The 56,638-nt window shown below is 40.4% G+C and overlaps 1 protein-coding gene across 1 annotated transcript; it reads right to left on the bottom strand.

The window, feature by feature from the left end:
• Positions 1-614: 614 nt before the first annotated feature.
• Positions 615-34,554, bottom strand: LOC311169260 (UPF0524 protein C3orf70 homolog; the record flags this gene model as incomplete). Its single annotated transcript, XM_084231069.1, has 2 exons — positions 615-1,171; positions 34,362-34,554. 2 exons carry the CDS (start codon positions 34,552-34,554, stop codon positions 615-617), a joined length of 750 nt encoding a protein of 249 aa, XP_084087195.1.
• Between the last annotated feature and the right edge of the window lie 22,084 nt (positions 34,555-56,638).

The raw sequence follows: 56,638 nt of genomic DNA, 5'->3' as shown, positions 1-56,638 counted from the left end.
GAAGGTCTAGTTCAGCCCCGAGTCATGGAGAGTTGTGGAGACACTGGTCATTGCTAGGGACCGAGCTGGCCTCCAGGAGCCTCCTGGAAGTAAGCCAAGGCAACAATGGCCCAGACCAAGTGCAGGTGGGACGGAGAAGAGGAGAGGGACACGGCATTTCGCCAGTGCAAACTCTGTTCTCGTAAGTGAGCTGATTCCCAGATGGGACTAGCTGGGCAGGGGGTGCCTGTAAAACTTCCCAAAAGGAATGCCAGAGTTTTTCTGTGAAGAACTGGCTTTTTAAAAAATACTGTCTCATTCACTCTGGGAAGCTCCTCAATCTAGTCAATGATATTCTGATCATCATTTCATCCCTTTCAAAGTTCCCAGTGAAATTAAGGCTGGGTCACAATTCATGACACCAGATGCTACATAGAAAGTAAGGTACAAAAGAAAACTGTTCATAAGAAAAAGAATGTCTTAGTTATAAGACTAATTTAAGAGTGAAACTAATCAGCAGACCACTGAACTGCTAGGGTTGTGAGGGGTAGAAAATACCAACTGCATCGGAAAAAGGATCCATCAGACAAAAGTACAAAAGCTCAGCGGGGCTTGGAGTGTGGGCTCCAGCCACCTCACACGGTGGTTTCTATGGTCTCGATCACTTCCAGGTCAGACTGTGAGGGGGAGAGGAGGGTGCACTCGTCAGGCTCCCAGCTGCTCTCTGGACTGTAATCTTCCTCTGAACTCAGTTCTGCTCCTTCTTCTGTATCCTCATCACACGATTCCACATAGTGAGCCCCAATCGCATTGATCCCAGAGTCCTCAGAACTTGAGGGAGAAGAGCAGTGATCTATTTTTGGTGTATTGCTCTCTTTTGAAATTAAGGCATTGTGTGCAGAGACCTCCTCGGGGCTCATTTTGTGGGAAGGTGGGGCCAGCTGCTTCTGCACATAACACATCTTCCCATTAATACATTTAACCTGATAGTTGTCGATAAAGAGGTCTGAAATCATACAGTACCTTGGAGAATCTGGGGGGAGGGGAGGCTGGAAGACCGATGCAAATTTCAAAAAGTGTTCAGTGAGTGAGACTGAGATCTGGATGGTGTTTGTGGGTTCCCGGGGCTTCGCAGGAATCTCAGTGCTTGGAAGCTGTTCCACAGGGGTCATAGGCTGATACACGTATTTGCCTGTGGGGAACACAAAAAAAGGTCGTGGGAATCTAAGAGTATCATACAAATGACATAACACAGTCCTTAATGGGTTCTTTCCTGAAGACTCAGAATGTTTTTCAAAATATTTCAGTAACATTTTGAAGGTAGGAACAGAATCATTCAACATTGTTATATCAATTTATAATAAAGCATGGTACATAAAATCAAGGTGTTTTCATCTAAGAAACTCAACACACTTTACAAATCTTAATTTATATTTGTGACTGCCTCTGAAGCAGCTGGGTGGAAACATTAAATGCTCTACCCATCATACTAAAGAATATCCATGATTTGATATGTAAAAACACAACTTATTAAGCAGTATAATTTAAAATTGTAATTCCATTTTATTCTTTAATCATTATGCAATATATATTTATAAACTGGAGGGATACATACCGATTTACTATGAAACACTTTGACTCTTTAGATCTCTATATATTTTGATCAGAAAACACACACATACACACACACACACACACACACACTTAATGGGTAACTACAGGGTAGTCCTGGTCACCCTCAATGGCTGAAGTAGGTAAGGCTTAGGGTATGAAATAATCTCTTTCAAGACCCAGAGCTCATCAAGAAGCTTATCTCCAAACCTTCGCCTGTGCTCTGAGCTCCGATCATGCAAACCTTATGGTCTAATAAACACATAAGCAAGAGGACAGATAGACTCTCCTGGCATAGGATAGACCCGCCAAGCATTAGGGGCATCATCAGCTGAAGGGGCAAAGAAGGCAGACCTTCCAGCCTCCCCTCCAATCTTCTAGCCCCAGCATCAGAAAAAGACATCTCCAGTCAGGGGCAGAGAAGGGACTTGGAGAACTCAGGGAACGACTCCCTTTGGTCCACAAAGTGGTGAGCAAAATATTCAGAATGAAGTTTTGGTCTTTTCTATTATTGGCTGGTGGGCTGGCAGTTACTAAGTTCAGGGGGCAGTGGCTGGCAGCCACTCAGGCAACGCTCACTGTAGACGACTGATTAAATTCATTCCAGTCGAAGTGAACTGGGGTTTAGTTATCCACTGGCCACAGCCATAGGAGGTCTTTGAAATTAATCTTCAGACCCAGAGGGCTCAGGCCAATATTTGGTACAAAGATGGAGGGAATCCATGAAGCTTCTCCACCCCTCCCTCTCCCACTCCTCTCATTTTCCCTACTCCCCCCCTTTGTGCTTCTTCATAATTTCTTTGCTGTTTCTCTTCTCTTCTCTTCTTCTCTGTTCAACCTCTTTTTCTTCTCTAATCCCTTCAGCTCCAAAGCTTTTTCCCTTCCCTGAAGTATAGTAAAGGAAAGAGAAATACAGTAGGGCAAGGAAGATGTATTGTGGGGTCCAGATTCCATCCCCTTTTACAGTTTACACATGTAGTAAATGTGCTTGCTCAGAGCAAGGGGGGCAGCCCCATCTCTCCTGATGCAGGTACATATGTCGATGGGGATGCAGATGCCCAGAAAGTAAAGAAAAGACGTCAGATGAGAAACAAAGTTTAATGAACATCTTTCAATTACCCATTATATGATACTAAGCTATTTTACTTGATTATAAACACAGAAATATTAAATTCATATCAAGGATTTAGTATTGTAATGAATCCAGAGTGGTTAGTACTTTGCTCCAATTCCCCCAACTTCTACTCTGTAGTTCACTATGCTGTGAATGCATGTTCACAATGATAGCCCTGCAGCACTACAAGATGCTGAATTATCGGAGATTTGATTACGTCTACTCTACTGTACTTACCAAGAAAATAAAGCGCACTAACACAGTTTTATAATAGGAAGGGTTGGAACAAAAAGATTTCTGGTCACTTAGCCAGGAAATTCAATAACCACTGAACTCTAGTCTCTAAACAATCCTCTTCATTAAGGGTTTACTGTGTTATTTAAAGAAAGAAATAGATAGGAACTTTCAAAAAGTTAAATCTCTAAAAGGCAAAGATACTCAAAAAGACTCAGGCCTTGAATAAGAGTAAAAGAAAGATCTAGATATCATAGGCTCCAGCAATTCCACTTTTGGGTATACAGCCCAATGAACTAAAATCAGAATCTTGAAGAAATATTCTTAGCAGCGTTATGCACAATAGCCAAAAGTGGAAGAAACGCAAGTTCACTGATACTTGATAATGGAACGGATAAAAAGTGTGGTACATACATATGTTGGAATATTATTCAGCCTTAAAGAGCAAGAAAATCCATACTGTAACATGACTCAAAAGACAAACACCAAGTGATTCCACTTACATGAGGCAATTAGAGAAGTCAAATTCGTAAAGACAGGAAGTAGAACAGCACTTGCCAGGGGCTGGATGGTAAGAGGGAATGAGAAGTTGTTTAATGAGAATAGTTTCAGTTTTGCCAAATGAAAAGAGTTCTGGAGCTAGATGGTGGTGGTGGCTGCACAGCTGTGAGAATGTTAATACCCTGAACTATACACATTTGAAAATGGTGGTGACTGGTAGCTTCTGTGTATTTTACAATTAAATAATTAATTGGTATAAATCACTGTATTAACAGACTGGAGGGAAAACGCCAAATGATCTAGAACATACAGAGTCCGTACAATTCAAAAAATAAGAAAACAACCCAATTTTTAAAAAGAGGTGTGACTAGTAAAGGCGACATGAAGGTCCTTGTAGTGTGGGAATGCCTTCCGACGTGACTGTCACTGCAGCGTCTTGGTTATGAACAGAACTAGTTTGTTGCAAAAGTGGGTAAGGAAACATGGGATATGTTTTTCTTAAAACTGCAACTAAATCTCTAACTTTTTATATATAAAATATAATTTGAAACAAGTAAGTGACACTGCACCCTTTTCAGTGCATTATATCAGGAACACATGCTACTGATCTATCTCATTAGAGATGATAACTTTGAACCCTTGTTTAATGTGGTTTCTGTCAAGGTTTTTCCACCAAAGTTAGTTATTTCTCTCTTTGAAATTACTACATATCATGTGAAGAGATATTTTGAGGTGATGCAAATATCCTGTTTTTCGTCCTGTTTTCATCGACTGATTTTAGCATGCATAGGTGGATCTGGTGTGCAAAAGTCATTACTATGGTGTTTGCCAAACAGTGGCTTTCTATTTCCATCCTCTACGTTTGTTAATTAGATTCCATGTAAGCAAGAGCTGCTCTTCTCCCTCATTTATTTGTTCAAGTACTTACTTACATAAGCTGGGGTGCAGAGGTATTTTATTCATTGAATTGTAATCTGTTACTACCATTACCTACTTATTGCTCAGTTTGTCTCAGATCTAGCTCTTAGAAGCTTCTTCAAGTCAGCTCCTGTGTCCTTTCAACATACCCAATTCCTTTTCTTCTTTTCCTGAGACTTTCGTACTTTCTGGCACCAGAAAGTGTTACTGGCTCATCCTCTATTTGCCCTGCCCCATTTCTCCAGGGAGCCTTAATTCTATCTAGCTCCTTCTAAAAATTTACACACACACATTCTTCAGTTTGGTCTCAAAATAATCCTGTGAAGTCAAATCTTAGTTTACTAATGACTCATTCAATCACTCATAAAACTCATCCACAGAAAAGTGAAGACTAAACCTTATACAGTATTTAACACCCATTTTAAAAATAACATCAAAATAAAAATAAACTTCACTAACCCATTAATTTATCTGGACTCTTTTCCAAGGGAGCTGAAGCCACTTTCTCAATAGTCAGTCTGATTATACAACAGTGAGTAACATCACAAATATTAATTATGATCATTAACTGAAAAATAAATTTCATATATCCAGTTTTTCTTCAGGGAACCTTCACTCAACACTTTAATCAGTGGTTTCTCAACTAAAGACCTGGCAAAACCAGTAAATAATTCCACCATTCTTTTAAAGTCTTGGTTCGTAATTCTGCTTGTTCTTCCCTCTGGTGTTTAGCAATAATATGTAGTACAGACATTTCTCACAAATCCTCAGTGAGATACTGAAAATATATGTTCTCTTCCTGATTCTTTGGAGCAGGGGAGAAAGTGAAGAGGTAACTACTTTTGCAAGCTAGTGTGACAACACAGACATCAGTTATAGGACCTAGGTCTGTGACATCCTCTGTTCTTTTATTACTTCATTAATAATTAGGTTTATATCAGGCCTTTATCAGTTTACACTGTCATTCTCTACCTTTAACTTCTGCTAATATTCCAATTTGTAGCACAGTGTAAATACATAGCAGATATATTTCCCTGGAGGGAAGTGTTTTTGTTTGGTTTTGTTGTTGTTTTGTTTATACAGCACAAAGGGAAGAGGGAAAAACCCAAACAAATGTAGAAGATAATTTATATGCCTTGCTAAGCTATTGCATGCAGTTTGTCAAACTATTCTTTTTTTAAGGATCAGCTGTGCATTTTGATTCTTGAAAAAGGTCCTTTGGGGAAAATGAGCATTTTGCTTTTACAGACAGTTTTATGACTGTGAAATGTGTGTCCTCTTGACACATGAAGTACATTGCTTTCAGGGAATACAAAGTAATTTAAAAATTAGCCTAAGTAAAATATAATTAGAAAGGTAAATCTACTGGAAAAAAATTAAGTGGCCAAAGGGAAACTGCATCCACAGTTCAGTTCTTTGATTTTATCCAGTGAACTATAATTATATTGATGGTATTCCCAAGAGCATTCATTATTTTGAGAGTAATGTTAAATATTCTTATACAGCTATATCTGCAATGTGAATTATTTACTAAGTTGAGTAGCATATCACAAACTAGAAGCAAAAAGAACATCACATTTATTATAACCAATAATTTTTACAGCCTTACTCTCCATCCTACTCCACTGGAAGCCAGTATACCAATATTTTTGCACTTCCATCTATATGAACATTAAAATTCATATATTGCCCAATATGCTCACATTCCCAATCAGAAATTTATGTGAAATCCTAGTTTCTTCATTTTTCAAATTGTTAAACCTTTTTTAGTTTGGTAGAATATATTAATGTAAAGCAAAACCCCAGTGAAACCGAAGCATGGTTTACTTATTTAACAAATAATTATTGAATATATACCATGTTTATATTTTTTTTTAAAAGATTTATTTATTTATTTGTTTGTTTGTTTATTCAAGCACTGGGGACAGTCAGAAGCGCAGGAGGGTGAGAGAATTCACCAGAGCCAAAACGGGGAACAGAACAGGCAGAGTGGCAAAACACACTGCTGAGGGGAGCAGCGGGCGTGACAGGAGAGGTCTGTCGTGCCATGTGGGACCCTCACTGGCAGCCAGGGATCGAACCGGCACTGCAAAGGCTGCAGGCAGCTTCGCAGCCCAGAGCTCAACCGCTGCGCCACCAGGGGAGGCCCCATGTTTATACTATTAAATCAGATGCTGTGGGGGAAAGTAGCCATACTTCTAAGGAGCTTCCAGTCAAACGGGGAGGGAGGATTAAAAAAAAGTAAAAATAAAACAAAACTTGAATAAAACTGTAAGAACTTACATAAAGCTATTCACCAAGCAGCGGAATAGAATTCCAGGTTTCACTCAAGGATTTTACATGGTTGTTAAAAGATACAACCCTGGAGCAAAAAGACCCACTCTGGGCCAGTTTCAGAGCAGGACTATGTTGGTTTGGCACTTGGTATTCAAAAAGGGTTGAGCAAGAGTGCAAAAAAGGCAATAAATGTTTGTGAGGACGACTGATGGGCTTAGGAGTGCAAGGCCAACATGTTCATGCCTTTGAAACAGGGTATCCCTCTCTGGGGCACCCCCTGGCCCAGAAGCAGAGGCTCCAGATAGCAGCAGCTGCACTGCTCCGCTTGTTTCTCTTCGCTTCTCCTCCCCTGCTGGCAAACCTTCATGAGAAAATGATTAATTACGTCAAATGCTGTTTTACTAATTCCTTTTTACAGTGAAATGAAATGAACAAAAATGTCTTTGAGGTTTTTATTAACAGACCACCATTGAGACCTTGACACCAGAATTCCAGCTGGATGGCAAGCAGCTGCCACACAGCAGTCCTGGGGACCGAGGCCCGGATGCCCAGAGATGACCTCGGGAAAAACTAACATCACATAAATCAGCAAATGTGCATTCCTCAAACCCCATTAAACATCCCTCTCCTGGACTCAGAATTTGAGGTGATTTCTTGGGACAACAGTTTGGCTAAGTCCTCAGAGTACTGGTCCTGAATAAATTTTAGCTTTCCTAACCTCAGCCTATCATGTCTGACTTATGAGTGACGGGTGGCTGGACCTGAGCTCAGTACCATTTTGGTAACGATGGAGAACCACTGAAGATTACAGAGGAGACAATGATAAAAGATGGATTTTAGAGAGTTTAAATCTGGTAGAGAAATACAGATGGACAGGAAAGAGGAGAGATGGTAGAACTTCAGAGGACTACTGTGGCTTTTCAAGCTTGATGTTCTGATCTAAAGTCACACGGCTGAGCAGAGGCAGGAACGAAGATGTCCTGGAAGGTGGCAGGCCCCTAGATCCCACAGCCAAATGCACCTGATATCATCCTGATTCTGCTACTTTTCTGCTGTTTGACTTTTATCTAGTTGTTATTCCTATGGTTTCCCAATCATCAATGTAAAAGTGTTAGCCATATCTATCTTTTCAAGTGGAAAACATTTTGTTATTGATGTGACTTAGAGAACATAGGAGTTGCCTGTGGGTCTCCCAGCCACTCAGGCCTTTCTGCCCTCTGGACCTGCCAGGCCCATGAACCCTATTCCTGAGTCTCAGGAATGCCCTCCATCCACCCACCTTCCTGTTTCCACTCAGCCTGTAAAATTCTCTCTGACCATAGTCCTCCACCACCGTACCTTCATACCAACCCATTCACCCTGGCCCTACAACTGCTTTGCACATCTGCTTTCATTCCATTTTGAACTAATATTTATTGAACCTCAATTATGTGTCAGGCACTGAGCTGGGAACATAGGGCTGAAATAGCAAGCAGACAGACCACAACCCTGCACTTATGGATGTCAGTCTAGGAAGGGATACATATTTGAACAAATAATCACAAAAAAAGATATTTCACTACACCTTACAGGGTGATAGGCAACCCTAACATAGTATATTCAAAGGTGTTGGACTGCAATGCTGTACAGTCACACATCACTTAACATCATTTCATCGTATGATGAGCCCATACCCAATAGCTGTCCCAATAGGCTACTTCCTACAGCTCAGGTGGGCCGTATCGTCTAGGTTTGTGTAAGTACGCTCTGTGACATTCACACAGTGAGGAAATCACCTAGCGATGCATTTCTCAGGACATATCCCTATCATTAAGTCACACAAGATTGTATAACTGAAACCCATATAATGTTTTAAACCAGATACTTCATTAAAAATTTTAAAACAAATGCAAAAGGAAAAAAGTGATGGGAAGAAATGGAAGAATCAGTGATGAGGAATTACATGTGAGATGCGTGATTTGGATGGGGCTGGGAAGAGATCAGGAAAGACATACCTTAGAAGGTATGGGAAAGATTTGGATGGGGCTGACATACCTTATGGGAAAGACATACCTTAGAAGATGGTGAAATACGGCACTGGCGCCTCAGGACTGAGCAAAGAAGGGGAGAAGCCAGAGTGGCTGAGATGAGCAAGAGGAAGAAGGGTGAGAGCTAGGGCTGGTCAAGTCCAGACCAGGCAGGGCCCTAGAGGCCATATTAAGGGTTGGAGATTTCATCTTATCCAAAGACACCACAATTTTAAGGAGAAAGTTAAATGACCAGCGTTGCTCTTCTACTTGCTTCTGTTTCTCTTTGCTTTTCTCAGGGTATGGGCAGAGATAAGGCTAATTTAAAGCACTAAACAGACTTCAACAATCACTCAGATCTGGACTTAAGTCAAATAGCTGAGAGAACAGAGGTAGAGAAGGAGCCACTGAGCAACCTATGCGAGACAGGAGCCCTCCCTTGGCCCTGGGAGACTGGATACAATAGAGCTACTCTGCTGAACAAAGTGCTCAATGAACTCATGAACATGCAGACACCAGATAATTCCATTTGGAAAGATCCCCATGTAGGCCCAGAGAGTTCAGGAACAACCTGACAAGTAAGACTGACTAAAATAGGCCAAAGTGGAAAAAAGGCAGAGAATGGGAACTCAAGTTTTCAGTTCTTTCAGGTGGCAAAACAAAGTTTTCATGGAGTGAAAATGTCTCCCTCTTTCCACTTACTCTGGAAAAGTCCTACTTGTCTACCTAAGGCTGTTCTGTGATGCTGCTTTAATACAGTAATTGGTTAGAAACGAGAGAGCTGAGGGAGCTTTCTCCCAGGAATGGGTCACTAAAGGTGAGACGAAGCATGAAAACCATATGTTCAGAGAGAAAAAGATGGCTGCTGACAGCACACAGAGACTCCCCAGCAGGCACTAGATGCCTACAACCTGCAATATACAGAAACACTACAAAAGAAGCTTGACAGAGGGAAAGAGGAGTAAATGGGAACGTGGCTGATTATGGATCATTCCAAAGTGAGAAAAGCTGCATTAAGTACCACCACCCCCTTTATCTAAGATGGGTGATGACGGTGATGATGGTGATGATGATGGTGATGACAGCCATTACCTTTGATTTCTTTATAACAAGTCTTGAGCTTAGGGGCATTTTATGAGACCATCTCTGCTTCCTGCCTTTTTCTGCAAATATCACTAGGGCATGGGCTGAATTAGCAGACTGAACAAGAGATCTCTACAACTGCAGTTAGGAAAAAAAAAATCCATTTTGAGAACAAAGAAACTCCCTACGGGAAGCAGCAAAAGGGAAACCTAGAGCATCAGGACGGGCGTAGCTTTCTGCCATTCCAGCAGCACACGGCTACACAGTCCTACAGACCCTAAATAAGTTATGAGTTCAATGGACAGACATTCCTGATAGACGAAAGCTAAGAGAAGCAGAGTAAGATATCTGTCACATTTATCTATTGAACTGGGGATGAAAAGTTCAGAAATTCACAAGTAAAGAATGCTAACCGGTCAGGCTGATCTAAGAGAAATAAGGTCTTGAAGCATCTGAATTATCTGCCCTTAGTAGCTCAGAAGCAGTTTATTCAATTTTTAAAAGTATCTTTATAAAAGGTTATTTTCATAGGGAACATGTCTTGTATATTACACAAGATTTATATACACCAATAAAGCATTCTGGAACTTTGTTTTGTATAAACCAGTGACAACAATAATAAAATACATTCTAAATATCAGTGAGATATAATTAAAATCCAGTTACTATTTATATATAATTTCTATTTCCCAATATAATGAAAAATATTCATCATATTTTTCTTCAATCAGTTATAAAACTGCCTCTCATTTCTCTTAGGCCAGCAATTTCACATCAGTACCACTTGGGAATTCAAAGAGTTAGGGGTAAGAAGTAACAAATTCAGTATTTACAACTAAGTAGCATCACTACTCAACTACCCATTTAATGACTCCTTAATGGGGACAATGAGGTGTAAATTCAACTTGGAGCTTTGTTCTTGGCCTATACTCTTCTTCACAACAGTTAGGCTGTAAAATATATACAGGGAGTCACGGTTTAGCAGACACTGAATAGTAAAGAGGAAAAATGAGGTCCAGGGTATAAGATTATAAATGTGCTGGTTATCAACTGCCTCTGAACTCCACACTTTCTCTTCAATATGTTCTGCCTTTCACCGTGAACAATCTATGTATATATGTACATGTGTGTATGTAGGTAATTGAATAAAACATGTTCAATTTCTTTAACCATGTTTCCTTTACAGTGAGTATGATGCTGAATTTTCCCAGCAGAGTGCACCAGAGGGACACTGCAAGTGGAAGGGGGTCTGCCATTTGCTGCGGTATGAGGGGTCAGGGGCGTGGAAATCTGTTGGAGCTTGGGCCCCAGTCATGCACCTAGAACAAGAGGTTCCTTGGCAACCTTGCAGTCCTGGGCTGCCTGTGATAACCTGCCTGTGGCTCTCTCCACATGGAAACCAGTATTCCAAAGGCTTCCGCCTACATGTGACGTGCCCTTGCTACCCAAGGCCTCTCCCTCTCTCCACATTCTACTCTAAGTGAGGTCTACCCACACCTCCTCTGTACTCCAGAGGGCTGCTTCCTGCTTGCCAAACAACTACAGACCAGGAAAGCCTGGATAAAGAAGCACATTTCACTGCTATCCTGTGGGCTGAACTACATTTTCCCAACAAAGGCTGAACCCCAGCATTGGGAAGGGGATCTCATTCCATATTTGTCATTTCTGGGTATTTCCCCTCAGACATAGGGAACCACATTGAGTTTCCTTTTATCGTGTAGTCACCTACTTCTTAGAGTTAATAATTCTTTATTTTCAACTTCTTTTCCAATTTAATTTATTGTGTGGTTTCCATCTCCAGATTAGACCCAAATGATTCAAAGACCAAGGTGAAGGTGTACGGTTTCCTATAGCTGGTACTTTCCTGAACTGTCTACTGTACCGTATAATCATAAGCATAACTTTAAGCATTCTATAAGAAATTAAGTAGTTCACATATCTGGAGCCTGCACTAAAAATACAGGCTTATATCATTTTATTCTGCATCCCTTTATTGAACTTTGCAGATACTGTGCTTTTTTCAAATTGAAAGTTTGTAGCAACCATTCATCAAACCTTTTTTCCAACAGCAAGTGCTCACTTTGTTTCTGTGTCAGATTTAATTAAGGTAAACACTTGGGTTTTTTAGACATAATGCCTTTGCACATTTAAGGGACTACAGTATACTATAAACCTAACTTTTATATTCACTGGAAAACCAAAAAAAATTGTGACTTGTTTTATTGCAGTTTCACTTTATTATGGTGGTCTGGAATTGAATTTGCAAAATTCCCAGGTATGCCTGATTTAAATGTTATATGTTATACTGCAGGGGAGGAGGAGAGAGAGGGATCAGAGGGAGGAGAGAGGATCACTGGGGACTGAGGTGATGGTGCAGGGGTGCATTGGTGAAGGAAACTCTATGGGGACTACACCTGAGGGGGTGGGGGGAAGCAAATATTGTTTAAAAATGGACAACGATGTAAAAAAATAAATTAAAAATAAATTAAAAATAAAAAACAAATGTATGTTAAAAACTAATAATTCTTTAGATGTTTAAAGTTGGGAAAACTGATAATTGTTTAGTATTAATAATAGAGAGTTTTAGAAGAATGCATTCTAAAACCTATTTTTAAAAGGACATTTGCTATTTGAATATTTCTATGTAAATAATTAATGTCAAAAATCACTAAGAAAAACAGCGAAAGCTTACTGAATACCCTTGGATATTCTCCTCTAAAGGAATGATATATAAAACTGTTGAACTAAACAGTGCTTCTTCTAAGGAAAAAAAAAAAAGGCATGAAAAAAAACCTGAGCTAGGCATCATGATAGACTAAAATATGTTAATCTTAATTCCAGATTGAAAAATTACAGCAGTACAGCAGTTAGGTTGGGAGTAACCTCTAGTAACTTCATGAATGAGAACAGAGCATCACGGCTGGCAAAGCATAGCACAGTTCTTTTCCCTAAAACTAGAATACAAGTGCCTTTTGGAAGTGAACAAAAGGACAAGGAGGAGGCATCACTGCCTGTTTACAATACACAATGTAAAAGGCAGAATCATCTATTCAAGAAAAGAAACACAGATTACCTGTGATGTGCCAGACAAAATTGGAGCAGCATGTAAGAGTGGCATGTCATTCTGGTACTCGACACAAACCTAGGACATCTAGCACTATGATGGGTACTTTGGAAGCTTTGCAACACTGGGTGGGTAGTAATTCAAGACTTTACCCAAAGCTAGTATGGTTTTAGCCTACGGATACATCAATGAGATTTGGTAATATAAGGCAAAATTTCAAGGCCAAGTGATATGTCTATGGGTTTGATGAGTTTTGTAAATTATCACTGACTTATCACTTATAAGGGGAAAAGGCAGGCTCTGTAGACATGCAAAGCCACAGGCCTCTAGGGAACCAGCTGGGGCTAAAAAAACACTCCCCAGGACACCAGCCCACAGCTAGGAAGAAGTATGTTCAGGTGCAGTTATTCTGAATTAGCTGGGCTAATCTAAGCAAATGAAACCATTCTGGGAATTATCTAACTATGCAGATGGCTGTTCAAAGAGAACCTCAGCTGTTCTTGAAAGAGGCAAACCAACTGCAGAATGGAAAAAAAAAAAAAAAAAAAAGGTTGCTAACAAAGAACCAAATAGAATTTCTATGAACCTTTTGCAGACCGTGAACCCAAAATGTCAGGTGAGATCTTGATGGTTTCAAACAAAGATCAGTGAGGCTTTTATTGCTTTTGTCTGAAATATGAGCAGGCCACATTTTATGCAAAACAAATATCTCTAAGAGTTCACTGCTGAATCCTAATAATTAAAAAAATCTATACTAGTTTTCCCATAAAACCTCAAAGACTATAAAATAATATGGTGAAGGCAGAAAGCATTTTCCTTTACAGCAAACATTTTGATAAATCCACAGAGGAAAAAAAATACGTATTTGCATATTATTACTGCCTGACACAACACATTTTAAGACTACTTATTTTACTGCCTGGTTGGTGTGATTATTAATTTTATGTATCAACTTGAAAGGCATTTTTGGATGAGACTAACATTTAAATCAGTGAACTTTCAGTAAAGCCAACTGTTCTTCATATAGGTGGGCCTCACCCAACAAGTTGAAGGTCTGAAAAGAACAAAAACAAACACCCCAAGCAAGAGGGAATTCTCCAGTAAGACTGTCTTTGAACTTCATTCTCACTATTGACTCTCCTGGATTTCAGGACAACATTGCAGATTTTGGACTCTGCATCTTTCACAATTATGTGAGCCAGGTCCTTTATCTTTATGTGAGAAAGATAGTAATCTTTCTATACGTACACATCCTATGGGTTCTGTTTCCCTGGAGAACCCTGATTAATAAACTTAGACTCATTTTACCTGCAATAATGATGAGATATTGTCGTGGCAATATAACCAAATACGTCCACCTTTAGCTTCCACTAATGGGGAAAAATGTACTCAACTCTTTAGTCTAGTGCCTTTATTTCTCATTCATGAGACCATCCAAAAGGGGATCTTCTAGCTTATCTTCCACTCATCCAAGGCCATCTAGAGAGAAGAAGCACTGGATCTCGCTCTTCCTTCTTTTAGGGCAAATATAACTGTGTATTAAACATTTTAAATTAATTAAGTTATATAGTTAGATCTAGTCTGATTTCACTAAACAAAATGATTGAGTTCACCTACATCAGGAGCTATTTTCTTCAGATATTTCCATCATTCCCCTCTCTCCCCCTAACCCATCACTGCAAATGGTAACTTCTTGAATTTTTACCTTCTTTATATTTTTCATTATTTTCCTGGACTTAGTATGTTTAAAGTATCTTCTCTTTTTTTGCATTACATGCCACCAAGCCAACTCTCACTATACTATAAATAAAAATCAATAATTTTTATTTATAGTTATAACAAAAAAATCATGGTTCTTAAAATAATTCCTGAATCTATAAAGTCAGAAAAAAAAAAAAATCTCAAGACATTTTAAAGCTGGGTCACTAAGGGCCTCCCCGGTGGCGCAGCGGTTGAGCGCTGGGTTGCGAAGCTGCCCGCAGCCTCTGCAGCACCGGTTCGACCCCCGGTTCGACCCCTGGCTGCTCCCCGGCCACCAGAGGAGGGTCCCACGTGGCACGCAGACCTCTCCTGCCGCCCGCTGCTCCCCTCAGCAGTGTACTTCGGTCCTTCTGCCTGCTCTGCTCCCCGCTCTGGTGAATTCTCTCACACGCCCATGCTTCTGACTGTACCCAGTGCTTGTATAAATAAATAAATAAATCTTAAAAAAAAAAAGCTGAGTCATTGAAAATGAGTTAAATTTTTAACATTTTTATTCTAAAATGATAGCTGTCATTTGACATGCACACATATCCTATAAAGAATTGTGGCAAAAAATAAAGTAGTATATCTAATATTTGCCTTCCTCTAAAGGCTTTTATCTAGACTAGGAAAAAAACCTACAATATGTAGAAAGACAAATGAGACACCTAAAGAACTAAATATGCCATACTTTTTAAAAACAAAATTAGGAGAAAACAAGTTGAAAGAAATATAACATTGTTCAAAGAGAATATTTCTTCAAACATGGCTGAAAATAGCAGTGTCTCAATTCCTGTCTCAGATATATTCAGGAAGAAGTTAGGAAAACCTTATACAGTCATAAAATAATGGACAAGCATAAAAGGGACAATAAATAACACTAATAGAAACATTACATTAAATAACCATATTCATTCGTTTCAGTGAATTTGAATTATAATTCATTATCAGATTGTGCCAGAAGGAAAATTCCAGTACACATAAACACACACACACAAACACACACACAGTGGGTTGTTAATGCCAAAATATAAAGGAGTAATTAAACCAATCAATATTAATTAGCATTTATTAAGTGTCAGGGACAGAGCCATGTGGGGAGAAAAAGGGGGAAGTCCACAGCTTAGTCCCTAGAATATAATAGGTTCTACCCTTAGAGCCAGAAGCTGTGACAATTTAAATTAATAATTTAATTTCAAATAATGTTTCCTAAGTTTATTGCCATAATAAAATAACTAAATGAACACAAAAATAACCAAAAACCACAAAACTGGATGAAGCAGTTTTAGCTCAAGTTTTATTCATAGATGGAGAAATATTAGGATGAATATTAGTGTAGATAATAGTGGTTTTCAGGGCCTCCCCTAGTGGCGAAGCGGTTGAGCGCTGGGCTGCAAAGCTGCCCGCAGCCTCTGCAGCACTGGTTCGATCCTCGGCCGCAGGCGAGGGTCCCACATGGTGCGACACACCTCTCCTGCCATGCCCACTGCTCCCCTCAGCAGTGTATTTCATCAGTCTGCCTGTTCTGCTCCCCACTCTGGCTCTGGTGAATTCTCTCACCCTCCTGCGCTTCTGACTGTATCCAGTGCTTGTATAAATAAATAAATAAATCTTTAAAAAAAAATTGTGGTTTTCAACACTGTTTCAGGGGCACAGGTTCACACCTCTTCCAATACATGTTACCATACACCACACCCACCTTCAAAGCGCCAATAACCCCATAAACCCGCTACCATATGGTACCTTACTCTACGGGGTTGCCTCCTCCGTTTGTTCCCCACCTGTACCCTCTGGTAGCCTCAGTTCTGCAGTAAGATTTCTAGTTTCTTTTGGTTTCATTTTGACTGCTCTTTGTTTTATTTCTTTATATTCTACATATGAGTAAAATCACCTGGTATTTGTCTTTCTCCTTCTGACTTCATTCACTTAGCACAATCCCCTCCATTTGCATCCATATTGTAACAAATGGTAAAATTTCATCCTTTTTTTTTTAAATGGCTAAGCAGTATCCCATTGGTGTATACATTTCATTTCTCCTTAACCCACTAGTTGCCATTGGCACGTAGGTTGTTTCTATACCTTTGCCATTGTAAACAGTGCTGCAAGGAAACTGAGGCCCAATGACTGGCCAGCTAGAACAGGACCCACGATTAAAATCCAGGTCTCCCATGCTCATGTTTCTCTTCACATCAAACAAATCTTTCACCTTTTTAAAATCCCTGTCTTCTGACATGTGGTTTTGCAAATTCTTCTGATGAACTAAAATTTAGGAGAGGGGTAGAAAATGGACCCACCCAAAGCTTTGTTTTCAATAAGCCCTGGCCTCTGAAGCAGAAGGCCAACTCCAGCTCTCATTTATTACAGCCTTAGACAAATCACCAAACTCTCTGCGATTCAATTTTTGTATATAAAATGAGAAGGTTAGGCTAGATTATTGATTGAGCTTGGCTGTGCAGCAGACTCCTTTGAGGGCCTTTTGACAAAATAGCAATGTCCAAGTCCTAGCCCCCAATATTGTATTTTAAGTGGTCTGGGATGATGCCCTGGCATCAATATTTTTTAAGTCTCCCAAATGATTACGGTGCACAATCAAGACTTAGATCCACTGGACTAAAACATTCCTAAGGTCTACTTTATTATCTAAAATCTAATTCATTTTTCCATGTTTTGGCTGTAGTCATTTGGCCTTGTCCTAACTGAAGGGTAGATTAGACACATTAAATGCATAGGAATTTAGGTGGGAAAAACGTGTTTCCATTTATTCTTTGCAGCTAGATATTCATGGTGTGGCCAGATTCTATACCCTTACTATTTATTTAGGGCTGTTAGGGGGAAGGCTTCTTCTCTTCCTCTCATGTATCCTCCCCCACATACAGGGTGCTCAATTAGTATCAAACTCTATCAAAAGAGATAATGGTTTACTGGTTGGCAAATTTGGAAGAACAAACCATACAAGCTTGGCTCAGGTCCCTTTTGTCTCTTGGGAATGAGCCAACCACAGAAAACACCAGTTCTGACCTAGTTATCTAAGGACAGCCTCTGCACTGGAGCTTGTCCCAGTCCAATAACCCTTCTAAGTCTGAGGTTCAGAATCTGGAAGTCCACCTGCCAGCAAATACAAGGAACATCCTCTAATTTAGCTTTTATTAGAAACAGGGTGATATTCTGGTTCCCAGATACTTATTCTTATCTTATTTCTCAACAGATTCAGAACTTGTGAAAGAAGGGGAATGTTAATTATTGGGTCACCTCAGAGATCTCAACAAGGCCTTAATATTAACTAATATTCTATATTAGATAATAGTGCAGGAATTCCTGTGCTTAGTGTCATTTGGCAATGTTCAGAACGGGTGAACAAAAGAGCAAAGAAGTAGTACAGCTGTTACAGACTAAATGTTTATAGCCCCTGCCCTCCCCGCCATTCATAAGTTAAAATCCTAACTCCCAATGTGATGGTATTAGGAAGTGGGATCTTGAGAAGTAAGTAGGTCATGAAGGTGGACCCCTAGTGAATGGGACTGCTGCCCTTGTAAGAAAGGACACGGGAGAGATGATCTCATTCAGCACCATGTGAGGGCACTCCATAAAAGCAGCTCTCTAGAAACTGGGAATAACCGGAAGTCAATCATGCTTGCACCTTGATCTGGGTCTTCTAGCTTGCAGAACTATAAGAAATAAATACCTAATATACCTAATCTAGGTATATTTGTTAAGCAGGCCAAAATGACTACAAGTTAACACACTCAAAGACTTATTTTAACCAAAATCTTACAAATATTGCTGCAATTCAGAGTTTCTAACCTTGAATTTTAGGCAAGATAATTCTTTTTTAAAAACCATGTTATTGAGGTATAATGGACAAACAAAAAACTGTACACATTTAATGTATACTTGATAAGTTTAGAGATAAGCATATAACCATGATGCTATCACCACAATCTATCCATGCATATCCATTACCTTCAAACGTCTGGACTAGCTAATCTCTTGTGGAGGGCTGGCTCGTGCAATCTAGGAATATGAGCAGCATCCTTGGCCTTCACTCATTGGATGTGAATAGCAAGTCTCCAGTTGTGATAACCAAAAATGTCTTCAGACATTGTCAAATGTCCCTGGGTAACAAAATGACCCAGTATTGAGAACCACTACCTTAATTTGATGTGTCCGTATAGGACAGTAAGTGTGACTACTTGTTGAAAAGGCAAAACATAAACTGCAACAGTCAAAAGGTCTTTAGAATTCAGTTAATCCATCCCTTCGCATTTTCAGATCAGGAACCACAGTTAGAGAAATAATATTTGTTAGCAGTCATTTATTAAAGCAGAACCTTTTACAATCATCAACCTTGTCAGTGGAAATGCAAATAGAAGCATAACCAAGTAATTTTCTAAATGTTTTTTCTCCCGAAAATAATATTATTTCCAGAACTGTGCCATATCCCTTAAAAATATAGGACATATTTCCTCCAATTCCTGTTCTTAAAAGACCTGTGAGAAATCTTTAGAGCTAGGCCCACAAGGAAAAGTAAAAACCATGATTCCCACCAAAAACATGTATCAACAAAAATACATAAAGACACAGAATAGTGACCATGGATGTGGCAGAAATGAGGGAACTAAAATATTAATTAAAAGTATAGAATCTATCACATGATATTTGGCAAAAAATAAGGAGACATCAATGCAGTCTTGCCTTTGCCAATCTACCCTCCGTAATAACCCTTCTCAAGAAGATCCTTCTAAAACATGATCGATTTTCTCTCAGTCTGGCTTCAAATCCTTTGCAGTCTCACAACATCTATCACCTTCAAGATTAAAAACCCTATTTCCTAGAATTCTATGCAAGGTCTTCCATGCATGTTTACTGCCCACCTCTCTAGCCTCATCTCCTTTCCTTCTCCCACACATAGCTTCACTGTTTACTTCTTGAAGATCCCGGGTACCCAAGAACTCAAGACATCCCAGAACCTATGTTTTATAAAAATAATGAAAGTACGATGAATATACCTCTATGTAATGCGTATTAGCCATCTCTCCCAATCCCAACTCTATTGTGTGTTCACAGCACAGTGGCCCTTTCCTTCATTGCATTTTTCACAACTTTATTTTTTATTATTTATTTCTGGAATTATTTTATTAATCTCTTTCTTCACACAGACTGCAAACTCCAGTAGGGCAAAAAGTGCTTGTTTTTATAATCCAATATGTCCCCAAAGTTGATCCTACATATGCCTGACATAAATTACTCCAGTTCTGGGCTCTCAAAACACCTTGAATGTATTTTTTTTTTACTTTTTTTTTAGATTTATTTTTATATTTATTTATACAAGCACTGGGTACAGTCAGAAGCACGGGAGGGTGAGAGAATTCACCAGAGCCAGAGCAGGGAACAGAACAGGCAGACTGACGAAACACACTGCTGAGGGGAGCAGCCGGCGGCAGGGAAGGTCTGCACGCCATGTGGGACCCTCGCCATCGGACGGGGGTTGAACCAGTGCTGCAGAGGCTGCAGGCAGCTTCGCAACCCAGCGCTCAACCGCTGCGCCACCGGGGAGGCCCTGAATGTATTTTTTTTTTTTTTAGAGGCATGTTTATTTATTTATTTATTTGTTTGTTTGTTTGTTTGTTTTGTTTATACATGCACTGGGTATAGTCAGAAGCGCGGGAGGGTGAGAGAATTCACCAGAGCCAGAGCGGGGAGCAGAGCAGGCAGAAGGACCGAAGTACACTGCTGAGGGGAGCAGCGGGCGGCAGGAGAGGTCTGCGCGCCATGCGGGACCCTCCTCCGGTGGCCGGGGAGCAGCCGGGGATCGAACCTGCGCCGCAGAGGCCAAGGGCAGCTTCGCAACCCAGCACTCAACCGCTGCGCCACCGGGGAGGCCCCTGAATGTATTTTTATATAGCATGTACGCCTGACTCTAGTTTTCGATTTACTTATCTGTCCCTCCCTGTCTCTCCCACTAGACTGTGAGTTCCTTAAGGACAGGGCTGTGTTTACATCTCTCCATGCTCTGTATGTGGCACGGGGCCCAACAGGTCCTGGGCATTTAGTAAGTATGTGAACGTGTTTCGATGTGCATATACTGCATTCTGCTGCATAGGTTCACACCTGTGGGCAAAAACACCTACTGAAGGAAGATTATAAAAAGACAAAAGAGTCTAAATTAAAACCCAACATTTAAATTGCATTAAAGTTCTTCAGAAAGGATTGTGAGCTAACATTTTCTTTTAAAAACATTTCACTAATATTCTTGGTATAATATTTAAGAAAAGTAAATTTTAAAATCAATGTCAGAACACTAAGCAGAATTTTGAAATTTTAAAATAATAAATCAGTTCTAAGAAAATAGAAAAATTGAATGTCATGCTGTAAGCAAGTTAGAGTCATTTAAAAATATTATCTCAAGACCCACTTTACCATGCTATTCCATTATTAATAGGCTACATCCACTTAAGAATCCCCCTGCAAAGACTTTACCCCTATACCTATATAGACAATGGTAACAAGTTCAGTGAATTTCTCCTAGGTCATTTTATTGAAAGAGAAGAGTCAGTTGCTAACACAACTTCATTTTTTCTTAACACATGCTTTATCCCTCCAGACTTCTGAAACACTAAATGTTCTTCCAATGATTCCTTAATGGACATAATTAAAACAATATAAGGATGGAAGCTATGTGATTTGGCTGCAGTGTTTATAATTGACTACATGTTTGTCTTACTTATGAGCTATTCTCTACTAAATCAAGAATATGAAGTTTTAAAGAAACAAAGAAAAATTTAATGATCAAGAAACTACCCTTGTTTCTACCCTACAACTTTATTTAAAATGAAAAATCAATAGAGAAAGGTGAGGGTAGCGATCAGGTCTAAAAAGGCATAACAGCAGAAGACTCAATTTCATTCCATTTGGATTACTCCTTGTTAGATCAGTCTATTTTATTGAACAATAACAACTGGATTACACTATTCAGAAAATTTTTTTCAGTTTCTTTTCTGTATCTGATTTAATAAATGAGATCAAAATACTCTTCAATAAGCTGTTTTCTTCTAGACACTACTTATACATGCAGTCCATGATCTCAATTCTTATCCTACCTAGACTAAAACCCTAGAGGCCAATACCCAGACTAATTACTGTCCGGCGAGTCTCTAGACTTCAATTTCCAATCTTTAAGTTATAGATGAAAAGATTTGTTGTTGTTGCTATGTTTTATCTAAAATTTATCTGAGTTTGCAGCAAAAGGAGGATATTTCTTTATCTTCACATTCCATTATCTCACCTGAAAATTCCTCACTGTTATATCACTCTTTGACTCTTTAACACTGTATGTCTTCGTTAAAGTCTCTTAAAAACAAAAGTATTCCTTTCTAAGCAAACTTTTTCCCTCTTCCCATCATCAATGTGTGCTGATAAAGACTGACTAATGATAAATAGACTATAACATCTCATTACTAGTTTACTACTACTAAACAATGTGTCACATTTTATTACATAGGCAAATAAGAAAACAAAATGAAGAGGCATGTCTAAGACATTCACAAGTTTAAGTTAGGCTTTCAATTAATCTAATTCTGATTTTGTCATAAAAGCACATCACTAGTCTATTTTCAGTTTTGTGTTTCTTGGTTATATCTACACTTACCTGAATTTCAAGTGATTTAGCAAAATGACAGTAAGTTTTAAAAAGTGTCTTATGTAGGGCCTCCCCTGGTGGCGTAGGCGGTTGAGCGCTGCTCTGTGAAGCTGTCCGCAGCCTCTGCAGCACTGGTTCAATCTCAGCCTGCCGGCAAGGGTCCCACATGGCGCGGCAGACCTCTCCTGTCACGCCTGCTGCTCCTCTCAGCAGTGTATTTCAGTCAATCTGCCTGTTCTGTTCCCCACTCTGTCTCTGGTGAATCATCTCACCCTCCCGCGCATCTGGCCTGTACCCCGGTTCTTGTATAAATGAATAAATAAATCTTTAAAAAAAAAGTGTCTTATAAAAATCCTATATTTTGTCACATAATACCACCACAGATGATTGTGATGTGTGATTGTTAATGGGTAGAAGGTAATTTTGCAAGTATAAATACATTTCTGCCTAATGAAGGACAGACACCACAAAGTTTACATACACATATTTATGTGCATATGTGTGCGTATGTGCATGTGTATGTGTGTGTAAAATTATGTGCCTACTAAAGGAAAAAGTAAAATTTTGAAAAATTATTCATTTGTTCATTCTACTATACGCCAGACACTATTACTAAATGCTAGCTTTTCAATGGAAAACAGAACTGTTTTACCTTTATAATACTGATATTCTAGGGCCTCCCTGGTGGCACAGGTGGTTAAGCGCAGTGCTGTGAAGCTTTCCGCAGCCTCTTCAGCATGGGTTTGATCCCCACCGGCCTCGGAGCAACCCATATGGCGAGGCAGACCTTTCCTGTCTCACCCGCTGCTCCCCTCAGCAGTGTATTTCGTCAGTTTGCCTGTTCTGTTCCCCATTCTGTCTCTGGTGAATCCTATTACCCTTCTGCACATCTGGCCTATACACCGGTTCTTGTATAAATAAAATAAATCTTTTTAAAAAAAGAATTAAAAAAAATACTGATGTTCTAATGGGAAAAGTTAGACATAGTAAACAAACAGATATGCAAAACAGAGATGATAATCATGAGTAGAAGGAAATAATGGTGATTCTGTTACAAAGAATAGAGAAGGCCTGCTCTAGGTAGGATGGTCAGGAACGCCTGCTGCAAAGAGGTAGAAATTCAGAAGCAATCTGAGCGACAAGAATGGTATTTACTAGAAACTCATAGTATGGAAGGCTTGGGGACAGGAGGAAGAAACCAAGGAATGTGAGAACATTCAAGGCAGAGACAACAGCAACAAATTATGAATTCCACAGGCTTTTATAACAAAAGTAGAAACAAATTTTCAAACTAAATACACAAGCAACAAAAGCGGTAATAAATGATCAACATTAATGCGCAAAGAATGCTGTATTTTAGACAGTTAATTGCTGCTTGAAGCCTGACCTGCTGTTCATTGCCTTAGCACACTTGGGAGTGTCAGTCCTGAAGACTTTGTCATAAAATAAAAAATTAAAAAAAAAAAAACCCAAGTAAAAAAGTGAAGTCTTCATCAAACCAGATGCTGCACCTTTAGGATCCACAAATTCATGGAATACAGTTAAAAATGTAAAATTATTCTTCTAAAACCTAATTAGAAATTTATTTAAAATATTATGTTGTAAATACATTATTCACAACTTTTGAACTCAGTACTCTGATTATGCATCCTTCCTAGGACATAAAGACCCAAACATGCAAAGAATCTTAAACTTTATTCATCAATTTGTAACTGGAAGTGGCACTCATGTAATGATTCCTGAACTATGTTGTGTGCCGCTGATAGAGGAAATGAGTAATATTATGATGTATTGGAAACTAGGGTTTTTACCCACAGAGAAGGGAGGTACACATATGAAGTGGGAGAAGGTGAAGCACACTTACAGATTTCCTTGATCTGTCTTCTGAAAGGGCTTAAAAGCAGTAACATCCCAGCAGAAATAAGCCACACCAAAAGGCAGATAATGGTTTCCATACCACTCCTTACTAAAGGAGCCTGGGCTGCTCTCCAAAAACAGATAATCTTGTCTGCGACAAGGAAATTACTAGGTAAACCTAGAACATCTTATTCTAGAAAGGCAGGCAAGTGGTCAAAAGATGATAGGGACATGTCAAAAGGACAGAAGAGTCAGAAGGAATGGGTTCTAATTAGCCAAATTTAAGACAATTTGAGCATCAGAAAGAATTATAGCTAAAACATAGCAAATAGAAAAGAATCAAGTTGTCTATAGTAATTTTTTAAAAGGGATGTAGAAGAAAAGAGAAATCTCTTCTTTACAAAAATATGCCATCAAATGGTAGAAGAAAAAGAATTAGAAGATTACTATTTTGCAACCACGAGTGTAATAAGTGATTCTGGCAAGACTCTTGAGTTGATATGAAAATAACTGGTTAAAGTCTGTTGGGGAATGAAAAATTCACTCTGTGTCAAAGTATCACCCCACAGATTACCTATTAAAAACAAAAGGAAAAAAAGAGAGAAAATAACAAAGGGGATACAATATCTTTATAACATTTTTCACCTTAGCACTACCAACAGTAGAACAACCTGATATCAATTATATGTCTCCTCACATGATGCTATAACAGGCACAGGGTACAATTATCACCCATGCAATAATTCCACAAAAGTGTTTAGCCTAAATCTAATTATGAGGAAACATTAGGCAGATTTGAAACATGGGGCATTCTACATTTAACCTGGACTCTTCAAAATATTCAGTATCATTCCAAAAAAAAAAAGTATGACTGTTCTAGAATGATTAAAAAAGACTAAGGTGATATAGTAATGGAATGTGATATATGAATTTTGACTGGAATCTGGATCAAAACTGAGTCAGGTATAAAAGTCATTTTTTGACAATTACGGAAACAGAATATTAGAGGGCATTACTGAATTAGTCTTCATTATCTTAGGTGAGATACAGGATAATTATATAGGAAATTGTCCATATTCTTAAGAAAAAACTACTGAAACATTTAGGTGTGAAATGTCATGAGGTCTACAACTCACTATTAAATGGTTTAGGGAAAAGGTATGTTTTTGCAGATAGAATGATATAAAGTAAATGAGTCTCTCAGAATTGTCTAGGATATACCAAATTACTACATTCTTAGTGTTATTTCACTGAAGGTCTGTTACAGTGATACAGAGGAAGATTCTATATTATATCAAAACGCCTAGTTTTAACTGGACAAGTAAGCACTCCGGGAGCTCAGGAATTTGTCCTGACTGGACTGTGTAGGGGCGTTGTGCCGCACAGCTTGAGGGATTTATTACACACTCTTGGCACTTACTAACCAGTTATTGCATGTTTTTGGCTGTGTGTTTAGAGGATACTGGTAAATGTCAGAAAAATTAAGGACAAACCAACAATAAGAACAGAAGAAATAGAAAACAAAAATTCTGTGAATTTCAACAGTAATTTGCAAAGACTACACTTAAGTCTCCTTTGCTCAGCCTCTGGCAGCCGGGCTCTCCCATTCTAACAAAACGGCCATTTTTCTTTACAAAGTCAGTATTCCATGTGATGGCCAAGTGTCACCACAGGGTCCTAACCAGACTTCTAAATCATTAAAGTTAAATATGCTCAGTGTCATTTTAACACAATGCAAGTTTAGTGATATTCTGATCCTCTGAAGCCTGCTGACCCATGTTTGCTCTATATGATAGGTCTAGTAAATGGTACATCTGACTGACCAGTACCCATTACATAACAGTGGTAGAAAACAGTGAAGGGGGGGAGCAGGAGCCACAGCCCAAAATAATGGACTATTTAAAGAAAGAAATCTTGCCTTCAGTGATAATGCTAAGCAAAGTAAGTCAGGAAAAGAAAAAAGTGAATGACTGCACTCATACGTGGAATATAAAGGAACAGAGCAAACAGCCCAACAAAACACAACAAAACAACTCTTAGACCCCGACACCAAAACAGTGGTTATGGTGGGGGTGGGGGGTGGAGGAGAGCTGGAGGATGGGAGGGGTAAGCAGAGGGGGCAATCTGACAGTGGTGAATGGTAACAGAACTTTGGTGGTGAATCCAATGTGGTGTGTATATACATTTATTGGTTGTGAAAGAACTCCTGAAACTTAAATAGAATTGCAAACCAAAGGCACATCAATTAAAAGAAAAAAGAATGTAGCCAATCACCGCATAGTAACTATTACAAAATACACATGTCAACCATGAAGCTAATAAAAAAAAAACCTAAACAATTTCTAAATGTATGTTTAGACACAGTAAAAACAAGTGTCTAAACAAGTAATTATAGTATGATCATAAAGTGAATTCCAGATTCACCAGGACATTTGTGGAAGGGGAAGCAGCTAGAACTGGGGACTTGATGATCATCATACTATGTGGCTGGTTTTGTTATTACCCCCTTAGTGAAAGTGAGGAAACTAAAAGACACAGGTTAACTTCCCACAACCATATAACTGGTATAGCTAGAATTCAAAGTCCAGCTCCAGAGTCTGCCCTCCAGATGATGACATTATCTTGTATTTCTATCGTTTTTCTTTTGGAGAAGAGTCTGATGCCACCCTTTCAGGAACACCTAGTACTTTCTTGTGTTCCTTAACCTTAACAACCCTGTAAAATAGGATTTTAATTCTATCTTTCAGAAGATAACACTGAGCCATGGGAGGGGAGCAACCTGCCCAAAGTTACACTGCCAATAAAAGGAAGAACCAGAACTTACACCCAACTGTGTCTGACCCCGTGGCCCTTATCCCTTCTAGGATTATACTCTGCCTCCCACATTCTATGTACAAGCCAATTCTCTTCTTTCAAGAATGCAAATCCGGGCCTCCCCTGGTGGCGCAGTGGTTGAGTGCTGGGCTGCAAAGCTGCCTGCAGCCGCTGCAGCACCGGTTCAATCCCCGGCTGCCGGCGAGGGTCCCACATGGTGCGCAGACCTCTCCTGCCATGCCCTCTGCTCCCCTCAGCAGTGTATTTCGTCAGTCTGCCTGTTCTGTTCCCTGCTCTGGCTCTGGTGAATTCTCTTGCCTTCCCGCGCTTCTGACTGTACCCAGTGCTTGTACAAATAAATAAATAAATCTTTAAAAAAAAAAAAAAAAAAAGAATGCAAATCCTCTATTAGACAACTTTTGGTTGTTAAACAAGTGTTCCCATATTTATTAGGAATTAGTAACAATTTCTCTAAAAACATTCTTTATTGTAATTAATAAGATCCCAAAATATGAAAGCAAACTTAGAGAGTTTTGTAAAGCAAGAATTTATCACAGAAAGGTCCTTAAAAGTTATTTAGCTCTGGGCCTCCCCTGGTGGCGCAGGCGGTTGAGCGCCGCTCTATGAAGCTGTCCGCAGCCTCTGCAGCGCTGGTTCGATACCGGCTGGCCGGCAAGGGTCCCACATGGCGCAACAGACCTCTCCTGTCTTGCCCGCTGCTCCCCTCAGCAGTGTATTTCAGTCAGTCTGCCTGTTCTGTTCCCCACTCTGTCTCTGGTGAATCCTCTCACCCTCCCGCGCATCTGGCCTGTACCCCAGTTCTTGTATAAATAAATAAAATAAATCTTAAAAAAAGTTATTTGGCTCAAATCCCTAAATTCAACATACTTGGAAGCCAGTAATAATTAATGGCATATATACAAATCTAAAATGCTTCATATTACGCAAATACATTGCTAAAAATTTTAAAGCAGTTTTATAGAGTTTGCAACCACTCCAAAAACATTCATACTGCATATAATTGTGCTCTCTTAAAATCAGAAACCATTCTCATTTTTCCTATTTACCTAACACCTACTAGTTCCAAGAATAATTGAAAACAATTAAAATGATCCTCACTGTACCTCGAGTGGAACCAAGATTCCCAGGGCCCTGGCTGCCAGTTGGTTTGTTACTATTCTGATGTACATTTCCTATTGTGGCCAGAGCTACTACATGTGACCTTGGGCATGTTTCCTAGTCTAAAAACCAAAGACAATAACCTAATTTAAGGATAAATACCCACCTCGCAACACTGTTGTGATTAAATGAGCTGACATGCAAAGATGGCAAAGGTGCCTGCATGTCAGCACTTGTGTGTTACTTGTTATTAATGAAATTGTGTGTCCTTGACTGAAGCACCCCTTGGTTGGAAAAACTTACCTATCAGCTTTTTCTCTCTCTCTGGAAAAACTCTGAGGAATCTCTCAGTCAGGACTTGATCTTACATTTGTCCTATCAACATCTGTATCCTCTTCCTTCAACTACTTGCCATGGTAAGAACACTTATTCTCAGGAAAAAGCTTCATTTGCCTCCTCCATCCAAACTACCACTCCATTTTTCTGTGTCCTGGATTTTCACTGTCAAACATCTTAAATACATTTTCTGTAGCTACTATTACTGATATGATTGAGATGTCCCTTAGGAAAACCAGCTGGCATTACCCTAAGGAAGTCCAAACTTGATTATGTGAATTTCCCCAAAGTGGTGTAGAAATAGAAAATAGAACAAATAGAGTAATACAAAAACCACAATGCTAATATAATTACTAACAGAGAGATGTATACTTGCCCCAAAGTCCTGACAGTTAAATTCTCTAAAGAGCTCCTTCTTTTCCTAGAAGAAATCCAAAAATAGATAGGGACAGGAAGGCAAATTATAACCTAACGTTTGCTGTGATGGGCGGGTCACAGGGACCTGACATTCAATCCTCCAGGTAATGTACCACCTTCTCTCAACAGTCCTGAAAATTAAAAAAAAAACTTCCAAATTCTGCCTCTCCAACGCCTATTTTTCTATATTCCCAAGCTGCCCATCCACCTTCTGCTGTTACAGTCTTTCTTTAGATATGTTAATGTCACCTATTAGACTACATCAAGTCCCACTCTTCCTGCTTTCAATCTGAAAGAGACAGACATCTTTTAAGATGTCTTCTGCAGAAAACTGAGCTCATCTATTATGTGACTTTATTAAACTAACTCTGCTGGTGGCACCCACATTATACCATGTACACCCCCTCACTTCCACCCCATCTAACCTTCTAATCACCTCTAAGTCTTAATCCTTAACTCGGATTTTACTCCCTACCACATTCAGTGACTCTTTACAGAGATTTTGTCTTATGTATTTCACTATTGCAACTGATTCAGTGCCACCCATTCCTTAAAAACTTTCCCTATCATTGGCTTTAGTGAAGCCAAAAAACTGCCGGGTTTGCCCATTATTTTTAAATTGCCCTACATTATATACAGGGGTTAAGAGTCCAGGTCTCAGCCATAGATCCAATTCAGGCTCCATTCTGTACTAGCTATGTGCCTATAGGAAAGTTACTTAACTTTTCAAAGCCTTTTTCCTCAACTGCAAAATATACATAATGACATAATTGACTATTTAAGAGCATAATAAGCTTACTCTGGCAAAAACTAATCACTCAATTAATACTAACTGCTATCTCTGGTTCTAATTCTCACTACTGGCATTTTGTTTTTTTCTTTCTACTTTTAAGAATTCACTGTTCTCAAATAGATTTGACTAATGCTACAATTAAGCACATTTCTAAAGTTATCATTGTAAGACTAACCTTTCATCCACTTCTTCAATAATAAAGAAAATCACTACCTGTATGTTTCAACAATATCTAAGAGTTAACTTGCTGAAAACTGATTTCATCTTTGCATACATTCCTAAAATACTCCCTTGGCTTCTACAACACCAACTTTCCAGATTTTCCTTTTCTGGCCATCTCTTCTCAGACTGTGCTGCCAGTTCATTTTCCTGCATCCAGACTCTAAATGTTAGTGTGCCAAGAGGAAAGCCTAAGGGTTTCATTTCTCGGTCTCTACCTTGGTGATCTCATGCTTCATTAAGTCTACAACTGCAAAATGACTTCCACAGTATCTAGTGTGGCTCTCTCCTCTGATTTCTAGATCCCCATGTCCAAATGTCCACTTGACATCACCATGTGATGACAAGGCAGCTTAAACTCAATAAATACAACATTAGCTTCACAGTATTCCTGGACTCATTATTCAAAACTGAATTCATGATTCATGATCAACCAAGCCTAGTTCTCTAATATTGTGTTGCTATTAGTGCATGTATGGCACCACCATCCATTCATGTTGCATAAGGTACAATTCCAGAAGTCTAAAAGTCATCCTTTATAACCTTCTTCTTCCTTTCCCTGCAAATCCAATCTGTTCCAATTTCCATTACATGACTTTCATTGTATTGCATGAATTTCAATCCATTTTTTAAACTGATACAAAATAACCTCCCTGTAGGTTTCATTCCGGATTGCCCATGCCATCACTATAATGCCCGAAGTTCCTATGGACTAAAACTCCTGGCTTCTCACCTTTGCTATTCATCCCTTCCCAACATCTCAACAGTCTAAATTTCCTATTCCTTCTAAATACTCCAGTCACAAGAACTATTTTATAATATCTGCATATAATTTATTCTTTCCAACCCCTTTTCCCAATGTCTTTTTTTTCTCTCAAAATCCTCTTGGAATCCTTCACTCAAGAATTTGACTGTAACTCTTTTTTTTTAGTTTTATTTTATTTATGCAGACAAGAGCTGGGGTGTAGGCCAAAGGTGTGGGGGGATGAGAGGATTCACCAGAGACAGAATAGGGAGCAGAACAGGTAGATATACAGAAATACAAACTGAAATACAATGCTGAGGAGAGCAGCAGGTGAGACAGGAGAGGTCTGCTGTGCCATGTGTGTTAGCTACCTGGCAGGGGATCAAATTCATGCTGCAGTGGCTGGTGATAACTTGTTAATGCTCAGACTTAACCCTTTGAGCCACCAGGGAGGCCCTCACTATTACTCCTTACTGGGAAAAAAAAAAGCTTTCATACTTAGGGCCATTATTCATTCAGTCCAACAGAACATGCTATAGTTTTCCTCCCAGATATGGTCCTCAAAAGCTGTCACTAAGCAAATACAGTATTTCCCTTAATAATTATATCAAGACCTGCATCTATGAATATACCCATTTTATGTCTTTTATGAAAATGTATATACTTTCATTCTTTTTTATTTCATAAGGTCTAATGTCAATCATAGAAAACTGAACTTCTTTATTCTAAATTCTTTCTCTCAAGCACCAAGACAGTCCTTATTTTAGCATTTTTTTATTTGGTTAACAAGCTGACAGTTTCCTCAGCCATATCATTAATAATTTTAAAGGAATAATAATTTAAAAAAGAAACAGAATAAAATCATGTCCTCATACTCTTTAAGTAAAGGGCATGACCCAACTGTATTAATATTTGTATTACTACTTTCCATAATAATGTCTCATAAAGAGACGGTGCTCAAAAAATATTCAAAATAATTAAGGAATTTTGCTTTGAACTGATGCGGCAATGTTCATGAATGCCAAAAAGCAAGCAGAACTTCCCAAATATGTTAAATCTTCTTTTCAAGAAAAGTGATATTTGGCTAAAAAGACAGCATTGATGCCTAGTAGAGGTGAGGTACAGAGCACTCGCCGCTCCAAATAAACCGAAGTTCCTCATGAATGTGATCATTGAATCACTGCCAATGGAGGAAGCATGGAGACCTGGAGGGTTGCCAAAGACTGGAATAGATCAAATAAACGTACTTCTGATTAAAAAACAGAAAAGAAAAAGTTGTCAGTAACAGTCCAGTACAGTCAAGCCAGTCCTTTCCTAAAATCAGATTATTTATTGAAAAAACTAGCTTCTATTCACTTAGAAAAAATAATGGTAAGCATTTGTGGAATCAACCTGAATTTATACCAGACTAATCTCTTTTAGGAGAGTGTATTTACATGCAGATCACACATCAAAGCAGTAATAATAGTATGTTAGTAGTATTTCAACAAGGTATTTGACAAGATCCTCATTATAACCATAGGGCTAAAGTATATGATAATAATGGGTACAATTAGGCGATTAGGTAACAGATTGAACAACCATAACAACAAGTGATCATTAATGAATGAATTGCTATCAACCTAAAAGGAAAGCTTCAGGACTCCCATCTGTGGCCTTCTCCTATTCAATAATCATCTGTAATTTGGAAGAAGCTGTAGAATACTACTGCTGATATCCAATAGGTGGTTGACAGGAAACTGCATGTCATCGGGGGCTCATAGTTTATATTATGAAAGAGGCAGAATTTAAAAACACAATGACAAGACAAAAAAAAAGGGCTAACTCCAGTAAAATAGAATTTAAGAGGAAAAAATAACTAAGGAATCAATCAATACCTGTGTCCAAAAATAGACATTATAAACTGAGATGGGCAGGCACTGTGACTTAACTGCCACATATGTAAAACAAGCAAAAAGAAAGCTCAATGGCTTTAAACGACAGCAAGCTAAGTTCAATCTGACAGCAGCAAGCTCAATATGATGCAGATATCAGAAAAGCTAATGTGATGCTAGCTGCAGCGGTAGTGGTATCTCAAACATGGGAGACAGCAGTCCTGCTCAGCTCTGGACTGATCAGACCATAACTGGGATATTGTGTACCCTTCTGGGGGTCACAATTTTCAAAGGATCATAATCATGCTGGCACATGTTCAGAATAGATCAACCAATATGGTTAGGAGCCTGAATATTCTTCCATAAAAGGAAAGGCAGGAAAGAATGGAGATTTATAAATAGGACAAAATGATGCCTTGTGAGGAAAGTGATAACTACCTTCAGTCAGTCATTCAACAAACTTATTTCAGGCCAGATATTGTGGCAGTGGCTGTGTCTGGAGAACAGACAATCTCTGTCTGTGAGAAATATATGCCTATCTGAAGAGTTGAAATAGTCATGATCTAAAAAAGAATTAGATTATTCTATGATTTCACATGACAGAAGTAGCACCACTGGAAAAAAGTTAGGAAGCAGCCATACAAGGAAGAGTATTTTAAGAGGCAAAGCTGTATAAGGAAGAAAGAAGCTACCTGAAAAGACTACAAGGTTCCCATCAGTAATGGTGTAATAGAGGGGAAATTGCTGATATAAGACAGACACTGAGCTGTATTGCCTTTTACAGTCCTCATATGCTATGCTTTGGAGCTACATTTCCCCAAGAAATGGACACTCACATCCTACTTGTTTGCTTCAGTATCACAGGTTTCCTACAGTAGCTACTTCCAGCTTTGTATCCTGTTGCCCACTGAAGTGATGTTTTATAACTGGAAAGAGATATGAGAGCAAAAGGATGACGGAGTTATAGGAAGAAACTGACCCACCAGCCCAGGACACAAAAACCAATTCTCTCCAAAGTGCCTTGGATTTGCAAAGAAAATGTAAGAATTCTCTATCCTCTGTGTCATAAATTCAACTAAAATATTTTATTATGTTCGATTCATGTAAATAAGGATTTGTTAGGTACTGCATCCCTTGTTGGGAGCCATTTTTCTCTAACCAAGAAGGAAAAAATAATTTTAAGATCACTTCAAAAATTTGTAAGCATTCCAAAAACCTTCTGTTACAAGGCTATGTGGGAACTAAGTTTAGACTGTATTTCTAAAAAGAAATGATTCATCAGCTATAGCAGGCCAAATACTATGAACTAATCAAATTGTGGAATTCTGATTAAATGGCTACTTAAATTTAATCCATTTAAAAATCACAGGCAGGATAAACAAAGAGAAAAGGCCTAAACCATTTGCTTCTGGCTTTTATAAACTGGCTTAAGATCATTGAAGCTTACTTGCAATCATTTCATTTTATAACGGTAAGTCTCCTATCTTGGCTCTCCCTGCTGCAATTGGGTATTTAAGGAGTTCACCCTTCCAAACTGCTAATATTAACTTTTGGGGAAGCAGTCCCTCCCACTTTAGCACTTTCTCAATTTCAATACAATCAATGCACCACAATTCGATTTCCATGGGCTCTTTCTTTTAGACAGCAGCTGGGAAAGACAAAAGTGAATAACGAAAGAGGAGCATCTTGAACCCCCAGCCCTGAAAACAAGGCTTTCCCTCATGTTGCCATCAAGTCTGCCGGTTCCCTGCCTGGCCTCAACACCCTGCCTGGGCGTTAAAGAAGAAAAAGAAACACAAGATCCCAGTTTTCCTGGGACGGGAAGATACCCTTTGCAGTGCAAGGGCGCAAGCTCGCGTTCCCAGGGGAGCTCATCTCGTGGCCAGGCAGCGCCAACCCTAATCGTCCAGCGCGAAAGCACTTCGGGGGGCGAGGGGGGCCGGGACCCCAGGGCGGCCCGGCACCCCCCGGGCCCCCCCCAGCGGCGCCCCGGGACCGCGGCGGAAGGCGGGGAGCTGACTTACAGTGACACCATCCCAGGTGACAGCACCAGTGCAGCTTGAAGCACTTGCCGTGGCTGTGCGTGGCACAGATGGAGAGCCCGTCGCACGGCTGGAAGTCGGGTCTGCGGGCGGCGCAACTCCGCGCCAGGGCCTGCGCCTCGTCCACTTTCTCGCTCTTCCAGCCCCGCTCGGGCGCGGGCGCCGCCGCCTTCATCTCCTCTCGCTCCGCGGAGCCGAACCCGAGCCCGGGGGAAGCGGCGTCTGGGCGGGCAGGAGCCGAGTCGGCTGCGGGCGCGGGAGGGAGCGGCGCGGGCGGGAGTCAGGCCAGCGCGCGGCGGCGGCGGGAGCGCGGCGGTCCCGGGCTCGCCGAGGAGCCGCCCCGAGCGCTGCGACCGGGGGCCGGGCCTGGCGCCGCCCGCCGCCCGCCCCGGCGCGCCCTCGCGCACACGCACGCGCACAGGCTCAGGCAGGCGCGCGCTGGCCGGCTGTGGGGGGCGCCCTGGTGGCTCCTCTGCCCTCGCCTGTCCACACGCGCCCGGGGAGGAGCGCGGCGGGAGCCTGCCCCCCCCGCCCCCGGCACGGGAGACCCCGCCACACACTCGCTCCTGCCCCGAGACTGACCCCCAGCGACGGAGGGCCGTGGTGAACACGCCTCGGCGCCTCAGTGTTCACACGCGCGCTGGCTTCCGCGCACACTTCCCACACACACTTCCCTGCGGGCGGGGGCTCTGGAGGACGGACACGCGCGGCCACACTCCTCGGAGGACTGTGCAAACCGCGGGCGCGCCCATCGGATCCACTCAGGGGGCTGGTTCCTGCGCCTCTGCTGGCGATTTGTACACACACACACACACACACACATACACGCGCGCGCGCACAGCCTCTCCCCACACGCGTCTCACATTTTCCTTGCACACACCTCCCGGAGTGTCTGGACACAGAATCCCGTCAGAGGCACGTGCACACACACACTCCAGCAGAGCTGCTGTCAGCCCCCAGCGAGACTGTGGGCTGTCCGGCCCCACCCGCCTCCCCAGAAACCCCAGGGCTAACCTCCCCCTGCCCCAGCAAGACCATTCACATGCCCACCGCCACGCCAGTCGCAGTTCTGGTTGCAGCCTCTGCTTTGCTGAGTGGGAAAGTAACCAAGTTGGGGTGTGTGTGTGAGTGAGGAGAGAGAGAGAGATGCATGTATGGTGGGGAGGTACTGGTATGTGGAATATGTATGTAGTTTGGTATGTATGTGATTGTTAGGTGGAGAATGTGCTGTGGGGTGATAAGTAGTTTGATGTATCGTTAATTGTCTGCATAGTACACACGTGTATGTGATTCACACAATGTATGTGAGGTGTGTATATACATGTTTGTGGCATGGATGTGTGTGATCAATGTAGTGTGTGCGTGGTTGTTGTGTAGTAGAGTGTATGTGATGCGTATGGTATGTGTATGGTTGGTTATGTGTTTGTGTGTGGGTAGGTATGATGGTTACAGTGTGTGATGTGTGTGTGTGATAGTATGCTGTGAGTGATTGGCATGTCATGCCTGTATGGTGGATGTCGGGTGTGTGCAGTTCATGTGGGTGTGGGCACACAAACAGGACTCTTACTTGCATTGGACTCTATGCCTTTGCATGTTAATGCCCACACTGGCCAGCAGGTGCAAATGGCTGGATGGCAACTGTGGTTTCCCCACACAATCAGCTTCCCTTCTTTCCTCCTGGGGACAAGTTGCTCCAAATAGATTTTCCATGCCAGGCTCAGCTGCTGAGAACCCACCCAGAGCTGGATTCAGCGAAGAGAAAACAAACCATTTGCTCCCAGGGAGCGTGGTTTGGGAATTAGCGTTTTCCTGCAATAAGGCCAGAACCCAGTCTTGAACACAGAGAAGGAGAGGACCTTCTCTTGTTACTTGCCAAATGTTTTTCAGAGCAGAGGAAAATGCCTGTAATTGCCAAGGTTCGGGGAAAAACAACAAAGCATTTCAGCATGAATGCTGTGTGGGAACATGTTTATGTCCAGGGCCACTCTCTTCATTACTTTCCTTTCCTGCTTTGCACTGACAAGGCGACTCTTTACAGTTTGAAATAAGCAAATTTATCTTTAAGCGCTGAAAATCCTTGCTGCCATAAGCTATCTTTCATAATTTTTTATTTAAACTTGGCTTGAGATAGGAAATGTAATTTGCTTATATCTGACTCTAGTGAAGTCTTATTAGGGATGCGGGGGCTCAATTTGATGACAAAGGTATTTTCAAGAAAGAGCTGAACTGAAATTACAAAATACGATTTCTCCAATAAACAAACATCAAAACAGACATAAACATGAAGCATCTTCAACTTCAACCCCAAGCACCCCCCCACTCCTGAAAAATATCCTAACAAAGTACATCTCTGACTCAAAATCTACCCATCCACATCTCTGACTCAAAATCTACCCATCCCTACTGTTAATTTCAGTTTGACCCACCCCAAAATAACTTGATTAAAAGGAAAAGAAAACTTAGTGAAAGAAATGCATAATCCATTATTGCTGCAGTAAGCCACCCAAGAATTTTCAAACAAAAGGAGATTCCCATCTGTCCTACTCCATTTTCCTCTTCCCCAACCCGAAATCTCACTTTACTACTGCCCATGTCAAAAGCCCTTACAAAAGAATCCTTTCAGTATTTCAGCAACAAATACTTGAACAGAATCCTTCTATACTGTAGGGTGAAGTGTGTCTATTATGTGAAATGTACTATCTCAACTAGTGGAAAATGACCATGAAGAATAATGTAATATAGAACCTTGGCTCGGGAGCAAGGTAAATTACCCAAATACTCTATGGAAGATATATGATGTGTAGCTGCAAAATCTTTATGTTTTCTATAACACAAAACTCATTCTTCCCCATTGCCTAAAGATGTTATTAACCTTTACTGTCTGCAGTAGAGCAGGAGTTGGTAAGTGTACTGTGACCTCTCAAACACACACACACACACACACACACCCTTCAAGATTTTTTTTCAGGATGCAAGCTTTTTGAGTTTTATTATGGGAAATGAAACATAGAAAGTCCAGAAACTAAGTATAATGAACCCCCAAGTACCCATCACTTGGTTTCAATAATTTTTAACTCATTTGGAAAATCTTATTTCATCTATAACTCTACCCACTCCTAACCCCCACCCTGCCACTGAATTATTTTGAAGCAAAACCCAGGCATCCTATAATTTCATCCATAAATATTTTAGCATTTATCTCTAACGGAACTTTTAAAAACCATAACCCACAATACCATTATCACATAATGACTGCAATTTGATTATAAATATGAAATTTTCCCATAACTTCTTAGCACCACTCCAGTTCCCTTTTAAGCATGCCTCTCCTTCTGCCTGCAATTTTCTGCTTTTCCCCTTTTTTTCTGTTCTCCCTATCTCTTTGGCCCCTGTGCCACTTCCTCAGAGAAGCTTTGTATGAACAACCCAGGTTAAATTACTTATCGTCCCTCTTCATAGCACTCAACTTTAAACAAACAATTAAAGAAGGAATTATTGAACTAATATCTTTCTCCATCCCCTCATTCCCCTGCCTCAAACTACCAGCTCCTTGAGAGCAGGTGCATGGCCTTTATCTTGTTCACAGTGTTGTTCCCAGGACCTAGCAGACCTAGCATAGATAATAAATAATTGTTGAAGTAAAAAGTATTCCATCTCAGACTCCCAATGGCTGGGAAAAGCCCATATGTGTTAAATTGTTGGCAAATATTGTCCCTTCTCACACTGACTCTGAGGTTAGCTATGTGTATTAGTTACCTATTGGCATGTAACAAATCACTCCCAAATTAAAACATGCACAGTTTCTGTAGGTCAGGAACCCAGGTAGGACTTAGTTAGATCCTCTACTCAAGGCTGCTCACAAGGTTGCTTGGAGGTCATTGAACAGGGCTGCCATCTCCTCTGAGCTGAGGAGGCTCTGCCTCCCAGCTTGCTCACTGAGTGGATGTTGGCAGCATTCCATTCCTTTGAGAACAGTTGTGCTGAGAGTCTCAGTCCTTCACTGGTTATTGGCTGGGGCCCTCAGTTCCTTGCCATAGGGCAGTTCACATATGGCAGTTGCTTTACCAGAGCAAGCATGTAAAAAAGAGTCAGAGAAAGTGTCAAAGTCTTTTATAACCTAATTTCATTAGTAATATGTCATACTTGTGCCATATTCTACTCGTTAGAAGCACGTCACTAGGTCCAGTACTCACACAAAAGGAGATTACACTAGATCATAAATATCAGAAATTAGGTAACTTTAGGAGCAATTTTTAGAAACTGCCTACCACACTACGTATACACAGAGAATGGTAAAGATAGCTTAGTAAAGCTATCTTTCCAGAGGGTACATTCACTAGGGTTTGCCCTCTTTCTGTGCTTGGGATCCTGAAATCACCTGATATACAAGACTGAGCAAGCCCACAGGAGGATGAAATGCCTTGAGGATAATGGAGGTCCTCAGCTGATGAGTAGTCAGTCCCCAGCCAATGGTCCCAGCATCCACTCCAACTATCAGTGGGGATAAATTAGATCATCCAAGATCCACCAACTGATCACAGAAGCATAAAAGTCAAGCAGAGGTCAACTGAGTCAGCCCTGACTAGAAAAAAAGCCAAGATAAACTATAGCCTCATGAGTTACATGTAAAATGGTGATTGTTCTTTGCTGCTAAGTTTTAGGTGGTTTCTTACATAATAAAGCTAACTGATATCACTCACCAATCCTGTCATCTTGTAGACAAAGTAATTGCGGATTCAAGAGGCTAAGTGACTTACTCAGTGGTCACAGTGCAGCAGGCATCAGACCTGGCACCAGAACAATACAGATGGTTCAAGGCTAAGCTCTGTCATTTTCTTCGTGGGAGATGTAGGCAAATCCCACATGCTTTCTGGGCTTCAGTTTCTTTATCAGCAAAACAAAACAGAAGGTTTTCTAGAACATCTTTGCCAGTCAAAGCTATGGTTTGTCCACTTGATTATGGATAGAGCTAAGATTAGAATCCTTTTTGTTCAGATGTTGTTTGTAAATAGTCCAATATTCCCTTCCCGTTCCATTGCACATATTTGTCTAATGTTAATGTAAGTTATGTCTATGCACACCAACCATTTTGAACACTTTGATAAATTGAGTCATTACAAATCAGTTACTTTTTGGTTGCTTGATTGAACCAAGCAACTAATTCCACCATGCTTATAAATAACCTGCTAGTAATTGGTCAATTTGTCATATTAAAGCAATTAGAATGATGAAGTGGATGGAGAAGCTCCAAATGAGGTGCAACTAAATTAGGAGTCTTTTGTGGGGAGGGAGGAGGCATCTTCAGCACTGCTGCTGGCATAATTCAGACCCTCATCATCTGCTCTGACATAAAGGAAAGAGCAGCAGCTCTGAAATCAGACAAAATGGAATCAGAGCTCAACTCCTCAACACCTTGCTGGCTGATCTTGGGTAAATTATTTATTTAACTTCAGGTCTTAAAAGAGAGTTATAATTCCTAATTCCATCACTGACAGTGAGCACTAAACATGATCACATATGTGAAGAGCCTGGCAGATCCTCAATAAATATTAGTCCTTCTCTTTCCAGCACTTCCAAATGTCCCATGACCACAGGCTCTCTATGATCCAGTCCTTTACTGTTGAGAAAGCTCTCTAAAATCTAATCATATCATATCTTCGACACTTCTCATTGCCTACTGAAAAAAATTCAAACTCCTTTGTAGGATTACAAAGTCTTCCCAATCTCTTTCCCAGCTGCCCTTCCCCACCCCTTCAAACCTGTTTCCTCTATGAATTATTTTCTTTCAGAGCATGTAATATCCTCTTCTGCTTGTCTCTATGTCTTCCCTCATTCCATTCCCTTTGCCTTGAATTGCCCGAACCCCTGTATGCAGATGATCTTACCTTTCCTTTAAGTGCTCGCTCAAATACTGCTTGAAGTCTTTTCTTATTCACTCCTGCTCACTCAAGGACATGCTGTACTTATCGCTGTATACCTCAAAAAGTGAAACAGCTGTGTATTTCCAACACCTGGCATTTGGGGGCAGGATGTGAGGAAACACTCAACAAATATTTTTGAATGGACACATTAAAAAAATATGATTAAAACATCATAAATGGTATTGGAAGACATCTGTTTTTCTAAACATAAGCCCCCAGAACTAGGAGATTCTTTGGGGCCTTTGAAATTCAAAAGAAGCCTTACTTAATAAACTGGCTTGTAATCTTACTGAATGTTTTACCTCCTGGGGTGTCCCCAGCTGAAACAGCTTTAGACTTAAAAGGGTATTTTAGACATTGCAAGAAGGATAAACCCATAGTAGAAAAATAGTCATGGTCCTCCCTGGCCTTCTGACGTGGCACCATGAAGGCCTGCTCTTCCACAAAAGATCCCAGGGTGTCACTATGAAAGGCAAAAAGAAAACCAAAGGCAGTCCAAGGTAGCATTTCTTGTGTCTTTATTTTTTTATTTTATTTTTTAAAGATTTATTTATTTATGCATACAAGAACCAGGGTGTAAGCCAGAGGTGTAGGGGGTGAGAGGATTCGCCAGAGACTGTGGGGAGCAGAACAGGCAGGTCGACTGAAATACACTGCAGAGGGGAGCAGCAGGCAAGGCAGGAGAGGTCTGATGTGCCATGTGGCCAGCCAGGGATAAAACTGCTGCAGTGGCTGGCCATAGCTTGATAGCGCTATCTTTAACCCCTGCACCACCAGGGAGGCCTTCAGTCTACTAATAATGGAGCTACAATACGACCCGGCAATCCCACTCCTAGGGATCTACCCAAAAGACACAAAAACATTGATTCAAAAGAACACCTGTAGCCCTATGTTTATTGCAGCACTATTTATAATAGGTAAAACCTGGAAACAACCCAAATGCCCAAAAATAGATAACTGGATCAGAAGATGTGGCATATATACACAGTGGAATATTATTCAGCAATCAAAAAAGATAAACTCATGCCATTTACAGCAACATGGATGGAGCTAGAAGGAATTATGCTCAGTGAAATAAGCCAGAAGGAAAAAGAAAAATATCGCATGGTTTGACCTATAGTAGGAATATAGGGGAACCAAATAAGACATCAGTGTGAAAAAAAATGATAACAGTACAAAACACAACAAAGCAAAACCAGACAATTATAAATCAGAGACATCCTGCAGGGGAGGAGGAGGGAGAGGGATCAGAGGGAGGGAGGGAGGAGCACAGGGGACTGAGGTGATGGTGCACGGGTGCATTGGTGAAGGAAACTCTATGGGGGCTACACCTGAGGGGGTGGGAGGAAGCAAATATTGTTTAAAAATGAACAATGATGTAAAAAATTAATTCAAAAAAGATTTGTTTATGCATACAAGAACTGGGGTATAGGCTAGAGGTGGGGGGCTGGTGAGAGGACTCACCAGAGACAGAGTAGGGAACAGAACAGGCAAACCGACTGAAATACACTGCTGAGGGGAGCAGTGGGCAAGACAGGAGAGGTCCACTGAGCCATGTGGGTCACCTCCTTGGCTGGGGATTGAACTTGGGCTCTAAGTCATGCTGTAGGAGCTGTAGATTGCTTCAAAGTGCTGACACCCAACCCCTTGCGCCACTAGGGAGGCCCCTCTTGTGTTTTTAAAGTGGTAGGAGTGGTTGATTATTTGTGGATCACCTAACATGCTTTTCCAATTTTACTATTCTGTCCCTTAGTTGCTCTTTGAAAAAGATACACCAGTTTCGTGCCAATTTGTTTTATATACTAGAGAAGTATTTTTGTCTATGAAAAAAAAATTTAGTTGAAAAATAAACGTAAGGAGTAGATTTCAAACATGAAAGCAGAGAGCAAAAAGGCCAATCATTAATGTGCCAGTCAGTCTCTTGTGTCCTAAGCATATTCCTCAGTGTGTGAGCCTAGTAGTCACTAGGTTTTTTCCTGACTGATGTGATGTGACACTAATTGCAGTAGGATCTAGTCAATTTTGTGCTCCGCACAACGCAAACTTTCTTTGCATTCCAACAGTCCACACTTACTTCTGGAAGCAATGGACCTATCATAATTCGAAACAAGAACACTGGTTTCTTTTAATGGTAGGGTAATGCACACATTCTGCCATTTCCATAAAAAAAATCTTTTTCCTTGACGATTAGCAATTAAAATAATTCAGCTTTAATTAGCTCATTTCACTAAGCAGCTATGACAGTGAAGAGCAATCTGGAATACAATGACTGACTCATAGATTATACGTGAGGCAGCTGAGGTGCTGCACGCACCCTGGGAAGATGTCAGGCTGCTGACAGCTTGCTGTCCACATGCAGGGCCCCCGAGCTCTCAGGCACGGTCCAGTGTACAATGCTATGCTCATTTATCCACCCCACAAATAGCTAATGACTATCTTCAATGTGTCAGGTTCTAGACTGGATGCTGGGGATAATTTTGAGGGAAGACATAAACCAGCCGTAACAGTAATTGCTTTGATAAAGGATTGAAACAAAGCAAAATGGGAGGATGAAGAAGAAAAATGTAGATCTGCCTGGAACCATCAAAAACTATTTTGTGCAAAGGATGAGTTAGCGCTGGGGATGCAGACACACTGGGGTGGGGTATTGGTATTGTGGGAGAGTAAAGAGTGTGCATGAAATCAAGAACTGCAAAAGCGCCCCTCTAACCCTGTTTCCCTTGAATGTAATATGGACCCGAAGGGACAACAAATAAGAGACAAAATTGGTAGGCAGGCGTCAGATCATGAAAACCTCTGCCAAGTTTAGATTTCATTCTCTAAATCAGTAACTTTTGAACCCTTTCAGTCAAAAGAATTTTGTGCAATGGAATCACTTATCAGAAAGTATAATGAAACAGACATGTAAAGTCCATTTGCTCAGTTGAGGTTAATAATATATTGGTGGGAAGGCTGGAACTTCATTTGTGTTGTTTTTGTTCTAGATTTGTTTCTTTTGTTTTTTCCTTGCATCATTGTTCGTTTTTTTTTTTTTTTATAGAGGCATGTTTTTATTTATTTATTTTATTTGTTTGTTTTTTGTTTATACATGCACTGGGTACAGTCAGAAGCGCGGGAGGGTGAGAGAATTCACCAGAGCCAGAGTGGGGAGCAGAGCAGGCAGAAGGACTGAAGTACACTGCTGAGGGGAGCAGCGGGTGGCAGGAGAGGTCTGCGCACCATGTGGGATCCTCCTCCGGTGGCCGGGGAGCGGCCGGGGATCGAACTGGCGCCGCAGAGGCCGTGGGCAGCTTCGCAACCCAGCGCTCAACCGCTGCGCCACCAGGGAGGCCCCATTGTTCGTTTTTGTACAATATTTGGTTTCTTCCCTCAGGTGTAGTTCCCATAATTTTCCCACCACCATTAGCACCTATGAATCATCACTATAGTCCCTTGTGCTCTTCCCTTCCCTGTTTTGACCTTTCTTCTTTTCCTCTCCCCTGCAGTGCTGTATGCCTCATCGATGGTCTGCCTGCAAGTTTTGTCTTTTTCCTAACCTTTTGTCCAGTTTCCTTAAATTCTACCTATAAATGAAACCACTGGAATTTTTTTCTCCTTCTGACATACTTCACTGAGCATAATCCCTTCCAGCACCACCAATGTAGCTGCAAATGGCATGAGTTTTCTTTTTTTGATCACTGGTAGTGTGCATGCGTGTGTGTGTGTGTGTGTGTGTGTGTGAGAGAGAGAGAGAGAGAGAGAGAGAGAGAGAGAGACATCTTCTTGATCCATTCATCTTTTTGGGGGCGTTTAGGTTGTTTCCATAACATAGCTATTGTAAATAGTGCTGTAATAAACATAGGAGTGCAGATTTCCTTTTGAATTAGAGTTTTTGTGTCCTTTGGATAGATTCCTAGAATAGGAATCACTGGTTCATATGGTAGATCCATTTCTAGCATTTTGAGGGTCCTCCACACAGCTTTCCATAGTGACTGGACCAGTTTATGTTCCCATCACCAGTATAAAAGTCTGGAACCCCATTTGTTTGTGACACCCACAACAGCAGAGCCAGACCCTGCTTCAGGAAGGGGAAGGTGTGGTGGGCAGCCCCAGATGGGCCCCAATGATCACTACCTCCTGGCGTTCACATGATCCCACCACACTGCCCCACCAAGGGTAGACTGTACTTAGCAACTTCAAAGCTGTGACTGAATTACAAAATTAGGTTACAAACTTCTAGGCTTCTGTTGTCTTGTACTCTCTCAGAGACCTGACTCTGAGGGATGCCAGCAGCCCTCAAGGTCCACATAGCAAGGTCCACATAGCAAGGAACTGACATCTCTGGTCAATAGCTCATAAGAAAATGAGGCCTGCCAGCAATCACATGAGTGAGTTGGAAGCAAAACCTCCCAGTTAAATCTTGAAAGGAAACTATAATCTGGCCAACACCTTGATTTCAGCCTTCTAAAAACCCTGAGCCAACAAAAAAATAATAAATAAATAGATAACCCTGAGCAAGTTTGTGAAGCTCCATCTAGATTCCTGACCCAGCGAAATTGTGAGATAAATGTTTGTTGCCTTAAGCCTCTAAGTCATGGGGTTGTTTGTTATGCAACAAGAGATAACTGATATAGAAGCCAGTGAAGAATTCTGAGCACAGAGTGACAGGATCAGGTGTGCATTTTAAATGTCAATTCTGGAATGAGCCAGGAGAAATTGAAGGGGACAAGACCAGAGATAAGGATATTGCAAGTCCTGCAGAGAGATGACCGTGGGGGTGGAAAGGAAAGTAAGGGGTATAAAGCTTGAAGAGATAAAATCGATAAAACTTGGGATTATTTCATTCTGGGAAGCAAAGGAGCTTCTGGAACAATGCTAGTCATTACCGAGAGAACAAAGAAGAAGGAACACGTTAAACTAGAAAGAGTTCAGTGTGGGATGTGTGGATATCAAGGTGGCTGGGAGTCATCTTTATGGAAAATGCTGAGAGTTACTTGGATGCATGATTTAAAGAAGTCTGAAGTTGGGTACTTTGCATGAGAAATGGTACTTATTTATCATCACTGAAAGCAATGCAAACTCCAAAAATAACATAAAGGAGTAAAGAGCTCTGGGTAAAAGTAATAAGGAGCAGCGGGAACTGTGCTGAACTGCAATATACCTGCGTTCCTTAAAGGTATCAAAGCCAACCATGTTTGAAACTACACTGTCTGCAAGGCCGAATGCAGTTTCAGGAGAAGCTGGCTTTCGCAGCACTCTTTAGGGAAGTGTCACCACAGCACAAAAAGGACATGAGCTTCGAAGTCAGGCAGCACGAAGTTCAAATCTTGCCTCCACCATTTGCTAACTGGTGTCATTGGACAAGTTAATTATGTTCTCTGAGCCCACATTTCCTGAGCTGTGTATGGGTTAATAGTCCCAATTTTAGTGGGACTGTTGCGATTAAGGGAGATAATGATTGTTAAGTGCCAAGTACTGTCCTAGTACAGAACAGTCAGTTAAGAATCGGTAGGCTGACATCACGGTGGTAATGTAATAATCCCCTATTAAAGGAAACTATCATCCCCTATTAAAGGGCACTCTGCACAGGAAAATGTCCTCACTTTTCTATTCAGAGAGCACAGAGCATCAACACTAGAACTATTAGTACTCAGAAAGAGGGGAGAGAGAGACAGAGAGAGAGAGAGAGGAAGCGGGGGAGCATGCATAGGCCTATCTTTTGGCTGCACATACTTTAAGTAATGGGAAGTTTAATGTCAGGGTACGTGATGCAATAAGAGAAACCAATAACTGATACCATGGACCATCCAGGAACTGGGGTTGCATCCAAAGCAGCCCTGTGGCCAATAGCAACAGGAGATGATGGGGCTTCACTTGTATGTTCCAGAAATGTGGTTTTCTTATTCTCCATGTGTTGGTACCTGACATCACCTACACATTCATTCTCTCTATTTTGTCTTTTCTCTACCTTATAGCTTTTCTTTCCTCACAGAATCTGCTTCCTCCTAACATCGACCCAGATGATCCCACATCCACTTTATTCTTGCCCACTATACATCTTTCTAATTCAGTTCTTGATATGACTGACTTTTTTCTCTTCCCTCCCAGTCTGAATTGCTGAGTGTGAGGATTTTTTCAACCAACATCTTAGTCCTCATCCAAAGAAAAGTAAGGTGAAGAAAGTAAGCTGAAGAAAGAGAAGGGAAAGTTGTGTGAAATAAAAATCATCTAAACTGCTCCTTTAGCAGGAGCTCTGGTTGGGCAGTTTCCCACAGAAGGAACTACGGGCACCATGACTGACTGCCAAGATTAGGGCACATGTGAGTGCGTGTCCATGGAGGCCAGAAGGCAGGGCAGATGCAATCAGAAACTAGTCACAGGAAGATGATTCAACACTGGAAGTTTTCTTCCAGGAGTCCTTCTTGTTCCTCCACCCCAATGGATCAGGAACAAAGAATCATCAATGCAGTAGCTCCAACCACAAAGCCTATGGTAGCTGCACTTCAGTCCTTCATTTAACTGTTTAGAAAATGAAACCCTCCTCTGCCTCAGCTTCAAGGGGACAGAGATAGAGCTTGCTTTCTCGGCTACTCATTCCTACTTGGCCTGGGTGTACGCCACTGTGTGAAATTTGGGGCACTGCTGTTATTCCATCCTGAGCAGAGCTAGTTAATCACAGGTGAAAGAAGGGTGAGAGCAAGGCTTCTGCTCCTCACTAGCAGCTGACTTTCCCCAAGAAGCTGCGTCCCCCCAGGGCTTTCATTCTCTACTTCCCAGAGTGAAAGAGAGACATGAGCCCCAGCGGCAGTTGCTGTGATTTCCAGGAGACACAGAGGTGGGGACTTTCTACCCTCCTCACATCTCCCAGGGGTGTCTAACCAAAGGCACATATATACACCGGTTTGAAGCTGAAGGTGTAGATAGCTTTGGAAGTTACTGAGAGGAAAGATTTATGGATTCATGGATTGAAGGGATTAGTTAAGTAAAATGCCCCTTTTATTACCCAGGAAAGTGGAGTCACAGAAATATGATGAGGTGACTTGCCCAAGGTCATAAAACTTCTCATTCCTGGTGAAGGAAATAGAATCCATTTTTCATTATTCTAAAGCTGCTTTTCCTTCTGCCTTAGAGGTATGAGGAGGAATTTACTTCTACTTTTATGTACTTTAATTTTGTTTAATCCTTTTCACTCTTTACCCACCATTGGCTATTAGATTGATGTTTTGATATTGTGATATTACAGGCAAACACCCAGCAATACCCCACTCCCACCTTGCCTGCCCTTCCCACACACCTTCCCATCAGGGTCCAAAGAAGCTAAGCACAGCAAACAACCATAGACTGTAAAACCCCACTTGCTTAGGTTTGGCCCAGGCACCCACACCCCAATGTAGAGCTCTCAGGTCAAAAGCTACATGAAGCCTCCCTCCTCTTGGAATGTCCCTGCCTTCTGATCATATGCAAAGAGAAGGAAGGCTAAGAAATAGCCGGCTTGTGCAATGGGCCTTAGCTTACACGCTTACCCAAATGCGTGTTAGGAGGACAGTAAAGTGAGAAGAGACTAACTAGCCGCGATCCAGCTAGAAGTGATACAGAATTACAAGAGAGGAGCTACTCAGGTTCACACCCTTTAGTAAATATAATCTTTATTAGTTATCTGGTTCCATGTCACAAATCACTCTGAAACTCAGTGGCTTACAACAATAATCATCGATTATCTCTTGCAGTTGCTGTGGGTAAGGAATTCAGATAGGGCACAAGGATGGTTGTTTCTCTGCTTCATAACTTCTGGAGTCTCTGTTGAAAGACTCAAAGGCTAAGGATTGGTCCCATCCGGAGGAGCATTCATGGATGGCTGGTGGCTAAAACACACTCATGGCCTCTCCATGAGACTTCTTCAAAACATGTCCTGAGAGAGCCAGGTGGCAGCCATATTATTAGAGCAGACTGATGAGGTAGGGAGCTAATAGAGAAAGTGGAGCTTCCTAGACTCAACCTCCATTTCTGTGTCATTGACATCTTAGGCACCTGGCATGCAGTGAGCCCTACTTCCTAAATAGGGGGCTATTGGGAAGGAGAAAGGATTGAGAGGGCCATTGTCTGGAGAGCAGGAGCAGAAAACAGGTGGGCAGGTTGCTCCTCTTCTTTTCTCTTTACAATTTTAAAGCCAATTAATTGGGGATAACTTAATTTGGGTTTGAACTGGGGAGGAAGGGGAAGTAGAGATGGAGTTGGTAAGACTAAGGCAGAGGGGGACAGAAGAAACAGAAAAAGAAGACTCTATAATTACCTGGAATTTATCTGTGTTACACTTTACCAAGGTCCAGTTCTTGAAAGCAGATTATATGATTTTCCAACTGGAAACTCACAGTATCAGCTTGGGGGATCACAGATCCTCTTCCACTCCTTACCCAGATACCAACCCCCCAGAGTAGGTTTCTCTTTCATCCTGCCTCTCACTAGAAATGCATTTTCCCTCTGAGTGATTCTACAGAAGGAATTAGATAATTCATATTTTCTAATTAAAAGTAATAACAATGACAACTAACATGCTAACATTTGTTAATAGCTTGCTGTGCACCATGCACAATGTTAAATGCTCACACTATCTCATATAATCTTTACAAATGCAACTTGCAAGATAAATCCTGGTAACTAGCCCCACTTTACAGATGAAAAATCTGGGTACACAGAGAGGTTCAGTAACTTTTCTAAGACAGCACAGCTCGTAAGATTTGAAACTGCGATTGAATCCAGGCAGTCTAACTCTGGAACCCATGCTCTTAACCATTGCATTACTATTTAGGGAAACCTCATACAAGCCAGTTATTTGGGGTGGTGTGGGGGTGAGGTGGGTGGGAGGGTAGACTCATCTTAACATCTTTATTAATTTAAAAAGAAGCATAATGAACTCAAACACTACTTAAAATATTTAGTGAGGGAGGAAAAAGTAGCAAGTCAAGAGTAGAAAAAAGGAAAACAAGAGTATATATAAATAAGAACAAAACCAAGTTAGTAGGTATGTATTTTTAGTTGAAGAAAGTAAAAAAGTGTTTTTTAAATAAATAGTTATTGTCTCAATCAAAACAAGAGAAAAGACTACAAAATAATAAGATTGGACATAAGGGCACATCTCAGCAAGGGCTTGAGTCAACATCTTGTAGGGAAGGGCAAAGTGGAATCCTGAATTCAAAGCAGTAGGAAGGCTTTATGTCTTTTCAACCCATTTGCTCTTGGATTCCACATTCTCGTTGATGGAATCAGAAGAGTAAAACTAAGAAAAAGTAGAAACTTAGAAGCTATAAAATTGAAGGCTTTGATTACAGATGAATATACAATGTGTATCTCATGAGGACACTGAATTCAAGAAAGGAAGATTCACCACAGCTTTGAAGGTGCCCTCAAATCATTCCTGAACTGAGATTCTGCTTGCTGGGGAAGCAATAAAAACTTATAATTTAAAAACTTAAAATTTAAAAAAGAAATAGGAGCATAATACGAAACCAAATGGGTACTTGCTTACAAAGACACTGTGCCAGATAAAGTTAGCTGGAAAAGAAATATAAGCAATTGCCCCCCAAAATACGCCTGGTCGTAGCGGGTGTATGAAAATTTTCCAAACTTTCTGAGAACAAAAATAATCCCTATTAAATTAACATTAAATGTATCCAAGTGTTTGGTGTGTTGTATGCTCCCTGACCAGATTATTTTGTGAAGTGAAAATGATATCAAAATCTGAATAGAAAACTGAAGTCAAATTATAAACCAATCTCATTGATGAACATATTAGCAAAAGAAGAAAAATCTTTACATGTACTAGTCATTACACTTAATACTAAAAGCACAAAACTGGTACACATAAAGAAAAAAATAACAGCATATTACAATAAAAAAACTTTAAATTATATATACATGTATATGTATATGTGTATAAAATATAGATATAGCCCCAAAGAGATTTTAATAAATTGCTAGCTATAATTCTCTTCCTGATGAAAACTGTTAAGCAGGTGTTGGTTATGAGGGATTGCTTTTTCTCATATAGAATTTAGCTCAGAAAATCAGCAAAAGTTAGATTCATGGTCTGCATTGTTTAAATCTATTTTTCTTGTATGAGTATAGATCCTTTATTCTGGGAAAAGGAATATGAAGGAAGGAGGACCAATGACAGGAAAAAATATCAGAATCTTGGGACAGGCCTCACATCTGTAAACTGTGGCATGAGGCATCTAGGGCCAGGAAGAGATGAATGCAAGAGACCCGTGCATATGAAACACCTTGGTCAAAGGAGTGGGAACAATTGCTCCTAGATGTCCTAATGATATAAATCCGACCCCCCATTTCTTGCTTATTTTGATTTGAGCTGCCTCCCAGCTATATTTTATCTTCAGTTCTCCCAAATAGGAAACTATGACATTAGTTGTGCTAGATTTTCAGTCTAAATATGATTGAGTCTGCAATGAAAACTGAGTCTGTTTTATTCTTAAAGAGGGACACACATTGACATTCTCAAATCAGGATCTGTTGTTCCAGAATTGTTGTCAATAACTATTGAGAGGAAAAGAAAACATTGCAGATAAATAATAGAAAGGAACAATCAAAAATATCTATTTTACACATGGCATGATTGCAGACCTGGAAATCGACTAAAAATTACTGAAAGCAAAAAGCTTAGCTGCAGTCTGACTAAAATATTTGACTAATATATTTTATTTTATATTTACTATATTATATGCGTATATATGTCAGTACATATACTGATCTATAACAAGGAAATAAAATGGATTCAACAAAAATGGATTTTATTACAAAAAAAAGATTAAGTAGATGAGGGTTGATTTAATTGGTGGCAAGGTTTATTTGGAGAAATTATAGAGAGGACTGTTAATAAAGCAAGTGCTATAATGCCTCCTGATTACCAAAATCAATAAAATAGTATACCCAAGGTAAATATGTAGCTTTATCATTAAAAATTCAGCAGGTTAATTTAAACCTGTACCTAACAAATACAGAGTATAGTTCATCTGATATAATAATAAGCATAATGCCAAAGATGATTTCTTTTTTTAAAAAAATGAATGATCACTAGCTCATCTTACTACATATTTTGCTTTCTTAAATTTTAAAACATTATAATTTTCAGATAAATGTAAGAGCTGCTTAACCCTTACTGGGAAGTGAGGCTAAGAAAATGGAATTTTCAAATACTCCAGTAAGCAATTACTTAACGTAATACATGAAAAAAAGCAGACTAGTTTTTTTTTTCTGAAAAAAGTTATATCCATGTAAACTGGCACTTTTCATGAAAATATCTGCAACTATCCAGGCAGATTTTTGCATTGTCAAAATAAAATATGTATTTATTTTTAAAAAGTTTTTAAAAACATTATAAAGTGATAATTATAATAGTAGTAGGACACTAGGTTTATTTATTCTTTTTATTTAATATAGTACCATTGTTTTGCATCCTTGTTAATATTTTTACAATATAAGATTTCTCCCTCTCCCCTTCTGGATGCCTCAGATCTATGGTCAGCTTTTAAGGGTTGGTTTTAATGTTTGCCTTTGTCTGACCCTTTGTTTGGTTTCTCTATCTCCCACATATGAGTGACACCATCCAGTATTTATCTTTCTCCTTCTGGCTTATTTTGCTTAGCATAATCCCTTCCAGCTCCATCCATGTTGCCGCAAATGGCACGAGTTTATCTTTTTTATCATTGAGTGGAATATTAAGTTTAAAAGATAATAAAGTTGTTGAATCAGAAAAAAAAATGTAACATTAATTCAAATTCTAGGACTTTAATATACGATAAATCAGAAATAGTACAGTGAGGAAAATAATCACTAATAAATGCTAATGAGCCAATTAAATATTGGCATAAAGAAGTATGTGCTTATACATATGCTAATTAAGAATAATTAAGAACAAAATTGAAATCATGTTATGTTTGGCAAATTCCTTAAAATTCTTGTCTCCTTTACCTTGCTGGTAAAATAGGACTAGCTGTGTCTTGGGGATGGTTATGAAGAGTCACTTAGAAAATGTGTAGAAAATACTTAGCATAGTGCCAGGAACACAGTAAACAGTGTTACCTTGAGTCAGAGCATTAAATAGAAACTAGAACAAATAAACTGGTTGAATGATCTAGAAATACAAACGGGAAAATATGTTTATTCCAGTGTTGGAGATCATAGTAGCATAAAAGACATCATCAGGGATAAAATTAATGTACAAAAACTTTTTAAAAACAAACAAAACCTTTCAAACAAAATGTGTGATTGAGAATAAACACATATTGCGCTCCTAAGTGAAGTAGCTCTGGGAGGAGTTTTGTCAGGCCAGTGGGGTAATGGACTGAATTGAAGGATAACCTGGTCACTCCCTATTTGTCAAAAAACTCTTCTAAGATTTTCCCAGGGCCTTCAACGGGAGCCCACAGGAACTCAAATCCAGCAACAATTACCCCATTCCCACCCCCACCAACCATTTACCCACTTAGGCTAACTTTGCACAAACAACTACACTCCAGGAAAGTGTGCATGTGATCACATGAAGAAGTGAGCTCTTAGGGGTGCTCCCTGGTCACACTGCCAAGGGAACCACTCCCTGTATTCACAGTCGCTGCTCATTTTGCACAGGGTCAGCCAGTGTAGCTGTCCCTGCCAGTTGCCTCTGGCCTGCTCAATGGTCTAATGACCTTTTTACCTCTTCACCCCACCTGATTAATGCTCATTGCCTCACTTTTTTGATAAGGCTGCTCTAGTAATACCAAATTGTCTATCATCCTCACACTCCCACCCCAACCAATATGCCTTCTATATTCGTAAGCATTCTCCAGAAAAACAGAACCAACATATAAAGCAATTCATTATAAGGAATTAGTTCATGTGATTAAGGAAGCTGAGAAGTCCAGACCCAAGAGAACTAATGTTATAGATCCATTGGAATTCCAAAGTCTGAGAAGCAGGAGAGCTGAAGGTAAAAATTCCAGTGCAAGTCTAAGCCTGAACTCGGAAGACACAACTCCAACATAGTAAGATAGAGAAAGAGTGCTTCTGCTCTACCTTTTACTCTTTCAGGCCTTCAATAGATTGGATAAGTCCATCCTCTTTGGAGGGGGGGCATCTGCTTTATTCTGTCTACAGATTCCAATGTTAATCCCATTCAGAAACACCCTCCCAGGCATACCCAGAAATATTGCTTAATCAAATATCTGGACACCCATGACCTAGTTAAGTTGGTGCATGAAACTAACCATCACATCCTTACATCACAATCTTTGTGTAAGGACTATTCCCTTTCTCTGGCCCACTCTCCCCTTTTCCCTTCTTCATTTGGATAATTACATTATGACTCAGGCAATTTCTCCAGGAAGTCTTCCTTGATACATCTTAGCTGAACTGAAAGCCCCTCTCCCAAGCAAATTAGCAGTCTGTGCATTTCTTCTTGTGGGCAGAAGACAGCCACAGTTTTTAGGAAATCTTTGTCCCCAACACAGTGCCTGGGCCACAGTCTTCCCAAGCAAGTATTGTCCCATCTCCTCCCGTCTATCTCACAGCGGGCCACTAGCTTTGCCATCATTGTCTTACTGAAGCTGCTCATGCTGATTTACCTAGTGATTCTCAGCCCTGACTAGCACTAGAATCTTCTGAGAAGCTTGTAGAAATACCAATGTCCCTGCCCCACTCAAAGCAAAATATTCAGGGAAAGCTGGGGAAAGGCCCAAGTATCAGTATTTTTTTCAAAACTCCCCAGATTGATATGCATGTGCGGCCAGGACTGAGAACCATCAACTCAGGACATAACTCAGAGCCCAACTGAGAGATGATCTTAATTCTGAGTCTGACTAGACAGATGAGGACGTGCCCCTGCTGAGACAGTTGCGAGGTATAGCTTAGGGGTATCAGGAAGCATCTCAGCTCCCCCTCAGTGCATCCCCACCCACACCTCTCTCCTGGGTCCTCTCCTCCTCCACCTCCATGAAGTTGAATACTTACTGTTATCACTTTCCTATCTTTTTGAGGAGTAGCAGTGTTATTTGTTTGTTTTCTTACATCTTAGTTCATTTTTGTACAGTATTTGATTTCTCCCCTTAAGTGTAGTCTCTAGTTCTCCCACCACCACAGCACCCATGATCCATCTCCACAGTCCCTTGTGCTCTTCCCTCCCCTGTTGTGGCCCCTCTTCTTCTCCCTCCCTTGCTGGATGCTTCAGTCTTTTTCCTGCCCCTTTGTTTGGTTTCTCTATATTCCACACACAAGTGAAACCATCTGATATTTACCTTTTTCTTGAAGGGTAGCTGTGAAACACCTTTCTCTGGGAACTGGCTTTGAATGCTGCCTCAGTAATTCACAGGCACCCACATCACTTGCTTGCCTTTACTCCTAATCTGGGAAAGGACACTGCACTTGGCAGTATTGTCCATCATTCCGCAGGTTTTCCCTATAGACTCCCAGAGTCTTTTTATTGGAATGAGGAGGATTCAATGCGAGCCTCCCTCTTGAAGAAAAAGCATGCAAAACTACAAATCACAAGGTTTTGGAAAGAATCAGTGCAAGTGCTGCACCCTGAATTTTTTTTAAAGATTCATTTATTTATGCTTACAAGATCTGGGGTGTAGGCCAGAGGTGTGGGGGTGGGGTCGGGGGGAGAGGGGTAGTGTGAGAGGATTCACCAGAGACAGAGTGGGGAAGCATTGCTGGCTGAGGGGAGCAGCGGGGAGACAGGAGAGGCCTGCTGCACCATATGGGTCAACTCTTGCTGCAGTGGCTGCCGACAGCTTCATAGTCTTGAGACATAACTCCTTCCACCACCAGGGAGATCCTGCTGCACCCTGAATTTTAAGCTTCCATAGCTTCAGAGTTTTCTTTGCTTTAGAGAATAGTGATTATCATTTATTGTGATCAATATTATACCAGGGGCTTCTCATACGTAACTCTCCTGACAACAAACAAGCAAGAACGTGTTCCCCTCATTTTACAAACAAGAATCCCCTCTTCAAAAAGGGTTGTTACTTATTTCAGGTCACACATGTGGAACCGGAATTCAAATCCAGTTCTGCCTAGTTTCTGGAACAGACTCTTCACCAAACCAGCAGATGTCAATATCTGCACAGATCGTGTACCACCTGGGACCTGGGTTTATTATAAGAGGCAGACAAATTCATACATATACCAAGTATTGTATGTAGACTGAAAAGTTAATGTGATTTGTGCCTTTGTGGAATGTTTTCTACTTTATATAGAGGCTATTGTAGTTAATTAAGTCATTTTAAAATACAAATGTTACTTAATAATGTTAATTTCTGTGTCCTTTCTCAAAGTGGTACAATTGTTACAGGAGAACATACAAAACTCTTTTTTAGTTAAAGGGACCTGTGGTGCCTGCAAGAATTGGCAGCCCACTGTATTAATGCTCTGTGGGTCTGTCATGGTCAGTCTCTTTTTACAGAGCTCCAAATTCTTAAATTTGTGATCTCTAAAATGAGGGAAAATAGAGGCCTCCCTGGTGATGCAAGGGGTTAATCACAGCACTGTGAAGCTATCTGCAGCCACTGCAGCACGAGTTTGATCCTTGGACAACCAGGGAGCTTACCCATATAGTGCGGCAGACCTTTCCTGTCTCACCTGCTGCTCCCCTTAGCAAGTGTATTTCAGTCAATCCACCTGTTCTTCTCCCCACTCTCTCTCTGGTGAATCCTCTCACCTCCCATACCTCTGGCCTATACCCTAGTTCTTGTACGCATAAATAAATATTTTTTAAATGAGGGAAAATAAGACAACCCAATGGGGGAGAAAATATCAGAAATTCTATTTCTACTCATCTTTACCCTCACCCTTGAAAATATCTGTGTATATTTGTGTTCTATAAGGCATATGTTATTATTACAGTAGCATATGCATGCGATTATAAATGAGTCTATATTGCATGGTATAATGGTTACGAGCATAGACTCTGGAGTCAGACTGACTACCTGTGTTAAAACTTTGGTTTGCCAAATCAAAATCAACAAACAACTATAAACCTGAGACACACTGGGAGGGGAGAGGGAAGAGGGAGTAGGATCAAAACAATGGGGAATTGTATGGGAATTGTATGGGGACTATAACCAAGATGAAAATGCATAAATTGTGCAAAAATTAAAAATTATGTAAAAAATATATAAAATTTAAAAAATGAAAAAAAAAAAACAACTTGGGTTTACCTGTGTGTGTTTTAAGAAAAGAATACTTTCTGTGCTTCAGTTCCTTCCTCTATGAAATGGAGATAAAAATACCTCCCACATGGGTTACAATGAAAATTAAAGGAATTAATACATGCACAACATTTAGAACAGTGCCCTATAATCATTAGTGCTA

This window comes from Talpa europaea (assembly GCF_964194135.1).
Source record: "Talpa europaea genome assembly, chromosome: 4".
NCBI lineage: Eukaryota > Metazoa > Chordata > Mammalia > Eulipotyphla > Talpidae > Talpa > Talpa europaea.
Note: the sequence above shows the minus strand (reverse complement) of the source record. Positions and strands in the feature narration are given on the sequence as shown.